Below are 63,117 nucleotides of genomic sequence, written 5' to 3'. Positions count from 1 at the left end.
GGAGGGGTGGAAACACAATTGTGTCTATCTTCCCCAGCCATGCAGGGATCTGCCTTCCTGTGGAATGATCTCCAATGATCTTCAAGTATCTCCTGCAGACCCAGTTCTCTTGCTAAATAAGTGAGTTCAATGGACAGAAAATGATCTTCCTGTGATGGGGGTGGGGCTCAGGAACCTGGAGGGAAGGCATGAAAAGTGGTCCACAGTGTGTGGGAGCTGGGGTTGGGGTGTCAAGTGAAATCTCCTGATTTTCCTGAGAGAACCCCATTTCAGCTTGGGTCGCAGAGGCAGCTTGGTGTGGACACCTATCTTCTAATTGCTATGTGACTGGGATCAAGGTAGGACAGAGTGGGTTTTTTTCATCCATTCAACAAATACGTATTGAGTGTCCAAGCAATGAACAAGACGGACCCAGTCCCAGAAAGCTTGAGACTCAGTCTATGGGCAAGAGAAACCTTAAACAAAAACAGACATAGTCAATTAATGCATTTATCATAGCTGGGGTGAAGGGCAGGAAGCAGTGGAGGATAGCTTAAGGACACATTTGAGGGGACCTGCACTATTTAGGGTGTCATCTTCTCTGAAGAAACGAAGTTTAAACTTTGGGCTGAAGTACACAGTGGCCGTTGAGGGGAGGAGGAAGAGTGTTCACGGAAGAAAGGAAGAGGCATTCAACATATATTTATGGAGCACCTAATATGTGCCAGGTAGTTCTTGTTCTGGACATCCAGAGAGGAACAAAACAGTCCTCCCCTCTTGGAGTTCCAAATGTGCAAAGCTTAGGGATGGGAGGGTGCCTGGCCTGCCTGACAGTGTTGGAGGAACTGAAAAATTGGCGTGGCTGCAGCACAGAGGTGAGGAGTGTGGGGAGAGGCAGTGGGTGGGACCTGAGCATGCAGCGCCTGCCGGTCACATTTGGGAAGTTAGACTCTAATGGTTTGGGATTCTCTGGGAGGCCTTTTGGCCAATCCCAGCCAAGCCCTTCTGGGTTGAAGAGACTCAACCTCAGCAGCCTGAGGCTACTTAGGATTGCCTTATTAAAAAAAAGGCCAGGAGCAGTGGCTCATGCCTGTAATCCTAGCACTTTGGGAGGCCAAAGCAGGAGGATTGCTTGAAGCCAGGAGTTCAAGACTAGCCTGGGCAACAGAGAGAGAGACCTCGTCTCTACAAAATATTTTAAAAAGCTGGGCATGGTGGCGTGGGCCTATAGTCCCAGCTACTCGGAAGGCTGAGGCAGGAGGACTGCCTGAGCCCAGGAGTTCAAGGTTACAGTGAGCTCTGATTGTGCCACTGTACTCCAGTGTGGGAGACAGAGCCATCAAAAAAAAAAAAAAAAAAAAAAGAGAGAGATTTTTCTCAAACTTCCACCCAGTCACCACCCTGAGATGTGCGACATCAAAAAAAGTTAAGACTCCTAGAATGTCAGGGTATGAAGGCCCCTAAGAAAACATGGAGTCCAACCTCTTTATTGTATAGATGGGAAGACCGAGGCCCAAAGAGGGTGATGATTCTCTCAGGGTTGGACTCTGTTGATACCATCATATCCCCTCTGCCTACCTGTCCACCCTACAGGTCACTGGAAGATAATTCCTGGACACACCTTGGACAGCTCCCCACATTTCTCTATTTGGAGCTTTGGGGTGGTAGGAAATTGATGCCCTCAGAAAGGACACCCCCAACCAGCAAGAAACCAGAGTTGGTGGAAAACAACATTTCTTCACTCTCGATGGGACAACCTGAAGGCATGTTCTAGTCAATACTGCTTCTCACAGGTCCCCAACAAGAGTTAGAGACAGAGTCTCGCTCTGTTGTTCAGGCTGGAGTGCAGTGGCGCCATCATGGCTCACTGCAGCCTTGAACTCCTGGGCTCAAGCAATTCTCCCACCCGAGTAGCTGGACTATAGGTTCTCACCAACACGCCCAGCTCTTTATCGCTCTTTGACTTTCTGTTTCATTTCTCTATTCCCTCATTATGCTTCCTGGGATAATTTCACAGATAAGCTACTTGCTCCCAAATCCTTGTCTCAGGGGCAGTCAACAGAGACAGTGGCAGAGGACCATGGGAGAGCTAGAATTTCAGGTCTCCAGACTCCTAGTCCAGTGCTCTTTCCAGGGTTTCTCAACCTTGGCACTATTAACATTTTGGACTGGATAATGCATTGCTAGGGAGGGTTGACCTATGCACCGTAGGATGTTTAGTAGCATCCCTGACCTTTGTCCACTAAATGCCACTAGCACCCTCCAGTTGGGAACAGTCAAAACTGTTTTCTGCTTTATCAGAAGTTCCCCGGGGCAAAACACTGTGGTTGCAAACCACTATTCCACATCAGGCCATCTCCCTTGCCAGGTCCAGAGAAAGAATTTCAAGCCCCAAGATTCCTTTCCCCTCCCTGTTGCTCTTTAGATCACATAAATGAAACAACTGGAAACTGACCCCCCAATCCTTTATTAGAGATGAGTGAAATAACAAGTCTGAGATGAATGAAACCAGACACTGGGGGCTCAAAAGACAACCCTGTTCCTGTGGGAACCACAGACCAGTCAGGTCTCCAGGGGAAACAGCACAGCCTCCCCAGCCAGGCAGCTGTGTTGGCCATTGGTGCTCTCTAGTCTCCCCTGCTTGGCTTGGCCCATTCCTGCCAGGGCCCAGCACCCAGCAACTGGCAAGTTGAGATGTTAGTGGTTGATGATGGCTTAGGTGTATCTGCTTTCTCATTGGGGCTGAGCAATGATAGAATTTCTAGGGCTGGGAAGCAGAACCCTTAAGTCTCTGCCCTCCCAATTCTATTACTCTCCCTTCTTTCTTTGCCTCTCCATTCCCTCAGACTAAAAGGCTCCTGAGTTGACCAAGAGAAAGAGAAGAGAAGTGGGCATCCATCAACCCAGACTATTCCTTTCCTTCCTGTTAAATCAAGGACACAGGCAAATGTGGGTGCATCTGACTCTACAATTTGGCTGGGGAATATAGGAGAGTGCCTAGGGAAGGCTGTGCTGTCCCTCAAAAGGAGTGACATTCAGAATATTTTTATTTAACAGCCAGTACAGCATGCATGTTGACCAGCCAGAATGGATGTGATCTGTAGACAACTGTAATGGTCATATAGGTATAAACCAGCTGAGTCCAGAGCCATGCCCTGGAATCTGACCCTGCCCAAGCCCAACCCTTAAGACCAGCTTTCCACCAAAGGACCACCCCTGCAGGGCCCTTGTCTTACTCGTGTGGTATCTGAAGTGCCTAACACAGGTCCAGACATAGAGTTGGAATTTAGTGAAGGAATATTAGACTAATAAATGGCTGGCTGAGAAGACAGTCCCTACTTGGCAGGGTCCCTGATCTGAAAGTCAGTGATGGAGGGCTCTCCTGCCCTTGTGAAGCCCCCAGACTGACGGGGGAAATAGAGTCTCGATCTGATGAGGGACTGAGAGTTCTGCAGCTGAAGCCAGCTCAGGAGCACTCAGATCCAGCCACAGGGCTCCCAGGCCCCTAGCGGGTAATGAGATAGGAAAGAACTGCCATCAGCCCTAACAGGGAAAGACCATGTGTCCTTGGTAGAGGCATGGCCTGTGGCAGGAAGAAGGCCAGCTACAGAGGCACAAGGGACAGAGAGAGTGAGATCCAAGAGAACAAATGTCTCAGCTCCCCAGTTTTGTGAGCTCAAGTCCCAGCTCTGAACATTGGGGCCTAGCATGGGGCATGTGGGGGCCAGCAAGGAGCTAGTCTTGCAAAAGTTGCACAGAACTTGCTGGGAGACTCCCAGTCCTTGAGCCATCTCCTTCAGTGATGCCAACCTGCAGAAAGAAGGATGAAACTGACATTTTCAAAGCACCTGTAATATACCAGGTGTTCATCTCACTCAGTTTCACATCTGTCCTATTGTAGATAAATTAAATTATTCTCATTTTATAGACAAAGAAACTGAGGCTTGAGGAAGTGAAGCCACTTATCCAAAGTCTCCTTACTCTAAAGCCCAAGCTCTTGCTATCATACACACCACAATCACAGGCATCAATTAAATGCCATCTGATGGATACTTGGTTTTCAGGGCAATAGTGGAACCAGGATATGGACATAGATTTGTGTCTGCTGACTAACTCTGGTGGACTAAAGATGACGATTCCCCAGACAGAACCAGCTTTTGCCCCTGCCATCCTGACTCCCAACACAACCAATGCCATTCTGAGGAATTCCCAGAGGAACAAGGGACAGAAGAGGCTTCTTTCCCAACACAACTGGCTCTGATCTGTGCCCACTCCTAGGTTCAACTAATATATGCCATTGTTGGAGACTTGGTGATTCAGCAGGGAGAAGCTGGATTAAGGATGACAGCTCTTGCCCTGTCCCTGTCACATCCCTCTATGCCTGGGATCTGAAAGTCCCTGTGGATTCCAGGAGACTCATGAACAAGGGGAGAGTTAGGCAAACAAGGGCTGGTACACGGCCACCTAATCCTGCCTCTTCTGCAGGGAAGTGATGCCTTCTCTGAGCGACTGGCCTGGCTAACACAACTTTCCTCATCCTCCCCTGGGGAGAAGCCAGAGCTTGGGCCTCATCATCGCTGCCATCCCTCAAGGCCTGGGCTCTCCTCAGCTTCACCCAGCCCTGGGCTGAAGCAGGGAAAGAGGAGCACCAGGACAGGGACTGGCCAAACTGCAGCCCTGGGCACCAGGACAGGGACTGGCCAAACCACGACCACCTGGGCACCAGGACAGGGAATGGCCAAACCGTGGCCACCTGGGCACCAGAACAGGGACTGGCCAAACCGTGCCCACCTGGGCACCAGGACAGGGACTGGCCAAACCGTGGCCGCCTGGGCACCAGGACAGGAACTGGTCAAACTGTGGGCACCTAGGCACCAGGACAGGAACTGGCCAAACCGTGGCTGCCTGGGCACCAGGACAGGGACTGTCCAAACTGTGGCTGCCTGGGCCCATTTGTACCCCAACCATGGGGAGGTCTCCCACCCTAATACGCCTACTCTTGACTAACTCTGCCTCCCAGGCACCCTGCCACCGCCCCTCAAACCATGGTCCCAGAGTTCCTACCGGCACGTTCCTTCTGGGCAGAAGCTGCCTGGCTGAGGGACCATCTTCAGGGCTCCGCGCCCCCCGCCGATAGGAGCGAGTGCTCTCGGAGCTGGAAGGCAGGGAAAGGCCAACGTGACCCTCATGTCCAGAGAGCCCCTCAGAGTGGGGAGAAAGGGCTCAGGAACAGAGCCAGTCTGGGGGCTTAGGATGGGTGGGTAGAGTCCACAAGGCCCCCAGGCCAGGTCCATCACAGGCCCAAGAAGGCTGGAACTGACCTCCAGAAGACTCTGTGGATATCTGCAGGTCTACTTCTCCCCAAACTCCAGACTGAATGGGTTTGTATGGAAGGGAGAAGACTGGATCCTGGGTTGGAGGTGGGGACAGAGTGAAGACCCCACTGAGAGCCTCTAGAATAAGCCACACAGGGGGCTAAGCCTACTTTACTCCAACATCAGCAGGGAGGATCCCTGGCTCCTCCTCAGCTCTCCATGCAGGATTTGGGAGCAAGTGTGTGAAGGGGGAAGGGGTCCCAGGGTTCAGCGTTTCTGCATAAGTGATGGGCCCAGAGATGGAGTGTGACCCAGTCTTTAGGCAGGTACTATTTAGAGGTGTGGAAATCAATGGGTGCTCAGAGAAGTCAGGGGATTTGCCCTGGTTGCACAGCTGGGCCCTCACCAACCTGAATCTGACGGGGAGGTACATCTCCGAAGGGGTGGTCCCGGATGTCAGGCTGGGTCTGGAGGTGCCTGGGGGCTCTCGGAGGCCCTCTTCAGAGTTGGGTGGGGCTTGGCTGGGATCCCCAGGTTCCAAGGGGCTCATGAGACTGGAGGAGGAGGCTGGACTGCCCAGGCTCTCAGGGGTCTCAGGGGCCTCTGAACTCAGGCTGGAGACTTCAGAACGATCTGGAATCAGAAACATCAGAAATGATAAAGCTTTTCTTTATCACTTACTCTGTGCCCAACCTCAAAGCAGTCTCTGGCCTCTAGGATATTTTTTTTTTTTTTTTTTTTGAGACAGAGTCTCACTCTGTCACCCAGGCTGGAGTGCAGTGGTGCAATCTCGGCTCATTGCAACCTCCGCCTCCCAGGTTCAAGAGATTCTCCTGCCTCAGCCTCCAGAGTAGCTGGGATTACAGGTGCATGCCACCACACCTGGCTAATTTTTGCATTTTTAGTAGAGATGGGGTTTCACCATGTTGGCTAGGCTGGTCTCAAAATCCTTACCTGGGGTGATCCGCCTGCTTCGGCCTCCCAAAGTGCAGGGATTACAGGCATGAGCCACCGCATCTGGCCTAGGATCTCTTCTGGTTCTCTGCCAATAGTCCATTCCCCATCTACCTGTCCAGTATTCTCCTTCAACTGATGAAGCCTTTGTTCGCGGTGGCCAGGGCCATGCTGACTCACTGTTTTGCTTGTGCTCATACCCTGTCCCAGTTTGGATTCTCCTGCTCATCCCTCAGGTTCACTCATATGCTATCCTCACCAGGAAGCCTTCTTAAACCAACCCCCAATCCCAGCAGGACATGCTCCCTCTCCAACCGCCCCAACCTCCCAGAACAAGTCTGTTCCTTCATTCGACAAATAGTTCTTGAGAACAGCCAGGCTCTGCGCTAGGCGCTGGACAAATAGTATTCAATGAAACACTCAAAGTCCTTGTCCTTTTGGGATTTACATCCTATATCACATTGTGCCTTGTATTATAATGAATTGCATTCCAGTTTTTATCTCCCCTACTAGACTGTGTCTTGGTAGCCCTCAAAGGACTCAGGATGAAGGGGATGCTCAATAAACTCGTTTCTCTCTTGTTAAGTGGAGCATTGAGGAATTTGGAATAAGATGGGCTGAGATTTGAATCCTACATCAGAGACTTATTAGCTGTGGGATCTTAAACATGTGACTTAACACCTCTGTTCTTTTATCTGTAAGGGGAAGATGAGAACCCCTTCCTGGGAGGTCATCATAAGGATGGTACGGACTAACATATGCACTCAGCTCAGTGCCCCAGCATATACAGGTCCTCTGTGAATGGCATGGTGACCATTTATCTGGGCATCCAACTGTACCTCCACTGGCATGTCTTGCACACCCTTGGACCAAAGTCCGAGAAGAGTTTTTGACTGGCAAGGGCGGGGGACAGTCCTCACTCTCGCCCTGAGGGGTGGCTGCTCCCAGGCTGGCGACAGTCTCATAGGTCTTGTTGCTGATGTCCAGCCTCCCACTGGCCCAGTGAGCCTGGGCCGGGAGCTTCAGCAAGCAGCGCTGCCAGAGCAAAAGATTGAGGATGAGGACAGCCTGGTTCCTCCGGTGTAGCCCTGTCCCCCCGCCTCACCGCCCCTGCCAACACACACCAGGCCCAATCTGGCTCTTTCCTTCTGCCATCCAGAGGCCTGAGGGACAGGGCTGGGACCCACCTTCTCTTCCTCATCCTCCTCACTGTCAGAGCCAGGCTCTGTGGAAATTACCCAGGAGTAGTCCACATGTAGAGGGAAGGCAAAGGTCCCCGCCTGGGCCTGCTCCAGCTGCCAAAAACAAAGGCTTGGTGGTTCAGAGGGTTGGGGGCTCAGCAGGGAGAGAGAAAGAGTCAGGGGCCCCTTGCCTCCCCGAGTCCTCACCAGCTCCTCACACTCCTTGTGGTGCTTCTTCCTGGCTATGTCCAGAGCTGTCTCGCCTGCTTCATTTACTGTGAGCGGGGAAAGTCAGGGTTCATGGTCATAGTCAAAGAAACATTACAGCTTAGAGATTAAGACGGGCCTCTGGAATCAGAATGTATGGGTTTGAATCCTGGCTCTGCCATTTTCTGGCTATGTGACCATAGGCAAGTTATATAACCTTTTGGGACAAAATTGTTTATGAAATGAGTATAATACTTGGAACTACCTGATGAAGTGGTTGTGAGGATTCGATTAATCAACATACAAAAAGCACTTGTCCCATTGCCAGGCATATGTTAAACAATACATATTAGCTATTACAATCATTATCATTCAGATCTAGCTAATATTTATTTGCCTAAGTACTCCCAGAAATATTATTTTCTTTTTTCTTTAGCAGTCCTGCTAGGTCAGTGGTATTATTCCCATTTTACAGATGAGGAAGCTGAAATTCAAGAGCTGAATGACAAACCCCTAAGATCACAGAGGTGGTCAGAAGCAAGCCAGGATTAGAGCCCGAGACCATCGGAAGTCCACATAAGGGGTAGTCAGGAATAGGAGTCTGACGGAGGAGGTATTCAAGCCCCACCTGTGCCAACCAAAGCTCTCCCCTTCAGCAGCAGCTTGAGGCAGTCGGGCTGGTTGTAGAGTGCTGCGTAGTGCAGAGCCGTGTTCCCGTCAGCAGCCTTGGCATCCAGGTGACCACTGGAGAGAGGAGGGTTCAGGGAGAAAGGAAGAGGAACAGATCAATGAGGGGATCAAAGTCAGGGGAAAAAGTGGGAGGGGAAAGGAGGGAAGAGAATGGGAGAAGAGGAAGGAAAGGAGAGGGAGTGTGAGGAGCCAGACAGACAGGCAGGGAGGCTCTCACCCATTCTGGATGATGAAATCCACCAGAGGCAGGGAGGTCTGGTTGGCGACTTTGACAGCCAAATGCAAGGCGAGCTCTTCAGGTGCCTGAAAACACATCCACACCTCTGAGTTTCCCCCCCCAGTGCACCTGCCTCCAACCCAGTATTTCCCTCTTGAACTCTTGCTAACCCCTTATCCCCCCATAGGAAGCTGCCAGAACCCTGGAGAGATAAGACTGCAAGGGCAGAGCCTCATGTCTGGGAGGAAGGTGAAGGGCCATTCTCCCATTGTTTCCATTCACAGCTCTTCCTCCTCTGCCCGCAACAAGTGTTTCCCAAACTTCTTTCTCGGCTCTCGGCTCCTCTCCCTGATCGCACTTCCCCACCAAGACCTCAGCAACCTCACATTTTCAACTATCACACATGTGCAGGCTGTTCCAAATTCTTACCTCACCTAAGTGCTGCACTGCCCATTGGATAGCCCACCAAGATATCAGATAGACAGTTCAAAGATACCCGTTTTTAGTTTTTCTGAGACAGGGTCTCGCTTTGTCACCCAAGCTGGAGAGCAGTGGCGCAATCACAGCTCTCTGTAGCCTCAACCTCCTGGGCTTAAGCCACCCTCCCACCTCAGCCTTCTGAGTAGCTGGGACCACAGGTGTGTGCCACCATACCCAGCTAATTTTAGTTGTTGTTGTAGAGATGGGGGTTTCCTTATTTTGCCCAAGCTGATTCTGAACTCCTGGGCTCAAGTGATCCTTTCACTTTGGCCTCCCAAAGTGTTGGGATTACAGGCGTGAGCCACCACACCCAGCCAACATCCAATTTTTGATGTCGAATCAGTCAGCAACTCCTGTTGATTTACTTTTTCAAATGTCTCTGATATCCTTTCTCCGTGCTCATGTGTTTGTTCTTGGAACAGCCAAAGCAATGTGGCCTTCCTGGCTCTAAACTGACATGCCCTTATATTTCAGGGCTATTTAGGTGAAAGAAAAAGATATTAACATTTATTGCATACCCATTGTACACTAAGCCCTTTATATACATGACTTCTCACTTCATCACCGTGGTGCTATTATTAACCCCTTTTATAGATGAGGAAATGAGACTCAGAGAAGTAACCTGCCCTAGATCACACAGCTAGGAAAAAACAGAGCCAGGATTCCCACCCAGGTCTGCCTGACTGAAGCTGTGCTCTTTCCCACTTACCACTCTGATGGGTGAGATCTGAGCAGATGTCAGAGGGGGGGTGGAGGGGAGTAACAGCTGGTCCTGGAGAAGAACTGGGGAATATGTTAGACAGGTGGGTTATAAGTGGCTCTTGGAGGGGGTTCTCACCTGTGCATCAGGCCCTGGCAGCGGCTGTCCAAAGTCCTGCCCATTGGCAAAGGCCTCCAGTACCGACAGGAGGTCCCTGTTGCAAATGGCTGTCCAGAGTCTCTGAGGCTCAGGTGTGCACCGGCGTGCAAACCTATGCTCCACATACTTGGCCATGATGTAGTCCCTGCGGGTGCCCCTACCAAAAACAACCACAGGATCTCAGAGCATGGACCGTGTCTGCCCAGCTGATCCCTGGGGCCCTCCCACAGGAGATACAGCTCTCTTTTTCTCCAGAACCATGTCCTGAAGACGTCTAGATCTGAGGCTCCCCTCTCCCCAGGCTTTTTTTTTAGACAGAGTCTCACTCTATTGCCCAGGAGGGAGTGCAGTGGCGCAATCTCGTTTCACTACAAACTCTGCCTCCAGGGTTCAAGCAATTCTAGTGCCTCAACCTCCTGAGTAGCTGGAATTACAGGCGTGTGCCACCACGCCCAGCTAATTCTTGTATTTTGAGTACAGGCAGGGTTTTGCCATCTTAGCCGGACTGGTCTCAAATTCCTGACCTCAAGTGATCCGCCCGCCTTGGCCTCCCAAAGTGCTGGGATTACAGGCGTGAGCCACTGTGCCCAGCCTCCCCAGACTTCTGATCCAAGACTTTTCTACGACCCTGGACACTGCGGAGGCAGAATCCCCTAGGCAGGGTGCCCCTCTCTCTGAGAATCCCCTTACATGTCACTCTCAGCTGAGGGTTTAGGGCCGCCGTGTGAGGGTAGCTGGGCCTCCATGACCTCATTGAAGCTCGTGTTTCCCATGTTCAAGGCCAGCTGGAGTCGTAGGAAAATAGACGTGGGGCGGAGTAAGACCGGGCGGTTAAGCCTGCATAGGGTGGAGCTCCAAGCCCCCAGAGTCCCGCCCCTCGGCCGCCCTCCCGGTTCAGGCCCCGCCCCTGACCACCCGCTACCTGGCTTGTCCCAGCCCACCTCGGCCAGGTCCCACCCACAACCTGCAAGCCCCGCCCCCGGATGAAACTACACCCCTAACTCCGCTTCTGGCCCCTTCCAGGCCCCGCCCCGCCCTCACCAACAACTCGGAGGGGCCCAGCAGGTCCAAGGTGAGTGACTGCATGCGCGAAAAGCGCACGCCCAGTTCGCGGTGGACGCCCGAGCACTGGATGCAGGTGAGCACGCCCAGGTTGGTGCTGAGCCACGTGGGGTCTGCAGAGGAAAGCAGCTGGAGCCTGGAGGTGCAGCCCCTCCCCTCCACTTAAGCCTCCCTCCTGCCCCGGCCCCGGGGACCGACCTGCAGCCCCGCAGTCGCAGCACTGGCTATTCCCAGGCCTGCTCTTCACCTCCGCGATGAGCAGCTTTGTGAGGTCGTGCGGCTCCCCGTCATGGCCGGCGGACCCCCAGGACCCCGGGCCACCGCTGGGCTCCCCGAGGAAGGCGCTGCTCAGGGCTTCGTCCTTGCTGTTCTGCAACACTGACACCCACCTGCGGAGATTGAACGGGGTGGGATGGGGATGTCAGGTGGGAAGAGATAGGGCCGCCGGCCCCCACCCACAAGGCTGGCCGGGCTGGCCGAGGGGGCACTCACGCCTCACACTCGTGCTCGTCCTCTGCCTGAAAGTGGTATGTCCGGTTGTCTGTCGGGAGAGAAGGGGGCTTCTGACCCACAGAAATGCTGCTGGCCTTCCCGGAGCCCAGGGAGCCCCCACCAAAGCCGCTGGGGCCACATGGAGATGTGTCCCTGACAAGTCGGACTCTCAAGCTAGGAGTGGGAAGGGAGTGGAATGACAGTGGCCAGCACCAGGGGCAGTTTCTCAGAAGTGGCCTCCGAAGTAGGATCCCAACAAAGCTCCCTCTGCGTGAAGCCCTGGTTCCAGGCTCAGACGAGGTCTCAAAGGGCTTGGAACCCCAGAGAACCCAGCTCAGAGGCAAGGCATCCTCTGAACCAACTGTCACCACCCCACTGGGCCCTTCCTGGTCTCCTCCTGGGCGACCAGGCCTCCTGTCTGGTCTCCCTGCTTCCCATTTCCCCTTTCCCCTAGCCTGTACCAGCTCCCAACTGTTGTGCCCAAGGCTCTGCTCTAATTACACCACTGCCCTGCCCCAAGATCTCCCATGGCTCTCTATTGCCAGGAAATAAGGTCCAAACTTTTAAGAGGGATTTCCAGGCCTCATCTCTCACTCTGCTACATGAACCCTCCACTCTGGCCAAACTGGCCGGACCCACTCTCCTGCTTCCATGCCTTTCATCATGCTAATCCTGTCTCCTCAAAAGCCCCCCCCCCCACAAACTCTTCATTCTACATGTCCTTCAAGGCTAAACTCAAATACTGTCTCCTCCAGGAGCCTTTCCTGATTCCCCACAGCAGTGCAGGCCTTCCTGCTCCCTAATCTTCTATGGGGCTATATCTGCACCCATCTTCTGGACAGCCCCCTCATCTTACAGTCCTGGGTACCCACCCCACACCCCTGCCAGAGAGTTTCCTGAGGACAAGATCTAGGTCTTTCTCAGCCTGTGTCTGCTCTCACACAAAGCCTGCACCAAAGGCTCTGAAGAACGAAAAGTAGAAAATGTAAAGAAACAATAATTTCATCTCCTTCAAGTCTGGGTATTTGGGAAAAAAAGGTAAAATTTTAAAAAAAGAAATAATTTCAAAACCCAGATGACCCAAATCCACTCAAATATGCTCTGTATAAATAGCCACATTTATTATGTAAAGTGGGTGCATTTTGACATTTAATGTGATGTGGGTATCCTAGACCTAAGGATTCTTATGTCTGCAGTAGCAGCAATTCGACACCATGTGTGGAACTGGACACAGACCCCTCACTGAAGCCCCCCGGGAGCTGACAGGTGTCTTAGAGAAGCCCTGAGCAGCTGTGGGTGGGGGAGAGGCACAGGGACCACTCACGGGTCACCAGGTCGAAGCACTTTTTCTCCTCAGGGTTTGGCCTCACTTGGCACGTCAGCAGGGTCAGCTTCACCGGGGGCCGGTTTATCTGTGGGAATTTAGGGGTGGAGGATGTATGCGTTACCTCTGGCCCTCCACATTCTTTAGGCCTCCATTTCCCACTCTGTTAAATGGGCATAATCATCCTGTTCCATTTGTGTTTCTCCTCACCCAGCAGCACCTCAAGGATGTGGAGTGTAGACTAAGACTAGATTGGGGCCTTCGGGTCCCATCTGTCCTCCCACACGGGTGTCCAGCTCCCTGGACCTAGGTTTGGGGGCCAGTCTTAGAGGGAGGGCTTGACATTATTTGCTCAGAACACCAGAAGAAGAGGGTCCATCGTGCCCTGAGACTCCCACCACCTCTAGGCCTCACCGTGCTGTGTGAGATGGTCAGGCAGCCATACTTGACTCCACACTTCCTTTTCTGCCAGACTCTTCGGATTCTAAAGCCCAGAGGGATAGAAGGACAGTGACCCAAGGCTCACACCTAGTTCACAGGTGTCAGAGAACAGAAATTTGCCCCCACCTATATGATCTCTAGCCACATCCCTTTACCTCTTTCTTCTCCTAACCCTACACCCCCACCCCCGACCCCTGACTCTCTGGGGCTCCCGTCTGATGGAGGAGACACAGTTCTGCTCTTAGGAAGATGCCAGTCTGATGGAGAAACACAGCCTCACTCCCTGGGAATCCTTATTCTAAGGGGATGATGTGACTTTGGCCCTCTGAGAGCTCCCAGTCTGATGGGGGAGACACACCTTATATCATTAGGGAGCTCCTAGTCTGAGAGGCACAGGCTCTTGACAACAACAAATAAATTGTGGTTCAACTAAGCAAGATCAATATTAATATCCCCAAAATAAAATTAGCAAGTCCATGATCCAAAACTCCGTAACACTTCTCCTGTAACAGGTAAATATTCATTGGTTTCTTCTTCAAAGTTATTCTTCTCTGATTAAACTGATTGGTAGGTAGAAACATGAATATATCCCACAAGGGCCTTTGCATTTCACAGCAGTTTTGTTTTTTTGTTTTGTTTTGTTTTGAGACAGGATCTTTCTCTGTCACCCAGGCTGGAATACAGTGGCATGATCTCGGCTCATTGCAATCCCTGCCTCCCAGGTTCAAGCAATTCTCATGCCTCAGCCTCCCAAGCAGCTGGGACTACAGGCTCACGCCACCATACCCAGCTAATTTTTTGTATTTTTAGTAGAGATGGGGTTTCACTATGTTGGCTGGGCTGGTCTTGAACTCCTGGCCTCAAGTGATCTGCCTGCCTTGGCCTCCCAAAGTGCTGGGATTACAGGTGTGAGCCACTGCACCTGGCCCACAGACTGATTTTTTTTTTTTTTTTTTTTACACTAGGGAGCAAGGCACAGCCAATACTTTCATTTCTAGGCATATTCAGTATATTGCAGAGATTAAGAATTAGGGCATAGGCTGGGCACAGTGGCTCACGCCTGTAATCCCAGCACTTTGGGAGGCTGAGGCTGGCAGATCACAAGGTCAGAAGATTGAGACCATCCTGGCTAACACGGTGAAACCCCGTCTCTACTAAAAATACAAAAAATTAGCTGGGCGTAGTGGCGGGCACCTGTAGTCCCAGCTACTCGGGAGGCTGAGGCAGGAGAATCGCTTGAACCCAGGAGGCGGAGGTTGCAGTGAGCTGAGATCACGTCACTGCACTCCAGCCTGGGTGACAGAGGGAGACTACATCTCAAAAAAAAAAAAAAAAAAAAAAAGAATGAGGGCATAGTAAGTGTTGCAATAAGTGTTAGCTACTGCCGGCCGGGCGCGGTGGCTCATGCCTGTAATCCCAGCACTTTGGGAGGCTGAGGCGGGCAGATCACAAGGTCAGGAGATCGAGACCATCCTGGCTAACATAGTGAAACCCCGTCTCTACTAAAAATACAAAAAAATTAGCCGAGTGTGGTGGCGAGTGCCTGTAGTCCCAGCTACTCGGGAGGCTGAGGCAGGAGAATGGCATGGACCCGGAAGGCGGAGCTTGCAGTGAGCCAAGATCGCACCACTGCACTCCAGCCTGGGCGACAGAGCGAGACTCTGTCTCAAAAAAAAAAAAAAAAAAAAAAAAGTGTTAGCTACTGCTATTCTTCTTCTTTAACTTAAAATAACCAGTCACCTTTAGCAGAAGTTCACATGCCCAGGTGTCCTGGACAACCCAGGAATTGAGGATTTTACATTGCAACCCTCGGTGTCTACACAAATGATTAGAACAGTTCCTTTGGGCAGCTTCCCCAACCCTGTCATTTACTTGCAGTGTGACATTGGGCAAATTATGTAAGCTCTGAATCACTTACCCGTCACTTTTCTTGTATAGAAAGCCCACTTTCTCCGTCCCAAACTGCTTGTTGCCTTGGTGCTGGTGGATGCTGTAGCCACATCCTGAGTTCTTCCGGCTCAGGTGTTCCTGTCCCTCGGACATGCAAAGGAGACCTCAGGGCATCTCAGTGGGAAGAGCCCCATTCTGTGGGGGCTCACTCAGGGAGACTTCTCCAGGGGACCCTGTGGGTCTTCCTTCTCTCCCTCCCTCCACGGTGGGCCTTGAGGGAGGGCATTCCTTTTGGGATAGTTCAGGGGCTGACCTCTCTGCTCTCAAGCTGCAGTGTCCCTCGGAGGGAGTCCCGGAGCTGGGTCAGCTTCTGTAGCTCGTCCTCCTGGGCCTGATGGAGCTATGGGACAGAGGATGGGATCCCATCACCAGCCAACAAATATGTCAGGCACAGAGCCCAGACCCAGAAGAGCAGAGCAGTAGCCTCACTCTGTGGGCAGAAGCCAGCTCTTCCACACCCACAGATTTTCCTGGAAGGACAGGGGGCTTGATCACGTGCCCAAGGGTGAGACCCAACTTACTGCATGTACTGAGGCCGCCAGCTTCTCGATGAAGGGGAACAGGCTCTGGGCAGCCTTCCAGCCATCTTGGAAAAAGCTAAGAGGTGTCAGAGGCCAAACAAGGGTCCAGATAAAGATGGAAATGAGAGATGAAGCCAGAAGTGTGGGAGAAGCTGCCATAAGGATCACAGGGCACCTCAGGGAATTGTAGTCTGACGGTCAAGAACAGACACTCCATAGACAAGAGTCTCTCTTGACTAGGTTCAAATCCCACTTACTAGCTATGTAATCTTGGAAAATAAGCCTCAGTTTTCTCATCTATAAAATGGGGATAATATAGTACCTGCTCCCAGAAGTGTTGGGGAATTGAGTGAATTGATGTTTGTAAAGTACTCATGCCTGACACCCGGTGAGCACTCAATGAGGAGCTATGAAAGTTCTGCCAAAAAGATGCAGGCCTCCAAAGAGACTCTCAGGTCTATCACACCTTGAGAGGGGCCTTGTTCTGTGACACTGGAAGGGTTAGTGGCAGGGACGCGGGAAGATACCTACTTGTGCTGGGCGTGGAAGAACTTGATGAGGCTCTGAAGGAAGTCAGGACCTTGCTTCATCTGGCTCTCCCCGGCTTTGAGCAGATACTAGGAGGAGGGCAGGGCAAGATACGTGATGTGAGCTGAAGCAGAATCCTGGGAACGAGGGGCTGCAGTCCCCATCCCAGGCTAATCCTCCTGGCTGCGACTGGGCCTTGGTGACATCCCACAGGGCCATGTGGCCAGGACCTGAGCTGAGGCTGTGACTGGTCCCCTGGAGAGGCAGACAGGAAGACACATCCCATGCCCTCCCTCCCTCATCCAGAGCACCCCTTACCTCACACATGTGCAGCTGGAAGATGCGCCGCTCTCTCTGCATGTCCTGGGCCACCTCCCCAGGGATCCCTCCTGTCACCCTGGCCCGATCGCGCTCCTTCTCCAGCTTGGCCCTAGACCCCAAGGAAAGAGAAGCCTGAACAAGTCTCACCAGCCCCTATGTCCTCTTCTGCCAAGGATGCATGAGCAAAGGGGCCACATGGTGCAGGAGGCCCTCCTGTGCCAGCTGTGTGGTGGGGCTGGGTACAATGAACAAGACAGTTTAGGGAATCCACAGAGTGGTGGGGGAGAAAGACATGAATCAAATCACAGCCACGCAGAGAACTATGGGAGAGAAAATGGGGATCCAACCTCGTTGGGGCTAGTCGGGAAGTGATGTCTGAGCTGGGATCTGAAGCCTGAGAAGCTTGGAGGAAGCTACTGCTGGGCAAGAGGGCTGGACCATGTGATGGGCAAGAGGGCTGGACCATGTGATGGCCCCAAGGCAGGAGCGATAGTGCCAAGATGGAGAGGGCTGGTGCCAGCTAAGGTAAGGAGGTGCCAGACCATGCAGGGTCTAATTCACACCATGTTAATATATTCTTGGTCTTTATCCCAAGAGTAATGGGAAGGATTTGAAGGTGTTTATTCAGGGGGATGAAGGACTCAAACAAGGGCCAAGTGAGATTTGGGGCAAACAGTTCTGATTTTCCTGGAAAGGATTTAAGAGCACAGGTGCCTTCAATCTTTTTTATTTGTATTAATTTTATAGATTCAGGGGGTACAAGTGCAGTTTTGTTTCGTGGATATACTGTGCAGTGGTGAAGCCTGGGCTTTTAGAGTACCCATCACCCGAATAGTGTACATGGTACCCAATAGGTAATTTTTCATCTCTCACCTATCCTCCCACCTTTTGAAGTCTCCAATGTCTACTATTCTGCTCTGTCTGTCCACATGTACCCATTGCTTACCCCCTACTTATAAGGGAGAAAGAACATGCAGTGTTTGACTTTCTGTTTCTGAGTTATTTCAAAGTGCTTTCATTCTTCTGAGCCCATGGAGCTTCATACTTAAAGCTCAGAAAACCTTTGTTCTTTTATTTTCTTTTTCTTTCTTTTTCTTTTTTTTAGTGCAGTGGTGCGATCTCAGCTCACTGCAACCTCCACCTCCCAGGTTCAAGCCATTCTCATGCCTCAGCCTCCTGAGTAGCTGGGATTACAGGTGCCCACCTCCATGCCCAGCTAATCTTTTTTTTTTTTTTTTTCAGACGGAGTCTCGCTCTGTTGCCCAGGCTGGAGTGCAGTGGTACGATCTTGGCTCACTGCAACGGCATGATCTCGGCTCACTGCAACCTCGGCCTCCTGGGTTCAAGCGATTCTCCTGCCTCAGCCTCCCGAGTAGGTGGGAGTACAGGTGGGTGTCACCATGCCTGGCTAATTTTTTTGTATTTTTAGTAGAGATGGGGTTTCACCATGTTAGCCAGGATGGTCTTGATCTCCTGACCTCAGGTGATCCACCCACCTCAGCCTCCCAAAGTGCTGGGATTACAGGTGTGAGCCACTGTGCCTGGCCGACACCCAGCTAACTTTTGTATTTTTAGTAGAGATGGAGTTTCACCATGTTGGCCAGGCTGGTCTTTGAACTCGGGCCTCAAGTGATCTGTCCACCTCAGCCTCTGAAAGTGCTGAAATTACAGGCATGAGCCACCACGCCCCACCGTGCTCTTCTCAAGTGGAGACAGAAAGCGCTTCCCATCCTTGTAGCTAAGAGTAACTGGGGCCTTCCCCCTCAGAGGTTGGCTGTTTTCCCTCTTTGGGGATGGGTGGATCTGTGTGTAAATGGTTTCCTGGAAATCCCACGCCCAGCAGACTACCCACTCACAGCCAGGAGAGTATTTCCACATCTCAGGCTGGGTGCATGTGACTCCAAATCCCATGTAAAGGAAAGGGCTTGCTTAATAGTTCTGCTCTCAAGTGGGGGCCAGCCCTGAGCAGAGAAGACAAAGACAGAGTGGGATTAATACAAGCTCTGCTGCTTGCTGGCTGCATTTATTCCCCTCTCTGAGCCTTGGTCTTCTCATCTGGAAAACGGAGATTCTTATCTGTACCCAGATGAGGCACAGCATGCAAAAGACTCAGCACATAGAAGACACATGGCAGCTTTTACTGTAGGCCCCTCAAGGCCTCTGTTTTCCCATCTGTAAATGGAGGAAGCAATGGTCTACGGTAAGTTCTCAGGTCCCTTCTGACTCTAAAGTTCTGGGCCCTCCTGAATAGGTAAGACCTCTGGGATAGTGTTCATATACAGAATCTGTCCCTGGGGACCTGTAGAGCAGTTTCTCAACCATGGAACTGATAACATTTTTGGCCAGATGATTCTTTGTTATGGGGGGCTGCCTGGTGGTTTGTATGTTTAGCAGCCTCCCTGACCTCCACCCACTAGCTGCCAGTAGCATCCCCCCAGCTGTGACAACCAGAAATGTCTCCAGACATTGCAGGCTCTGTAGGCTTTTTTTTTTTTTTTAATTTTAAAGAGGGGGTTATTTTTTATTTCCTTAAGCTTTCTTAAGCTTAAGCAAGAGTTTGTAAAGAGTGGTAGAAGTAGGGTAGGAACTGATCCTGTGAACCAGGCCTGAGGGTCAGGACAGACTTCTTTGTGAATCTGAAAAAAAGCAGCAGAGAGGGGAGGTGACGGCTGGGCCTGCAGCATCTCAGCAGCATCTCAGCAGCAGTGCCTGGCAGCTTGCTACGGAATTAGGGAGGGCTGGGCGTGGAAGCTTATGCTTGTAATCCCAGCACTTTGTGAGGCCAAGGTGAGAGGATTGCTTGAGCCCAGAAGTTCGAAACCAGCTTGGGCATCATGGTGAAACCCTGTCTCTACAGAAAAATTTAAAAATGATCCAGGCATGGTGGTGTGTGCCTATAGTCCCAGCTACTCAAAAGGTTGAGGTAGGAGGATCCCTTGAGCCCAAGAAGTCAAGGCTGCAGTGAGCTGTGATTGTGCCACTGCACTCCAGCCTGGGTGACAGAGCAAGACCCTGTCTCTCCAAAAAAAAAAGGAATGAGGGAGACCAAGTGACATCAGGTGGGCTGGGGTAGGGGGAGTCTCCCAGTGTACACTGTTACCATATCTTTCAATAGTCAAAAATGGAAAATAAGTTAAATGTCCATCAGTAGGAAGTAGTTAGACAAATAATAGTATGGCGATATATAGAAATATCATGCAGCTGTTAGAATGAAGATTGGCCAGGTGCAGTGGCTCATGCCTGTAATCCAAGTGCTTTGGGAGGCTGAGGTGGGAGGATCATTTGAGGCCACGAGTTCAAGACCAGCCTGGGCAACATAGCAAGACCCCGTTTCTACTTTAAAACAAAATTTTAAACCATTATCCAGGCATGGTAGCACGGTCCTGTAAGTCCCAGCGACATGGGAGGTTGAGGTAGGAGGATCACTTGAGCCCAGGAGTTCAAGGCTGCAGTGAGCCATGATTGCACCACTGCACCCCAGCCTGGGCAACAGAGTAGACTCTGTCTCAAGAAAAAAAAAAAAGAAGAAGGAATATCTGTACATGTGATCGGCCCTCCATATCTGTGGGTGTAAAGCCTGAGGATATAGGCAGCTGACTAAGGGGCTTTAGCATCCTCAGATTTTGGTATCTGCGGGGGTCCTGGAACAAATCCCCCATGGATAATGAGGGATGACTGTACTGACATGGAAAGATATCTGCTCCAGAGTAAATGGACAAAAAGCAAACCACAATACAGTACAGTGGTTAGAAATGTAGATTCTGGATTTGAATGGCAGCTCCTTCACTTACTTAACCTTTATAAAACTTTCTGAGCTTGTTTCCCCATTTGGAAAATGAGAATAATACTGTAGTCCCCCCTTCTCTGTAGTTTTGCTTTCTGTGGTTTCAGTTATTCATGGTCAACCCCTGTCCAAAAATATTAAATGGAAAATTCCACAAATAAACAATTCATAAGTTTTTTTGTCTTTTTTTTTTTTTTTTTTGAGATGGAATTTTGCTCGTCACCCAGGCTAGAGTGCCATGGCGCCATCTCAGCTCACTGCAACCTCTGCCTCCCAGGTTCAAGCGATTCTCCTGCCTCAGCCTCCCAAGTAGCTGGGATTACAGGCGCCCACAACCACACCCAGCTAATTTTTGTATTTTTAGTAGAGCTGGGGTTTCACAATGTGTTTCAGGCTGGTCTCGAACTCCTGACCTCAGGTGATCTGCCTGCCTCGGCCTCCCAAAGTGCTGGAATTACAGGCATGAGCCACCATGCCCAGCCCAATTTGTAAGTTTTAAATTATGCATCATTATGAGTGGCATGTGAAATCCTCCATCCTTCTGCTCCATCCTGCCTGGAACATCAATCATCCTTTTGTCCAGTGTATTTACACTGTCTATCCAGCAGTCTCCAACATCTTGGCACCAGGGACTGGTTTCATGGAAGACAATATTTCCACGGATAGCAGGGTGGGGGAGGGTGGTTTTGGGATGGAACTGTTCCAGCTCAGATCATCAGGCTTAGATTCTCATAAGGAGCATGCAACCTAGATCCCTGGCATGTGAAGCTCACAATAGGGTTCGTGCTTCTATGAAAATCTAATGCCATGCTGATCTGACAGGAGGCGGAACTCAGGCGGTAATGCTCGCTCGCCTGCCAACGCTCACCTCCTGCTGTTCAGTCCAGGTTCCTAACAGGCCTTGGACCCGTACCAGTCCATGGCCCAGGGGTTGAGGACCCCTGGTCTATACCACCTGCCATTAGTCATTCAGTAGCCTTCTTGGTTATCAGATTAGCTGTTTTACTATTGCAGTGCTTGTGTTCAAGTAACCCTTAGTTTACTTCATAATGGCCCCAGAGTGCAAGAGTAGTGATGCTACTATGTTCTATTTTATTACTATTGTTGTTCATCTCTTACTGTGCTTAATTTTTATCATAGGTACGTATATATAGGAAAAAGCACAGATTACATTTTAATGCCAAAAACTGCCGGAATTACTTTTGCACCAACCTAATGTAAGGTTCAGTATCATCTTCAGTTTCAAGCATCCACTGGGGGTCTCGGAACGTATCCCCCAAGGATAAGGGGGAACCACTGTAATGACATCTAGTCCTTGGATAATATAATGCATAGGAAACAGTACAGTTCCTGGCATATGGCAAGCCCTCAATGAATGGTAGGATTATGATGATTCAAGTGATGGCAATGATGACAGAGTAGTAAATACTGGTGATCCCTTTTAGATAATTTTTTTCAGCATATGGTACTTTCTTCTTTCTTTCTTTTATTTTTTGAATGCTAGTAGAGATTAAAAGATGCTACTTAACTCAGGGTGTAGATAAGCCGTGAAGTACACAACTTTGTCAATGTACTTCAGCTTTGACAAAATGTACACAGCTGTGACAAAATGGCTTTGTCAATTATCACAGTTCTGTCCCTCAGCCTCAGCTAAGATAATTCATAGAGATTTTCCCTACAAAGTCTGACATAGTCATTCTGAGATGACCTAATAGCTGGGGAGTGCTTTTCTTCCCCTATAAAATAACAAGTCCCATTCCTTCCCTATCCTCAAAGGATCACCAACATTTTTAAAACATTTCAAATGTTAGAAACATTTTTCTGTCTTATGAGTGGAATTGCAATAGAAGGAATGAAATGAAATAGTGGGTGAAAGTACTTAAATGCTAGTTACTAAGACCGAGATCATTGCAGAAGGAGACTACAGCAACAGTCCAGTGTTATTCATGGGATGGGTACAGGTACTCCTGGTGCAGGCAGGAAAGTATTTAAATACCACACACCCACCAACCTTGAAACCTTGAGCCACGCTTAGGTGGCAGGGATTCCTCACTACTTACCTATAAATTGGGAATAACAATAGCAGCTTTCCCTGCCAGGGAGAATAAATCTGGTAATAGATGCAAAGACCTTACTCCACTGCCTGGCACAAAGGAAACTCTAAAGTAGAAGCTGCTATTATTACTAATTATTATTATTATTCTTTTTAGAGACAAGGTCTAGCTCTGTCTCCCAAGCTGGTCTCAAATTTCCTGGCCTTAAGCAATCCTCCTGCCTCAGCCTCCCAAGTAGCTGAGATTACAGTCATTAGCCACCATGTGTGACTTCTAAATATATGTATTATATTTATTATATATGTATTATTATTATCAATTTTTTAAATAGAGGCAAGGTCTCACTATGTTGCCCAGGCTGGTTTCGAACTCCTGAGCCCAAGTGATCCTCCTGTCTTGGCCTCCCAAAGTGCTAGGATTACAGGCTCCTAGTTATAATTTTTAGGCCCAGGCACTCTGCTAGGCCCTTCACATGTTAAAATGATAGCCCCATAAGGCAGGATCATTATCCCATTTTATAGAAGAGGAGCCTGTGGCTGAGATAAGTCACTTGTCCAAGTCACACAGCTGTTAAGTGGTGGGGCCAGGAGTTGAACCCAGGACTGGCTGGTGCCTAAGCCTTAGGGGCAGCCCAAGCAACCAACACTGTGACTCAGGTTTGTTCCATTCCTCCTTCCCTGCCTCATTCCTGCGAGCTGCTGACAGTCACACTGTTTATTTTCTGAGAGATAACAGTCTCTCTCAGAACAGGGACCATTTTACAGATGATGAAGCTGAGATCCAGAGAAGGAAAATGGCTTGCACAAGATTAAAAGCTGGCTAGGGTAAATGCTACCAGCAGATGTGTGGGTTTCTGCCTGTCAATCTCTTCCTGTGTTATTCTGGTCCTAGTTCTGGCTCATATAGGTAGTCAATAAATACTTGCTGAACTGAAGTGCTGAGTGCTTTATATGCACCGTGCTTATTCGTCGCCGCATTGACCCTGAAAGGTATTACTGTCCCTATTGTACAGATGAGGAAACAGACCTGTACATGGAACTGCCTAGATAAATTTGGCCTCTGTACAGGGCCCGGGATGCCTTTCTCAGCAGCCCCACGTGGAGAGGTAATCCTCCTCCTGTATGAACAGCCAGGGGTGAAGCTCCCAGTGGTATTTGACAGATGCTATCAGGGCCCTGGGCCCTTCCAGCTGCTGCTCAGACTTGTTTGGTAGGAATGTGGTGAAATTACATAGGAACTTACGGCTCACGCATATCTGGCTACACCTGGAGCCCATATGAAAAGGAGTGTACAGTCACCCGTGCCAAGACATTAGCTCAAACTATGTGGCTCCATGGTGGGAGCCAGGAGACCACGTGGCAGAAATAGCACTAGACTCAGAAGCCCTGGGTTCTAGTCCAGGTCCTATCGATAACTCACCGAATAACCTCAGCCAAGCCCCCTTTCCCATCAACTAAATGGAGTCTGGCCTGTAAATGAAATCCTACAGGAAGGCTCAATATAGAAACCTAGGAAAAGCAGACCTGCTTTGGGAAGGTCAGCAGAGTACAGCTTATTATTTCCATTTGGTAGACGATCCCCGAAAGTCTAACGGCTTAGTTAAGGTAACTCAGGAAGAAGAGGGCCATGTGGCCCCACAGCAAATCATGAAGACAAGGTCAGCCTGTGCCCTCACTACCCGTCCCTGGGCCTCCAGTGAGAGCAGATGGCCGTGCCCCATCACAGGCAGGGATAGGGCCCCACAGGGATGGCCACACAGTGTCTACACCCTTCATCACAGGATCTATGCCCACAGCTGGGGCTGGAGATGCTTGTGCAGGGACAAGATGTGACCTTGCCTCAGACTTGGAGCGGTGCCATGGCTCTGGGAGCTGAGGGAACAATAAAAAGCTCCAGGATCTACTTCTTGAAATTGATCCTGCAGAAATAATTATGAGTAGGGACAAATATTTAAATCCAAGGATGCTTCTCCAATGACAGGAACAGATTAAATACATAATGGCTTATGCAGGTTTTGGCACACCCGTTTGATTGATGTTGTGGAAGAATATGTAATGGTGTACAAAGATGGCCACAATGTATTTTTTGAATGAAAAAAGCAGATTACAAAACAGTATGTTGTTATGATCTCATTTTTATAAAAACATTTCTTCATACATAGAAAAATAAATGTTAAAATGTTAATATTTTAGGCTTGAAAATTAAGAATTTTTCTCCTATTTTTGGGTAGTTTCTCCCCATCCCACCTTTTTTTTTTAATGATGAAAACTGCAATGTTACCCAGACCTTGTAAAAAAAAAAATTCAAACAACAGAGAGTATTATCCGCCTGCCATAACCCTAAGCCTCTGCTAAGGATGATTAATTTTTTTTCTTCTTTTACTTCTCCATATTTTCAAAATTATTCATAATAAGCATAAATTGCTTTGGCAAAATGCAAGAGAAAACAAAATTTTACAAAAAAGCACAAACAATGCTCTACAGTATGGGCCTGGCTGGGCAGAGGGCAAAGGCTGGGATCTGGACAGACTCCTCATAAGACAGAGCCCAAGGACTCTCTGCCCAGGAGGAATTGGCCACTGGTTGCCTGAGGCTCCTTCTTTCCCCATGATGTCCCAGTAGCTGGTGAGACATCTGGAGTATCGTGTGGTGTGCACAGGACACAGAAAGCCATTTCCTTCTCTAGATATACCAACTGACACTGAGGAACGAGGAGCAAGGGGCATAAACCCCAGTTCTGCCTCTGCCAAGCTGTGGGGCCTTGGGCAAGTGACTTAACCTCTCTGAGTCCTCCTGTGGTAATTGTGATACTAATACCTCTCTCTCACATGACAGGGTGACTGTGAAGATTAAATGGCCAGCACGCGGAGGTGTTTGGTCAGTGCTAGCTCCTTCCCATCCCTGCCCATGTCTGGCACCACTGAGCAGATGGGACTCTGAGAGCAGCATCCTGAGGTCCCTTCACAATAGCTCCTTTGGTGGTCTCGTGGCCCAGTCCCCAGAATCCAGTCAGGTCTGGGTATAAACAATCTGCTGTAAATGCCTCTACAGAGCCAGATGTCACCCAATTCTGGATGACATGTCTCGGCAGCATTTAGGTTCTTCCCTATCCAGCCTAAGTGCTACTCTCCCAGACAAACGACCCTGGCTGTGGCCACTTACATTTTGGCTTCATAGTCCTTCCATGCCTTCTCCAGCTGCTTTTTGGAATCCTGTGGGTTAAAAAAGGACAATTTGCCCAGAGGGAAGCTGGAGCACTGGAATAAACAGTATGCTCTGCTGCCTGTAAGAGGACCTGCTAGTGTGCTCCCCTGAGCTGCTCAGAGCCCTTCTCTAACCAGCCCCTGCCCCCACAGTCCTGCTGCAAACCTGCCCCCACCAAACAGGCTCAGCTGACCCCATTTCTCAGAGCTAAGGCCCTCCTCCCAGCAGACCTTCTCCTCCCCAGAGATGCCAAGAATCAGTCAGGTTTGGTGGGCCATGGCTTGGGGTGTGAAGAGATCTTTGGGCTCTACCCTGAGTCCTCTTGCTCAGAAGAGAGATCAGTCATGACCATGAGGATGGGAGGATGAAGGCCAAATTCCCCCTGCCTAACTTTAGCCCAGCATTTTCTCCTGCCTGGTGCTAGATCATCCTCTTAGAGCAAGGGTACAGGTCAAGGAACATGCACAGAGAGGTTGAAAAGTCTACCCCAGGCCATACAGCAAACCAGGGAGACCTGACTACCCCCCGCCTAGCTTGCCTAAGCCTCATCCAGCCAGGCTGCTCACACCCTTCTGAACAACCCCGAGACTCCCAAGGTGAAAAAGCTGCCTATCTGGTTTGTGTGGTTAGCAGGCTGGTGCCACGCTGGCAGCCTAGGGCAGGGAGGGAACCCTCTTGGGGGAGCACGGCTCCTCCCCTGGGCCGTCTGGGGCAGATTGCCCAGGGAGATTATTCTGTCACCTTCTTTGAGCTCCACTCTGCATCCAGCCAAGGGCTGCCAGGCACAGAGAGAGCAGCTCGAGTATGGGATTCAGGATCCCTGGATTCCCACATGGGCTCTCTACTTCCTAGTTATGTAAACCATCAGCAGGTTACCTAACTCCCTTGGCCTCGAATTTCAACTGCAAAATGGGGATGAGTGTACCCACAAAGCCTACCTCATAGGATGGTTGTAAGATTTACATGAGATGTTTCACACAAGGGGCCTGGCAGACAGCAGGTCAGTCATCCTAGGCTGACCCGAGCCAGGTCCTCCAGACCTCCCCAGGCTCATCACTCCCGCTAAGACAGCCCCTTCACCTGGCCTCCACCCTCAGTCCAGCCCTGCCCCCCAACAGTCTCCTGCCCACCCCTCTTTTACTCTGTCCCACCACCACTCCCAGCATGGAGACTCACCTGTCGACCGTCCCTCAGCTGCCCCTTCATCAGACTGTCCAGGGGGAAAGAGACAATGTTGTTCAAGTTCTGAATCTGGAAAAAACAGAGACGTCCATTCCCGCCTCAGGTGACCGGCATCCAGCCCCTAGGGATTCGGGGTACAGTGAAGCATCACTTGGCAAAGAGAGCAGCGGGGAAGGGAAGTAGGGGAGAGGAAAAGATGTTATCAAAGAGATGACAGCCAAGTAAGGGGGACCGTCATGGCAGGAGTGCTGAGCCTTGGGGGGGGACTAGAGGATCCAGCTCTGGGGTCTGCTTAGGATGGCTGACCTGCTGCCCGCCAGGCTTCCTGTGTGAAAGGGGGCAGGAGGGGAGGCCGAGGTGTGTCGGAGTGAGCCCCTTCCCTGATGGCTCCAGCCTCATCGCTGCACTGCTCCAGCAGCATCCCACAGTCAATCTCTCCCCTGTTCCTCGCCAGGAGCAGCCTCCCTTCTCCTCTCTGACTCTCTCAAGTTGACCTGTAGTGCACGTCTGTTGTTCTGGGCTGGCTAACGCTTCAGAGCCTCCCCTATTAATGGTCATAGAACCCCCTTTCCTGTGGGGAACTCCTCCTCTGTGGTCAGATGGGGTAAACGCAGAAGTCAGATCTGAGCAGGGCACCCCAGCCCCAGGATAGAGGGACTGGATAGGGAACAGGCACGCACCCAAGCCAGCCAATCACAATCCTCGCTGGGATTTTTCTGCCTAAGTTGTGGGAGAAAGACCATCTTTATTCTGGTAAGATGGGCATCTGGGCCTGCTGGGCTATCCCGTCCACTGAGCAGAGACAGAGAAACTACCTTAAGAGGAAAGGATAGAGCCTAAGCCAGCTGCGCCCCTGGACTTCTCATTACAGGGGCTAATGAATTCCCTTTTAAAAATTTAACCTAGTTTGAGTTGGGTTTCTGTGATTTCGCAACCTAAAGAGGCCTAATATTTCAACCAGCTTCCAAGGTACAGCTTGGGTCTCTCCTCCTCCAGGAAGCCTCTCCTGGCTACTCCTCCCACCTGGTCTATGCTGATCTCCCCTTTTCTGAACCATGGCAGCACTAGGCCTCTGACACCAGCTGCTGGGTCCTTGAGTTTGTGCCATGCTGCTGGTATTTCTTGATACTAGTCCACACCCTAGTTTTTCTCTCCCCCACTAGACTGTGGCTCTCTGAGGCAGTCTGACACTTTCCTGTGTCACCAACCCCTGGTACAATGTCCACTAGACAGCAGACCCCCAGGAAACACTAGTTTGACTGAAACAGGGAGAGAAGAGGTGAAGACAAAGAAGTACACTAATTCAATTGAACTCAAACACTATTTTTTTTTTTTTGAGACAGGGTCTTGCTTTGTCACCCAGGCTGGAGCACAGTGGTGTGATCACGCTCACTACAGCCTCGACTTCCCCCAGGCTCAACTGATCTTCCTACTTCAGCATCCCAAGTAGCTGGGACCACAGGCATACGCCCCCACACCTGGCATTTTTTTTTTTTTTTTTTTTTTTTGAGATGGAGTCTCGCTCTGTCACCCAGGCTGGAGTGCAGTGGCATGATCTCAGCTCACTGCCACCTCCGCCTCCCGGGTTCAAGTGATTCTCCTGCCTCAGCCTCCTGAGTAGCTGGGATTACAGGCACCTGCTACCACACCCAACTAATTTTTGTATTTTTTAGCAAAGACAGTTTCACCATGTTGGCCACGCTGGTCTCGAATCTCTGACCTCAAGTGATCCGCCCACCTTGGCCTCCCAAAGTGCTGGGATTACAGGCGTGAGCCACCGCACCCGGCAATTTTCATACTTTTGTAGAGTCAGAGTCTCACTACATTGCCCAGGCTGGTCTAGAGCTTCTGGGCTCAAGCGATCCACACACCTCAGGCTCCTAAACCACTGGGATTAAGGTATGAAATGTTGCACCCAGCCTCAAACACTGTTAAAGGCTTTTTACATGCAGGACAGTGTACGAGGCACAGCTATGCCAAGAGCTATAACAATGATAGATTTTATTAGGCTGGTGCAAAAGTAATTGCTGTTTTGCCATTAATATAATATTAGCCAACATTTACTGAGCGCTTACCATAAAGTAGGCACTAACTTGCTTAATCCTCATTACCACTCTGTGAGGTAGGCAGCATTATTATCCCAGTTTCACAGATGAGAGACCTGGGGCTTGGGCAGACTGAGTGACTTGACCTAGTAAGCAGCAGAGTGAAGATTCCAAGCTGGAGTCTAGGTCCAAGGTTGGGTGCTTAACCACTGAGCACACTGCCTCTCGAGGATGATGTGGCCCCTGCCAACCAGGGAGGATGCTGGGTAGGACTGGAGCCACAAGAGCTGGTCCAGTGCCATGGAGCCTGGAGGGAGATGAGAGGCTTTCCTGGGAGGCAGTGTAGCCAGGCTTATGCTTGGACTCTGGAGCCAGACAACCTGGGTTCAAACCGAACCGTGTGACCTCGGGCAAGCTGCTTAACCTTGAGGTCCTAGTTTCCTAGCCTGTAAGGTGGAGACAACAGTCACACCAGCCCCACAGAGCTGTGCATCTGGATCGAATGAGTGAACACATGAACTAGTGAGAACTGTGCCTGCACATGGGAAGAGCTGCTGTCACAGGGTGGCCTTGAGGAGAGGACTTGAAGGACCAGAGAGGAGGCAGTCACCAAGGAGGCCATCGGGAAGCAACCGAGGCCACTGGGTCATGTACAGGGGCTGAGAGGCTTGTGGAGGCAGGGACAGGTCCTGGGATTTAAGTACGAAGCAGATGTGGATTGGGAAAGCAGAGGACAAAGAGGGAGTGAGGAGAGGAGGAGGCGGTGGCAGCGGTGGTGGTGGCAGTGGCAGCAGTAGTGGTATAAAGGTAGGAACCCCCGAGCCTGTCTCTCCTTTATCCCAAAGCTCCTCCAGGGAACCCTCCCTTGCACGGGGCTCTTCCCTGCTGTGAGACCCCCTCTGCTCCTGGGTGAAGAGAAGGAGAACAGAGAGAAGAGTTAGTTGGGTAAGAAGCCAGAGAGAAAGGAGGATTATCCAAAAGAAGAGTCAGGGCTGGAAAGGGACCTCAGGTCTGAACTCAGGTCAGAGATCAAGGGCAAACTGGGAGAAGGAAGGAAACGGACCCTTTCCCAGTCAGGTTCTTAAGACCACTAGATTTACCCTGAGTCTGGGCAAGGAAGAGACAGGGGCCTCACCAGGTTCTTGAAGAGCGCAGCAACCTCGCGGGTGAACACGCCCAAGTTTAGGAAGCCTGTGGACAGCTCATGGCTGTTCTGGGACAGGTGGCTGTTGCCTAAGGATTCCACGGCCTCTCGGTACTGCTCTTCATTCTCCACATGGCCTGTGGAGGTACAGACGGGAGCTTGGAGTTAGCTCCAGGCTGGGGCTGGGAGAGGGGCTTCCTGACCAGGCGGGGCACCCAGCAGGCTCACTTACCAAGGCCGGAGCTATGGATTGCCCGCACAGCCTTCTTTATTCTCTGCAGGATGGCTTGGTCTCCTTCCAAGATCTGGAAGCAAATGTGGACAGAGGTTCAGGGATGCCAAGCTGGAATAGGGTGCTTCCTTCAGGAACGCTGTCTCTATGATTTCCACCCCCCCACCGCCCTCCAAACAAATACATTGAGTTTTGCTGTCCTCTGGAACTTATCCCTAGGGTCTTCCTGTTTACCCCACCAAACAAAAAACCACACAGAAACCACAGACCAGTCACACCACTCCAAGAAGACCACAGACTTTTCTCCCTGAATCCAATGCAACGTAAATGTAGTGAGTCAAAGGTATGTGGCATGACAGGGTGTGCCAGGCCTGGGTTTGAATCTTGCCTCTGGCAGTAGCTGGTGTGTCCGTTAGATAAATCTGTTAACTTCTCTGAGCCTTGAGTGCCTTGTCTACAAAATGGGGATGATACTAGGGGACTTGTGGAGTTGCTGAGAAGATGAATGATTTGTAAATATGTACAAAATGCTGAGCAAAAGGCCAGAGGGGAGAACACACACATCTCTATGTTCCCTTAAGATACAAAGCAGGGGACACTTGTTCACCAAACCCCAGGCTCAATAAACAGTTATGTCAGGACAAGGAGGAAGAGGCCAGGATGCTATGGGTGAGCAGAGAGGGGTTGGAGGCATTCAGTTACCTGAGTCTGGGGAGATGGCAGAGGGTGGCGGGAGCACACTCCATCACCACTGGGGAGAACTGGAGAGACAACACCAGATAACCCCAAAGCCCAGAGGCTGCAGAACAAACATCAGAATGTGGGAAAGGCCAGAGATGTGATGGCAAGAAGCAAGTCTCACATGCCCCAAGCAGGCTCAGCCTAGATGGGAAACACTCCCCCTTTCAGTGGGGCGTGGAAGTTGACAACCTCATGAAATCCTTGCGAAATGCACAGTTAACTTGGAAAGCACAGAATGTCGAGCTGGAAGGGGCCCATAGATGAGAAAACTGAAGCCAAGAGATGGGAGGCCCTTACCCAGAGACACATGGTGGGGAAGCCACAGAGCTGGACTTCCCGGGTGCAACAGAACAGTGTTCCATCCATGTACCACAGCCCCACCCTGACCCCAGCCCAGCTGTTCTTCCCAGTGACAAAAATAAAATGGGATCAGAGTCTGATTTCCAGAGTTACATGACAAGAGTTAGTAAACACATTGGAAATGGTACTGCCAAAGATTCAAAATGATACCCACAGGAGAACATGCATAGGGCAGAACTCAGAGGCAATGTGGAGTGTTCTCAGAGGCCGGTGGCATGTGGGAAGCCTCTGGAGGAAGGGGGGTCTAGTTATGAAGCTCAGCTCCACTACTCGGGGGCTATGTGACCTTGAACAAGTTGCCTATTTTTTTTGAGACCAAGTTTTGCTCTTGTTGCTCAGGCTGGAGTGCAGTTGCACAATCTTGGCTCACTGCAACCTCTGCCTGCCAGGTTCAAGCAATTCTCCTGCCTCAGCCTTCTGACTAGCTGGGATTACAGGTGCCCACCACCTGGCTAATTTTTTGTATTTTTAGTAGAGACGGGGTTTCATTGTGTTGGCCAGGTTGGTCTCAAACTCCTGACCTCAAGTGATCCACCCGCTTCGGCCTCCCAAGGTGCTGGGATTACAGGCATGAGCCACCGTGCCCGGGCACAAGTTGCCTATTCTTTCTGAGCTTCCTGATTAGCCATGTGTAAAATGGGGAAATCGATGCCTACCTCTCAGGGTTGGTGTGAGGGCTATATGTATGAGAGGATGCAAATTCAGGATTTAGCTTGGTGCTAGGCATGGAGTATGTTCAAAATGAACAGCACCTGTGATCGTTATCATCAGCTGCTGCTGATGCTAGGAAGGTCTGCCAAGTTCCAGGTACTTTTCCTACAGGGGCTAGAAATCTAACATTCTCCTCCTCGGGTGTGAACTTGAGACACTTTCATATTTGAGATCCGTGGAGGCCCATCCCAGGGCTGAAGAAAGAAAACAAAAGAATCAGGAAGATTAAGGAGAGGGCATCATATTTGAGTTGGTTAAAACATGAGGCTGGGCATGGTGGCTCATGCCTATAATCCCAGCACTTTGGGAGGCAGAAACAGGAGGATCACTTGAGGCCAGGAGTTCAAGACCAGCCTAGGCAATATAGTGAGACCTTGTCTCTACCGAAAAGAAAAAATAAATAAATTAGCTGGGTGTGGTGGGGTGCACCTGTAATTCCAGCACTTGGGGAGGCCAAAGCAGGAGGATCACTTGAGCCAAGGAGTTCAAGACCAGCCTGGGCAGCTTGGCGAAACCCCATCTCCATGTGGTGGCATGCGCCTATAGTCCCAGCTACTTGGGAGGCTGAGGTGGGAGGATCACCTGAGCCTGGGGAGGTCAAAACTGCAGTGAGCCCTGATTGCACCACTGCACTCCAGCATGGGTGACAGAGGGAGCCCTGTCTCAAAAAGCAAAGCAAACAAACAAAAAACAACCAAAATGTTTCTTACTAAAGAGACAAAGAGGTGGAGGGGAGAACATTTCTTTCTAAACTGGCCAACAGAAAAAGAAAAAAAAAAAGAGGCAAGAACATGGCCACCTCTATGGTTCCCCAAAATCCAGATGGGGAAACAGAAGCATGTGTTTACCAAATCCCTTGATCCCCATCTTGAAACCTGGAAAGCTAAAAGGTGAGTAATTTAAGGAGCTATGATTTCGCTCTAAAAGACAATTCAGGTTAAAGATATGAACAACTGGGCCAGCACAGTGGCTCACGCCTGTAATCCTAGCACTTTGGGAGGCCAAGGCAGTGGATCACCTGAGGTCAGGAGTTCAAGACCAGCCTGACCAACATGGCAAAACACTGTCTCTACTAAAAATACAAAAATTAGCTGGGCGTGGTGGTGCACACCTGTAATCCCAGCTACTCAGGAGGCTGAGGAAGGAGAATCTCTTGAACCTGAGAGGTGGAGGTTGCAGTGAGCTGAGATGGTACCACTGCACTCCAGCCTGCACAATGGGAGTGAGACTCCATCTCAAAAAAAAAAAAAAAAAAAAGATATGAACAATTTCCAAAAAAATTTCCAAAATCCCTAGAGGGCAGATCCATGTACCTAGCACACAGAAGGTGCTCAATAAATGTTTACCTAAATGAATGATGGTTTGCAAAGTCCTGGGACATGGACCTGAGAGGAGTATGTTCATGCTCTAGATACATTCTGAGGAGTCTTCCCATCCCATGACACCCATTTTCTGAAAACTGCCCTCCCTTCCTCTGGAGGTGGGCCCCTGCAGCCTTGTTTGTTCTAGCCAGAGTCGACAGACACCTGGTTCAAGCTAAACCAATCAGATTCTCTCTCCCACCTAACCCAAGCTGGACCAATCAGATTCTCTCTCCAAGGACTTTGGAATTGGGCTCTGGAAAGCTAGTTGACTGACTGAAATGCTAAAGCTGGGATGTCCTTCCTGCCACATGCAGAGAGAAAAGAACAGGGCAGATGTGTGGAAAGACATGAACAAGCCCCACACCGCCACAGCAAGGCAGAAGAGGAAGAGTGGTGCTGGTTTCTGGCAACTTTCCAGATGCTACCTCTTCAGAGGCAACCTCCACACATTATGTCTTTGGTGAAATTCCATGAAATACCCCTGAATCCACCCAACGAAGTTCCTTTAAGCAAGTTTGAGAAGATTTCCCTTCCCTGTAGTGTGGCAGAGATCACTGGGTGGCTCCCAGTGTCCATTCTCTCTTCTTCCTTCACAAGAAACCTGACTTTTCAGATGGCCACTTGGCGACCTAGAATAAAGACTACATTTCCTACCTTGCAGCTAACTGTGGTCATGGGACTAAGTCCTGGCCATGGAATATAATATTTTAATTGTTAACTTCCAAAAAGTATCTTACAAAGAAGGGAGATAACCCCCAAACTCATCAAGTTGTATACACTGACTATGTATAGCTTTTTACATGTCAATCCTACCTCAATAAAGTGGCTTTAAAAAAATGAAAAATAAAAAGGAAGGGAGGGACTACACACCTGTTAGAATGGCCAAAATCCAAAACACTGACAACACCAAATACTGGCAAAGGGAGGCCGGGCACGGTGGTTCACGCCTATAATCCCAGCACTGTGGGAGGCTGAGGCTGGTGGATCACTTGAGGCCAGGAGTTCAAGACCAGCCTGGCAAACATGGTGAAACCCTGTCTCTACTAAAAATACAAAAATTAGCCAGGTGTGGTGGCACACCGCTGTAGTCCCAGCTACTTGGGAGGCTAAGGCAGGAGAATCATTTGAACCTAGGAGGCGGAGGATGCAGTGAGCTGAGACAGTGCCACTGCACTCCAGCCCAGGTGACAGAGTGAGACTCCATCTCAAAAACAAACAAACAAACAAACAAAAAAAACACACACACACAAATAAAAAATAAATAAATAAATAACCCCAAAACACAAATACTGACAAAGATGTGGAGCAACAGAAACTCCCATTGTTGGTGGGAATGCAAAATGGTACAGCCACTTTGGAAGACAGTTTGACAGTTTCTTAACTAAACGTACTCTTGCCAAATGAGTCAGCAATCATACTCCTTCATATTTTCTCAATGAGTTGAAAACGTATACATACCTGCACACGGATGTTTACATCAGCTTTATTCATAATTACCAAAATTTGGAAACAACCAAGATGTCCTTCAGTAGGTGAATGGATAAAGAAATTGTCATGCATCCAGAGAGTGAAATATTATTCATCACTGAAAAGAAATGAGCTATCAAACCATGAAAAGATGCAGAGGAAAGTTACATGCACATCACTAAGTGAAAGAAGCCAATTTGAAAAGGCTACTACATGATTTCAACTATATGATATTCTGGAAAAGGCAAAACTATGGAGACAGTAAAAAGATCAGTGGTGGCCAGGGATGGGGGTAGCGAGGAGGAACAGGTGAAGCACAGAGGGTTTTTAGGGCAGGGAAACATTTCTGTATGATGCTATAATGGTGGATACATGGAATTATACACTTGTCCAATCCCACAGAATGTACAACACTAAGAGTGAACCCTAATGTAAACTATGGACTTTTGGTGATGATGTGTCAGTGTATGGTCATTGAAACAAATGTACCACTCTGGTAAGAGCTGTTGACAGAGGGGGAGGCTGTGTGTATATGGTAACTCTATGTACTTCCTGCCCAATTTTGCTGTGAACCTAAAACTGCTCTAAAAAATAAAGTCGATTTTTTTTAATTTAGAAAAAAAGGGCCTGGGGTGGGGTGGCTCACGGCTGTAATCCCACACTTTGGGAAGCTGGGGCAGGAGGATCGCTTGAGCCTAGGAGTTCGAGGCCTGCCTGGGCAACATAGTGAGAGTCTGTCTCTACAAAAAATTAAAAACCAGGCATGGGGCATGGGCCTATAATTCCAGCTACTCAGGAGGCTGAGGTGGGAGGACTGTTTGACCCCAGGGAGTTGAGGCTATAGTGAGCTGTGATCGTGCCACTGCACTCCAGCCTGGGCAACAGAGCAAGACCCTGTCTCAAACGCCCCCCCCCCACAAAAAAAAAAAACAAAAGAAAAAAGGGGAATGCAAGGGTACCCTCTGTCACCCCTTTCTTCTGGCTACAATGTGCTGGCGACGTCTAGAGCTCAGGCAGCAATCCTGGACCATGAAGTAGAAGCCATTTGTTATGGATGGCGGAGCAACAAGATATCAGCCTTGTCCCTAGTGATTAGGAAACTACCCTAGCAGCCCCAGTCTACTTATCTGTGGAATTCTTTAATATGAAAGAGAAATCTCTTATTTGAGCCACTGTTATACTGGGTATTCTGCCACTCGTGGCTGAAACTAGCTCTAACTGGTAAAGGGAGACAAGTCACCCGAATCACTCACAGACTGTTTTTCTTTTCTTTTTTTTTTTTTGAGATGGAGTCTCGCTTTGTAGCCCAGGCTGGAGTGCAGTGGCACAATCTCGGCTCACTGCAAGCTCTGCCTCCCGGGTTCACGCCATTCTCCTGACTCAGCCTCCCGAGTAGCTGGGACTATAGGCGCCCGCCACCACGCCCGGCTAATTTTTTGTATTTTTTAGTAGAGACGGGGTTTCACCGTGTTAGCCAGGATGGTCTCGATCTCCTGACCTCATGATCCGCCTGCCTCGGCCTCCCAAAGTGCTGGGATTACAGGCGTGAGCCACCGCGCCCGGCCACAAACTGTTTTTCGATGCCCTTGTCAGACATCTATCAGGAAACAGCTTCCCAGCCAGATACCATTCCCGTCCCTACTGCTCTTGGCAGCCAAGTTCACATGGCTGTTTATTCATTCAATTAGTTATTGAGTGCCCACTACACCCTGTGTAAAAAAGACACAATCTCAGCCGGGCACGGTGGCTCACACCTGTAATCCCAGTACTTTGGGAGGCTGAGGCTGGCAGATCATGAAGTCAAGATCGAGACCATCCTGGCTAACACGTCTCTACTAAAAATACAAAAAATTAGCCGGGCATGGTGGCATGTGCCTGTAGTCCCAGCTACTCGGGAGGCGGAGGCAGGAGAATCGCTTGAACCTGGGAGGCGGAGGCTGCAGTGAGCTGAGATCACGCCATTGCACCCCAGCCAGGAGGGCAGTGTGAGACTCCATCTCAAAAAACAAACAAAAAAGACACAATCTCAGCTCTCAAGAACATCATCATTGAAGGGAAGAAAAAGCCATTATAAGCAGACACTTATCATGCAATGTGATGAGGGCTATGATGGAAGGTTCCTGGGAGTCCAGGGAAAACAGAGCCATGTCTGCTTTGAAGGAATGGGGAAGGCGTCCCTTAAGCTGTGTTGCTTAACTCTGGCCCCTGGACAGGCAGAAAAGAGACTAAAGAGACTGCACTATGAGGTAGAGGGGAGGGAATGCTTGGTAAAAATGGTAGGACTGCCAGGAAGGGAGGCGTGCTCTGGGAAGAATGGACAAGGACAGGAACATAGTTCCTCCATTCATTCATTCATTTCAACAAGCATTTCTTGGTGACTGTTTCAGCCAGGCATGGTGCCAGATGGTGGGGACACATAAGACATGTCCCCTTCCTTCAAGAGAACCACAGACTTAAGAACATGCAAGTGCCCATAGGGAGCATGAAAAGGGAAAAGTTCTAATTACTCCTTTCTCAAGAAAATATCTGAAAATCATTTACACTGGTTGATAACACCTATCCTGTGGTATAATAGGGCTCAAAGATTTAAGCTAAAGAAATGCAGGTGGTTTTTTTTTTAATCCACTCACCCACACACTCATAAAAAAATTTAGTTTTAAGGAGACAATTCTGATAGTAGCCTGGGGAAAGGAAGGTATTTTGGGGAAAGGCAGAGAGGTTTCCAGAGTGCTAATGATGAGTCAGTAACTAAGATTCTAGCCCCAGCATCTCCAAAATTATCTCCTTGGGTGATACTAGCCCAGCTAGTTTTCTAAACTTCCTCTCCTTTAAAATAGATTTTTATTTTTTATTTTTTTATTTTTGAGATGGAATCTCGCCCTGTTGCCCAGCCTGGAGTGCAATGGCGCAATCTCGGCTCACTGCAACCTCCGTCTCCCAGGTTCAAATGATTCTCCTGCCTCAGCCTCCCGAGTAGCTAGGATTACAGGTGCCCGCCACCATGCCTGGCTAATTTTTATCTTTAGTAGAGACGGGGTTTCACCATGTTGGCCAGGCTGGTCTCAAACTCCTGACCTCGTGATCTGCCTGCCTCGGCCTCCCAAAGTGCTGGGATTACAGGCAGAAAAATCCATTCTCTGCTTAACTCACAGACTTACTGTGAGGCTTAATGAGATCACAAACATGGCAAGGCTTGAGGCATTTGGAAAACATGAGTATGGTTCTTACTGTGGTTTGTTTTCTGCCTCTGTGTGAGATCAGCCCTCGTTTCCCATGGAACTAGATAGATGAAGGAAAAGCCAGGTGTGGCGGCTCCCTCCTATCATCCCAGCACTTTGGGAGGCCAAGGTGAGAGGATCGCTTGAGCCCAGGAGTTCAAGACCAGCCTCGGCAACAAAGTGAGACCCCCCCGCCCCCGATCTATACCAAAAAAAAAAAAAATTTTTTTTTTTCTGAGACACAGTCTCTCTCTGTTGCCCAGGTTGGAGTGCAGTGGTGTGATCTCGGCTCACTGCAACCTCCACTTCCCAGGTTCAATCGATTCTCCTGCCTCAGCCTCCTAAGTAGTTGGGACTACAGATGCCCGCCACCATGCCCGGCTAATTTTTGTATTTTTAGTAGAGATGGGGTTTCGCCATGTTGGCCAAGCTGGTTTCAAACTCCTGACCTCAAGTGATCCTCCTGTCTTGGCCTCCCAAAGTGCTGGGATTACAGGCATGAGGCACTGCACCCGACCATTACAAAAAATTTAAAAAAAAATTAGCCAAGTGCTGTGACACACACCTGTAGTCCCAGCTATTTGGGAGGCTGGGGTGAGAGGAGCCCTTGAGCCCAGGAGTTCGAGGTTGCAGTAAGCTATAATCATGCCACTGCACTCCAGCCTGAGTGACGGAATGAGACACTGTCTTAAAAAAAAAAAAAAAAAAAAAATCAGCTTCTGGGTTCACGTGGGCCCATTTAATCCCTGATAGTCAGAGATTCTCAAGGTGGGGGCCCTCAACCAGCAGCAGGCATCATCCAGGAACTTGTTAGAAAAGCAAATTCTCCAGCTGAATCAGAAAATCTGGGGGTGAGGTCCAGCAATCTGTGGTTTAACAAGCCCTCCAGGTGATTCTAATGCATGCTAAAGTTTGGGAATTACTGTTCTAATTCTCTTCAGAGATGCAGTACATCATCATTGCTAAAAGTATGGGGCTGTCCCTAAACTACCTGGATTTGAATTCCAGCTCCACCAGGTACCTGATGTGATCTCTCAGTCCCTCAATTTCCCCATTCATAAAATGAAGATGATAATATTGCATACCACATAAGGTTACTGGGGAGATTAAGTAAATTCTATAGGTAAAGTGCTTAGAATACTGTCCACTATTTGATAACTAAAAATGTTATCTACTTCAAAATTAAATTGAATTTGGTTTAGGAATTTCTCAACTTTCACTGAATTAATTAAACATATCTCCCCACAGCCCCAACTCCATGTTGATCCTCGTCAGCAAGCTGTGGGGAAGCACAGGTGGAGAGGGACCACAGCAGACCTCTGCCGCCGGGCAGGGAGAGTGCAAGCAGCATGTCCCAAGTGCCTGCTCTGTGCAGCCTCATTACTTGTCACTATCCTGGCCACTCTTTGAGGAAGGCATTGCCATTCCCATTTTAAAGATGAAGCTGTCAGGAGGAGGAACATGTCCAAGTCACACAGTGATGAACAGTGGCAGAGCTGTAACTTTTTTTCTTTTTTTTCTTTCTTTTTTTTGGGGGGGGGGATAGACTCTCACTCTCGCCCAGGCTAGAGTGCAGACACACGATCTCAGCTCACTGCCACCTCTGCCTCCTGGGTTCAAGCGATCCTCCTGCCTCAGCCTCCTGAGTAGCTGGGTTTACAGGCGTGTGCCACCATGCCCAGCTAAGTTTTGTATTTTTAGTATTTAGTAGAGACAGGGTTTCGCCATCTTGACCAGGCTGGTCTCGAACTCCCGACCTCAGATGATCTGCCCACCTCGGCCTCCCAAAGTGCTGGGATTACAGACATGAGCCACTGCACCTGGCCCAGAGTTACAATTTAAATCCAGGACTAGCCAAATCCAGGGCCAATGTTCTTTCCCCATCTCTAAGCTGCCCCACAAAGTTAGGGGGCACAGCTTATTTGATCCTGGGACTGGATCTGCCTCCAAACCTAAATCCCAATTCCACCACCTCTACCATATTCCCTCACCATCCCCTCAGGCTTAGGAGAGGGAGAAGGCAGGGCACAGAGGGAGATCTGTCCAAGGAAAACAAGGCTGACAGCAATGGTGAGGCCCCGAATACAAACACTGTAAAGGATGTCCTACTGAAAAGAAAACGGATTTGTTCAGGCTGGCCTCAGAGAGGATTCCCAGGACTGAGAGGTGGAAGTTAGGGAGGCAGAAACAGACTTCAGCTCAAACAGGGGACATTTCTAAGGAAGAATAGGCCACCCCTGAAGGCAGTGAGCTCCCTGTCACTTGAAGTATTCAAATACTTTAGGTGCTAGAGAGTGATTCAGACACTGGATTTTGGATTAGAATGGACAGCTATTTAGATTTCATTCAAAGCTAAGAGTCAATGGATCCATGCAAGAGCCTGGCAGGCACTGGGCAAAGGTGGCTGAAACACATCTTAGTGTAAGAGACACGTCTGCGCTTGGAAAGCCCACTGGAGTCCTTTGGGCAGCCTACCCTGGCTGGCCCTAAACAAGGCCTAAATTCCAGCTGCTGGCACTGCCCTTTGTGTCCCCTACCCTGATCCCAACATACACATTCACACACACACACACACCATGCTCTGGCTCTCTGGTTTGTGTTCTCTGCAGGCAAAAGACCACAGATGGCAGCACTAGGCCATGCCCAGCTGCCCTGCCTAGAAGGGCCTTCTGCATGCCCCCTTCTGGGTCAGGATTCATCAATAGGACCCATTCTTCATTCCCATGGTTTCTCAGAGCCAGCTGTGGTTACCAAGGCAACTCAGCCAAGGGGGCAGAGCTGCTAGAGCTAAGGCCTTGGGAGATACAGATTACATTTCACCATTAGACATTCATTCCTTTGGACCATTATAATATAGTACATAGTTATCACTTCTGTGTCATCCCATGACCATTACAGCCATTATTATTATTATTATTATTTTGAGATGAAATCTCGCTCTGTAGCCCAGGCTGGAGTGCAGTGGTGTGATCTCAGTTCACTGCAACCTCCGCCTCCCAGGTTCAAGCAATTATCCTGCCTCAGCCTCCAGAGTAGCTGGGATTACAGGCATGCGCCACTGCACCTGGCTAATTTTCTGTAGTAGAGACAGGGGTTTCACCATGTTGGCCAGGGTGGTCTTGAACTCCTGACCTCAGGTAATCCGCCCGCCTCAGCCTCCCAAAGTGCTAGGACTACAGGCGTGAGCCACCTCACCCGGCCCATTACAGCCATTATTATTATTATTATTATTACTATTTTTGAAATGGAGTCTTGCTCTGTCGCCTAGGCTGAAGTGCAGTGGCGTGATCTCGGCTCACTGCAAGCTCCACCTCCTGGGTTCATGCCATTCTCCTGCCTCAGCCTCCCAAGTAGCTGGGACTACAGGCGTGAGCCACCACACCTGGCCCATTATAGCCATTATTAATCGATCACAGTGTTTTCCCCACTGACTGTGGATTTGGTTCATCATTCTGTTAAGATATGATGGTAGCCTCTACCAATTAAACTAGAGTTGGCAGAGGAGATGAAAAACATTTTCTATCTTTGCTTTGGACTGTGGTGTTGTTCCTTAAGAGACGAAGTCACAGAATATTAGAGATTATCTAACATTACCTCCTCATTTTACAGACTGCAAAATAAAGGCTCAGGTGAGTTTCTTGCCCCAGGTTTCACTGGAAACGCAAACAAACTAAGAAACAAATACAAACTAGGTCGGCGTGGTGGCTCATGCCTGTAATCCCAGCACTTTGGGAGGCAGAGGGAGGTGGATCACGAGGTCAGGAGTTCAAGACCACCCTGGTCAAGAGGGTGAAACTCCGTCTCTACTAAAAATACAAAAAAAATTAGCTGGGTGTGGTGGCAGGTGCCTGTAGTCCCGGCTACTCAGGAGGCTGAGGCAGAGAACTGCTTGAACCCGGGAGGCAGAGGTTGCAGTGAGCCGAGATCACGCCACTGCACTCTAGCCTGGGTGACAGAGTGAGACTCCGTCTCAAAAAAAAAAAAAAAGAAAAAGAAAAAAAAATACAACCTAAAACTTGTATAGAGCTTTACAGTTTGTAAGGGAGTTTGACACCCACCATTTCAGACACACAGCATCTTAATGGGGCAGTCATCATTTTTGTTCCCATCCGGCTGATGAGTCAGCGAGGCACAGAACAGTGAAGATCATTGCCTGAGCTCACACAGCCAAAATGTGGACCTGAGAACTAAACCGTTAAGACTCTAACTCCCTTGTTCATTTCCAGGCAATGGACCCAGACCCTGAAGGTCCATGGTGTTACTAGCAGGACACTGTGAAGCCACACTTATCATGAGCACTACTGACGAGTATAAAAATGTTTCACAAATTAGTCTGACCACATTCCAAATATGTGCAACTCTATGATCAATAAGACACAGAACCCTTTAAAAGCATTCTTGAATTCATTTGTTCTTTCCCATATTTTTCAATCAATCAATACTAACAGTATACGTGATGTGGGAAGATCAATGAAACTCCAACGCTAAAAAGTTTTCCTGTGGGATGGCTGAATCCTGGCTCTTTGGTCTTTGACGCCAGTGTCCACAAAGATGATTAAATTATATGTACTACATATTAAACATGATGCTAAAAATACAACGTTTGGCAGGGTGCGGTGGCTCACGCCTGTAATCCCAGCACTTCGGGAGGCTGAGGTGGGCGGATCACGAGGTCAGGAGTTTGAGACCATCCTAGCCAACATGGTGAAACCCTATCTCTACTAAAAATACAAAAATTAGCCGGGTGTGGTGGCTAATTTTTGTAGTCCCAGCTACTTGGGAGGCTGAGGCAGGAGAATCACTTGAATCCAGGAGGTGGAGGTTGTAGTGAGCCGAGATCACACCACTGCACTCCAGCCTGGGTGACAGAGTGAGACTCCATCTCAAAAAAAAAAAAAAAAAAAAGTACAATACCTGAATGAGCAAACCAAGTTACACTTAAAATATTTAACAAAATGATAAAGTACAAAAAAAAAAGCAAAAAAAAAAAAACAAAAACAAAAAACCCAGGGCTTCTCACTTCTAGATCCAATTACCAATTTATAGAAAATGCAGGTCAGGTGTTGTGGCTCCTGCCTGTAATCCCAGCACTTTGGGAGGCCCAAGTGGGTGGATTGCTTGAGCCCAGAAGTTTGAGACCAGCCTGGGCAACATGGCGAAACCCTGTCTCTACAAAAAATACAAAACAATTTGCCAGGCATGGTGGCACACACCTGTAGTCCCAGCCACTTGGGAAGCTAAGGTAGGGTATCAGTTGAGCCCAGGAGTTCAAGGCTGCAGTGAGCTCTGATTGCACCACTGCACTCCAGCCTGAGCAACAGAGCGAGACCCTATCTCAAAAATAATAATTACAATAATAATAAATAAAATAAACTCAAACCCAGGCAGTTGGGCTCCAGAGTCCATGCTTTTAACCAAACCTCTAGGTTTTATTCTATAAATGATGGGGTGCTCCTGAAGGGTTCTGAACAGGGCAGTTACTTGGTAATTCTCAACATAGAAAGTTTAACTCCAGGGCTCGGCTGCAGATCCATGTTCAAGCGGGACAAAGAGGGTTCAGCCTTGTCCCCCAGGCATGACAGGGTGATAGGAACACAGCCAGGCCCTGGCCTGGAGCAGATCACCCAACAGGAAGGACTCCCATTCCAAGCTCCCAGCTTGAGTCTATTATTAGCATGAATTCAACTACCTATCGCCCCACTAACTGACTGCTCACTTTGGGGCAGGCATTTTATGTTTGTTACCTGGCCTATTCCTCCCAACAACTCTGTGAGGTAGTTATTATCCTCCCCATCTTACAGATGAAGAAACTGAGGCTGGGGTAGGTTAGGCAGTTTGCTCAAGGTCATGTAAGAAGTTCTAAGAAACGCAGAGACCTCTGCCTCCAGAGCCCTTTCTTGCTATCACACTAAAGCAAACTACGAGCTAAATCCTCTCTCTCTGAGCCCCAGTTATCTCTGTAAGGATTGCTGTGAAAAGAAATTGAGGTAATGTTTTTTCTAATGGTGGATGCCAGGCATCTTCAGAGGTGCTGCAGAAACATTCTGAGAGAATGGCCTTCTACTGCATACAGAACAAGGCCATGAGACCAAGAGCCCTGAACTGGAAAGTGCTGAATTTTAGGGCTGTCTCTGCCATTAAGCCCTCAGTGTGCCTCTGAGCGAGTTCCTTCCTCCTTCTATGCCTCAGTTTCCTCATCTGTCCAATTTTGAGCTAACAGACACGAGCTCTAAATCCCCTTCCAGGCCAAAGCGCTAGGACACAGTTGAGGTTAGTCATACCCTACAAGGCTGCTCCAACCTCAGCCACCAGCAAGAGTGAGCCAAAGACTCCAAATGGTTTTCCTCTGGATCAGCCCCACCCCCAGCACCTGAGAGTCCAGGCTGGGGCAGAAGGGGGTGCCAGAGGAGGGCAGTGCTCTTCCCAGCTACCCCTCTGCCTCATCCATACCAAGGTGGCCCTTGGCCCTGCTTGCCACCCCACAGCCCCTACGGTGGCTACACTGCAAGGCCTGGGAGCCAGGACCCAGGGCCAGCCCCAGCCCTGCCCCTGTCTCGCGGTGTGACCTGGCCAGTCTCCTTCCCACCCTGAGCCTCTGACTCCTCTTCCGGAATGAAGGGTTTGGGTGGTGACAGGGAAGGCTCCTGTATGCTCTGACATTTATTATTTCAGGATCCTCTGGCCTCTTGCTGTTTTCCTTCCTGCACTGCTGGAGCCTGTGACTGGCCGTGCGCCCCTTGGTCAGGCCTCTGCAGACGTCTTCCCAGCCTGGGCACTTGTTCAGCCTCACCAGCTCAGCCTTACCGGCTGTCCCTTGTGGGGTGATGGGAAGCAGGGAGGAAGAGGGGTTGCAAGAAGGGAGCCACACCCTCGATGTATGCTGAGGCCTCTGCAAACCCCAAGTTTCCTGGCTGGGATTTTCCTCAGGAGATTGCTTGGCGGTGATGAGCTAAGAAAACAAGAACTTTGCTGGACTAACCGCGGAAGGTTCCTACCCGACCCCTGGCCTCAAGCCCTGAATTCCACCCAATCCTGGGGAAGAACCTGGCCTGCCCTCTTGGACAGAGCAGCAAACAGTACTTCCCACCTTCTGGGTTCCCTTGTTGGCCAGGATGAATCCCTCCCTGCCCCCCACTTGGGCTTGCTATCCATCACTGGTCCCTTAAAACCATCCCTATTGAACTCTTGGCAATTTCCTAAATATGCCAAACTGTTTCCAGCCATCAGACCTTTGCTCATGCTGCTCCCTCTGCCTGGAGGGCCCTTGCCCCATTCTGTCTAGTAAAGACTTCATCTTTCCCGACTCAACTTACAGGTCACCCCCTCCCACCACAACAGAACTGATCCTGCCTACCTTTATTCCATCCTATGCCCACTACAGGCTTTCATTAGAGTATCCTGGCCCTTATTTGCCATACATGTCTGATCTCTACGGGGCTGAAAACTCCAGAAAGGCAGGGAATGGCTCATTTACCTTTGTATCTGCAGCACTCAACACAAAACTCAGGATGTGGGTGTTAATAAGCATGCGTGGAATGAATGAATGATTAAATGTATGAATACATACTAGCAAGGCCCAGTGGCAATATAGAAAAGAGAGCAAGGGTTAAGGACTCCGGCTTTCAAGTCATACTGTCCTAAAGTCCAAATTCTGGTTCCAGTCCTCTTAGCTGTGTGACCTGAGGCAAGTGACACAGCTTCTCTGATAGATGTTCCCCATCTGTCAAATGGCATAATAACAGCATCTATCTAATCAGACTGAACTCAGTCAGGCATTTAAGCACGTGGCCCAGCATAATACACACAGAAAGGGCTTCACGGTAGCTATTCCTGCCCAGCAGACACCTTCTCTGTATCCAAATAACTGGACAGGCCCTGTGTTATGATGTGCTAATATCTGAAAAGTGCTTACAACACTGCCTGGTGTGTTTGTTTTTCCTATTTTTATTGCTTTTTAACACAACCCAGACAACACGGATGAACCTTGAAAACACTGTGCAACTGAAAGAGATCAGACAAAAAAGGCCACATATAGTAGGATTTCATTCACATGAACTGTCCAGAATAGGTAAAGCCATAGAGATGGAAAGTTGTCGGGGGCCGGGGAAAAGGAGTGGAGAGTAACTACTAATCAATACAGGGTTTCTTTTTGGGATGATGGAAATGTTCTGGAATTACATAGTGGTGATGACTACACAACACTGTGAATATACTTAAGGCCACTGAATTGTACATTTTAAAATGGTGAGTTTTATGTTATGTGAATTTTACCTGAATGAGAAGAAATCTACCTAAAAGCAACCTAAGGGATTGTAGGGTGCAGCCAGGACTGAGAACTGCTAGGTAGCCTCTCAGCAAATGTTTTGTTTTGTTTTCGTAGAGACAGGGTCTTGCTTTGTTGTTTGAGACCAGGGTGGTCTCAAACTCCTGGCTTCAAGTGATCCTCCCACCTTGGCGTCCCACAGTGCTGGGATTACGGGTATGAGCCACCACACTGGCCTCAGCAAATGTTTGACAAAGAAATGAACAGGAGGCAGAGAGCAAAGGGCAGAGCTGAGGGAAGACCCTGCCTTGTCCAAAATCAGGCTTAGCTGTTCATTCCCCAAAACCTCCAAGGTACATAAGGTTTCCCTTTTTGCTCTGGTGCCAGGACCGCACAAATAATCTCAACACTCACTCATGGTAATTACCTCATCCCTATTGCAATTACTTTCCTCTTTTCTCTGTATGTTTCCTGATCTTTTTAACTACCCTATGTGCAGGTGTACTTGTGTTTACAGTAAGAGGGAATTTTAAAAAATTACTAAGTACCTGTTACGTGCTAGGTTCATGCTTGCTAGATTTTCTATGTGTTATCCCCTCAAACAAACCCATAAGACAGTTATCTTCATCCCTAATTCACAGATCAGAAAAGTGAGATTCAGAAAGGTTAAGACATTTGCCCAAAGTCACACAGCCAATAGGAATTCAAACCCAAGTCCGTCTGACTTTAGTTACTGGACTCTCACCACAGACCTCAGCCACATCCCTGTATGCTACAGGTTGTCAATCAACTTTTCACTGGCAGAGTCCTCCCACCCAGAAGGAGACCTTGTCTAGTTCTCTCTGTGCCCTCAGAGCCTGCCTTTGTACACCACAGGCGTTCAGTAAATATGGCTTAATGGATTACTAACCTTCAGTGGGCATGCAATAGCTTACCACAATAGTTTTCACCCCAACTGCTCATCAGTTACCTGGGAACTTCTGAACTGCACACTTGCCCAGGCCTCGCCCCTGGGAGATTCTGATTCAGTGGGTCTGGGTGTAGCCCGCAGCAGCTGAGATTCTTAAAAGCTCTTTCAAGGTCTAAAACCAGTCAAGTCAGAGAACCTTCAGCAGCTGTTCCCAGCTCAGCCTCCCATGCCCTCCAAAGCACCTCCTGTGACGTTGGTGAGGTGGAATCAGTTTTTCCAGGGCCCTGACCTAGAGTCACAGAAGCCACTCACTGTGCCCCTGTGGGTCTCACTCCCTCATCTGCCCTGGGCCCAAGTTCTAGGCTCACTGAAGGGACCTTCTAGCAGCATCTTGTCTGAGAATGATATGATCAAATTGCCTTCAGGGAAAGCATGTTCCTTCTGCTCTGACCTAAAGTTACAGTTTCTGCCTCCAAATCTGCCTGAGTCATCTGTCTCCTTGCACCTCAGTGGCCAGAAACAGCTGAACACTAGGCAAGGAAGTGAGCACAAAAAAAGACAAATCTGGGGAGAGAAGGAGACTTTGAGAGACAGGCTCAAGGTTGACAACTCTGGGAAGACCCTCGGCCCCCTGTGCAGAGGCTGTTGGTAGGGAGGAGGCTGGTTCAGTGGAGTTGGGTCCCCAGTCCATCCTAGAAAACCCTGCTGATCCCAGGGCCCTAGCCACACCCTATGTCTCTGCTCCCCTTCTAGGGAGAACTTCTCATCTGCCCCCTCCTCAAATCAGTCCAGGATGGTGTGGAGGCGAAAATGGCATTAAATCTGCTCTTTTTTTTTTTTTTTTTTTTTTTTGAGATGGAGCCTTGCTGTGTCTGCAGTGGCACAATCTCGGCTCACTGAAACATCCATCTCCCGGGTTCAAGCAATTCTCCTGCCTCAGCCTCCTGAGTAGCTGGGATTACAGGTGCCTGCCACCTTGCCTGGCTAATTTTTGTATTTTTAGTAGAGATGGGGTTTTGCCATGTTGGCCAGGCTGGTCTCGAACTCCTGACCTCAGGTGATCCACCCGCCTCAGTCCCCCAAACTGCTGGGATTACAGGCGTGAGCCATAAATCTGCTCTTAAAGTTCCCAATGACCTCCGTGTTGCCAAAGCCAGAGGCTGTGTCTCTGTCATTGTCTTATTTTACCTCTGGGCATCTGGGCAGCATCTAACAGAGCCGAGCACCCCTTCTCCTCGGAACACTTCTCTCCTGGCTTCTGAGGCACAACACTGTCTTATTTCCTTCCTTCCCCACTGACAGCCCGTTCTTGGTCTCCTTTATTAATTCCTCTTCCTATCCCAATCTCTTGATACCGAGGGTCCCCAGGGCTTGGGTCTGGGCCTTCTTCGTTCCTCTCTCTAGGTGATCTTGTCCATTCCACAGCTTTATTTATTTTTTGTTTTTTTATTTTTTTGAGACACAGTCTTGCCCTTTCACCCAGGCTGGAGCGCAGTGGCACAATCTCGGCTCACTGCAACCTCCACCTCCCGGGTTCAAGCGATTCTCCTGCCTCAGCCTCCGAATAGCTGGGACTACAGGTGCGTGCCACCACGCCCGGCTAATTTTTTGCATTTTTAGTGAGACGGGGTTTCGCCATGTTGGCCAGGCTGGTCTCAAACTCCTGACCTCAAGTGGTCCCCCTGCCTCAGCCTCCCAAAGTGCTGGGATTACGGGTGTGGGCCACCGCGCCCAGCCCCCACAGCTTTAAGTACCAGTTCAAGCAATGGATGCAAATGTGGTTCAGGCAGCACCTGCATGGGAATTTCCAGGGTGCTGGTTTAAATGCAGATTCCCAGACAATCCCACAAGCTGGCAAACTTGCTGTCAAGTACATCTGTCATTGTGTGCCAGTCTGGCATCTGACCTCCTTCCTATGTCTGGGGACTTCCTCACTGCACAGGTCTTGGCAGAGTTCACCTCCTGTGAAAGCTGAAAACAACAAATTCTTGCTTTTCCAGCCTCCCTTACACCTAAGCTCAACCAATCAGAAGCCCTCACTACAGACTTTGAATCAGGAGCACAGTGGAAGATCCATTCCAATGCTGGTGGCAACCACAGCAATGGTGTCTAGCGTTCAGGGGACAGTGACACAGCGATGGCATTTAGTGTGTGGCAGCAGTGTCCTGCCAAACTGGCTCAGTGGCATGATTTTGGCTGAGATCCTGCCTGCTGCCCAGCCCCAGTTTTCCAACTTCCCAGAAATTCTGTGAACTACTGAACATTCCCTTTCAGTGCAGCCCTTTTCTGCTTAAATCAGCCCAGGATGGTTTCTCTTGCTTGCCATAAAAAGCCTAAGATACCACCACTGAATCATACTCTCTGGGAATGACGCCAAGTGATTCTGACACAGATGCAGGTTTGAAACCCACTGTCTCGATGCTAACAGCTCTCAAATGTGTATCTCCAGCCCGCTCCTTTGAATTCCAAACTCACATACTGCCTTCTTGACATCTCCACTTGGATGTCTCAAGACCTATAAAGATATACAGATAGAATTCTTGGCCAGGCACAAGTGGCTCATGCTTGTAACCCTAACACTTTGGGAGGCCAAGGCAAGAGGATCACTTAAGCCCAGGAGTTTGAAACCAGCCTAGGCAACACAGCGAGACCTCATCTTTACCAAGAGAAGAAACAAATTAGCATGGATGTGGTGGCATGTGCCTGTGGAAGCATGAGGATTGCTTAAGCCCAGGAATTCAAGGCTGTGGTGAGCTATGACTGCACCACTGCATTCCAGCCTGGGCAAAAGAAGGAGACCCTGTCTCTAAAAAACAAAAAATTAAAAAAAAAAATAGAATTCTTGATTTCTCCCCAAACCTGTTCCCCTGCCAGATTTCCCCTTCTCGGTATATGGCACCCTTCCATCAGAAATTTAAGGCCGGGCACAGTGGCTCACACTTGTAATCTCAGCACTTTGGGAGGCTGAGGCGGGCAGATCATTTGAGGTCAGGAGTTTGAGAACAGCCTGGCCAACATGGTGAAACCTCATGTCTATTAAAAATACAAAAATTAGCTGGGTGTGGTAGCGGGCGCCTGTAGCCCCAGGTACTTGGGAGGCTGAGGCAGGAGAATCGCTTGAACCCGGGAGGTGGAGGTTGCAGTAAGCCGAGATGGTGCCACTGAACTCCAGCCTGGGCAATACAGTGAGACTCCATCCCAATCAAACAAAAAAAAAAAAAAAAAAGAAAAAAAGAAATGTGGGACCCAATCTTGAGCACTGCCCACATGTACTCCATCGACAAATCTTGACTGCTTATAAAACACTTCTACAATCTGTGCACTTCTCTCCTCCTCCACCAACCACAACCCGATCCACACCACCATCATCTCTTCCCTAAATAACAGCATGGCCTCCTTGGGTCCCCTCCTGGCCCTTCCAATCTAGTTTCCATACAGCAACTGATATGATCTTTCTAAAATATAAACTGGATTATGCTGCTTGCCTGTGTACTAAATAAAACTTAAACTCACTACCAGGGCCATCAAACTTGAATATGGCCTTGCCACCACCACCCAAACTCAGCAGGTGCCACTCTTCCCTTTGCCCATCTCAGTGCTTTTGCCCCTTGGGCCCCCTTTCAGGGTCACATATATTTCAGCTTCTTTACTGCCTCAGGGCCTTTGCCTAAGAGGTCCCCTCCATCTGGAGCACCCCCATACCATTATTCTCTATGAATGCTCCTTTTCAGTTTTTTTTTTTCTTTCATTTATTTGTTATTCAACCAACATTTTCTGAAAACACACTATGGTTCTATGGTAAATACTAGGGACACAACAGTGAGATTAGTTTCTATTCTCATAGAAGTCAAAATCTATTGACAAATTAGATCTTAATAAAATAATATTTTGTCGGGGGACAGAGTCTTGCTCTGTCGCCCAGGCTGGAGTACAATGGCGTGACCTGGGCTCACTGCAACCTCCACCTCCCGGGTTCAAGCAATTCTCGTGCCTCAGCCTCCCAAGTAGCTGGGATTACAGGCACGTGCCACCATACCCAGCTAATTTTTGTATTTTTAGGAGAGACAGGGTTTCGCCACGTTGGCCAGGCTGGTCTCGAACTCCTGACCTCCAGTGATCCATCTGCCTTGGGGAGCCTGAGGCAGGAGACTAACTTGAACCCAGGAGACAGAGGTTGCAGTGAGCCGAGATCATGCCACTGCACTCCAGCCTGAGCAACAGAGTGAGACTCCATCTCAAAAAAAAAAAAAAAAAAAGAAGATGATCCTTGGTGATGAGGGGCACACGTGGAGGTGAGAGGTCGCACCACTCATTGTGAAAACAGCTCTGGAAGGGAGCCTGAGGGAAGTTAGGAGTGTGGTCAAGTATGCACTGGGACATGAGGATCTAGGCTACAGGTACAAATGTGTGAGTCACCTGGAGATGGGAGGTAACTAAGGCCACACGTGTGGACAAGATTCCCTGAAGAGATGAGGACCCAGAACAAACCTCAAAGAAGGCCTTGACGAGGAGGATGAGTCTTCGTGCCACTTAGTACAATGAGCAACTTCTGACTTATTTGTTCTTTCTGTTTGTTTTGTTTTGTTTTGGAGACAGGGTCTTGCTCTATCACCTAGGCTAGCATGCAGTGGCACCATCGGAGTTCACTGCAGCCTCAATCTCCTGGGCTCAAGTGATCCTCTCACCTCGGCCTCCCAAAGTGCTGGCATTCAGGCATAAGCCACTGCACCCGGCTGTGACTTATTTGTTTACCTGCTTACTGTTGGGCTTTGCCAGAAGACTGTAAGGTCCACAGGGCAGGGACTGCATCTCTAACTGAGCGATGCATCTGCCCAGTGCCTCATACAGGGCCTGGCATGGAGCAGTCCCCCAGGCACTATGCTGGCAGGGCCAACCCCATCCATTCCTTGAGCAACATGATTGGGTCCACTGGTCCACACTGCCCAACAAAAAGTCAGAATGCTCAATTGGCATTCAAAACCCTCCAAGTCTTGCTGCACCCCCTTAGCATTCTAATCTCATCTTTTAAATCTTTTAAACTGCTGGGCACAGTGGCTCACGCCTGTAATCCCAGCACTTTGGGAAGCCGAGGTGGGTGGATCACCTGAGGTCAGGAGTTTGAGACAAGCCTGGCCAACATGGCAAAACCCCATCTCTACTGAAAATACAAAAATTAGCCAGGCATGGTGGCAGGCGCCTGTAATCCCAGCTACTCGGGAGGCTGAGGCAGGAGAATCGCTTGAACCTGGGAAGTGGAGGTTGCAGTGAGCCCAGATCGTGCCATTGCACTCCAGCCTGGGTGACAAGAGTGAAACTCCATCTTAAAAAAAAACTCCAGCCAGGTGCAGTGGCTCATGCCTGTAATGCCAGCACTTTGAGAGGACGAGGCGGGCGGATCACGAGGTCAGGAGAACAAGACCATCCTGGCTAACACGGTGAAACCCTGTCTCTACTAGAAATACAAAAAATTATCCGGGCGTGGTGGTGGGCACCTGTAGTCCCAGCTACTCGGGAAGTTGAGGCAGAAGAATGGCGTGAACCTGGGAGGTGGAGGTCACAGTGAGCTGAGATCGTGCCACTGCACTCCAGCCTGCATGACAGAGTGAGACTCTGTCTCAAAAAAAAATAAAAAAATAAAAAATGAAAAAACTCCTATACCTGAGTTTTCTAAAGGGGTTCTTCTATACCTGAGAGTATGCATAAATGATCTAAACCAGGGAGGTACAGAACAGGATGGACACAGCACCTCTCCCTGGAACCTGGACTGTGTGAAATAAAGAGGAATCGCCATAGATACTTCTGAGGGGATTTTCCAGGCCCTGCCCCTCTTCTCTGAGAAGCGCCCCCTCCCACACCATAGGTCTCAATGGCCATGTTTACCCTGCCTGTCACTTTCCCTCCATGACCTCTGCTGATGAAACCAGGGGTGGAGACCCAGCCACTGGACCCAATCCAGAAGCTGGGCTGGGCTGTCAACCTCTGCCAGAAACTTGGAAGTGGGACATGAGACTGGCTCAATCTAGTGTCCGGTTACCTTTAGACACTGGCCCAGTGAGGTCACGTGAGCATGGGGGCTGTGCTTTGGGGCCTATGTGATGATGAATGAGCGAAAGCACTGATCAGATGTGCAGAGGGAAGCAGAGGCAGGAGAGAACAAGAATGACGAAGCAGCTGCCTTAGTTCCTGACAACTTCCCAGCCTCCAGTTCCAGGCCCTGGAGAGGTGTACTTTTACCTCCGGCTCTTCAGTCTCATGAGGCACCTCTAATTCTTTAAAGCCAATTTCCCTCAATCTTCTTCTCTGACGATCAAAAAACAAACAAACAAATTTCCCTCCAACAGAAACAAGCTTGACAGGGTTTATGTTTCTTGCAAACAATCTCTAAGATTACACAATTTTAACACTAAAATACATTTTACAAAGCAAACTGTAAAATTCACAAGAATATTAAAAATTAAGAAGGAAATCCTTTCTAAAACAAGATTCAGAAAAGCAAAAGTCACAAAGGAAAAGAAAAATGTAACTCCAAAACAATTTAAACTGTGCATTATAAGACCTGATACCAATTTAGGTAAACATTCCCCCAGCCACTCCCATTCCCCCACTGATAATATATTTTCCATGGGGACATACATTGGGAAGCATGTACATTTCCATAGCAATTACCTCTGGGGAGAATACAGGGATTGAGATAGTTGTTCATAGGCCTTTTCTGTTATGTTTTAAATTACTTATTACAAATTATGCCCTGGCCGAGCATAGTGGCTCACGCCTGTAATCCTAACATTTTTGGAGGCTGAGGTGGGCAGATCACTTGAGCCCAGGAGTTCAAGACCAGCCGGGCAACATAGTGAAACCCCAACCCTACAAAAAATACAAAAATTAAGCCGGCGCCAGTAATCCTAGCTACTCAGGAGGCTGAGGTGGGAAAATCACCTGAGTGCAGGAGGTTGAGGCTGTGGTGAGCCATGATTGTGCCACTGTACTCTAGCCTGGGTGACAGAGTGAGACCCTGTCTCAAAAAATAAAATAATAATAAATTATGCCACTTGTCCAATTAAAACTTTCTTTTAAAATTTCAAAAATATATACAAAACAAGCCTTTGAAGATCTCCTATTTGTGGCAGACTGCTTCATCTGAGACCTACTGGAGGGGGTGTGTCCACTAGCAGTTTGAGGCACACAATATAGTATGAATTCTTAGCTCTGGTCAAAATGGCTTACTTGGTTCCCAATATGCTCTCTTCCCACCAGTCTCTGAATTCACTCCCTTGTCCTCTCCGATAAATGGGGTTCATCTATCCTTCCACCTGGAAGTGTCACCTCCTCCAGGAACTTCTCCCTCATTGCACCAGTCCTTACTGCTCTCTCCCTCTCCTGCTCCACTTGCCTCTTATGGCATTGACTGTACCTTTCTCTGGGGACTCAGGACAAACTCCTGGGGTTCTTACTGATCTCCCTGTAACAGGCTACTTCTCCCTAGTCAGTCAGCAAATCAAAGTAGCATCTTTATGTCCTTAGTGTCCTTTATGTCCATAGAGATGGCACAGAGAGCTGGACAGAGCCCAGGCAGAGCACAGCAGAGTCAGAGAGACCCACTGTGTGACACAGGGCAGCTGCCTCCACTGCCCTAGGCCCGGTTTCACCTGTTGTTGTGAATATCAATGAGATGATGGGCATAAAGGGGCCCAAGACAGGAAGAGGCTGGTTGACGTAATGACTATCTTAATATACTCCCTCACATTTGCATGGTGCTTCATAATTGAACACAAAAAACTTTAACAACCCAGTAAGGTAAGCAGGGAGTGATTAAGAGATCCATTTTAAGGATAAAATAACAAGGTTCAGAGAAGTTACGTAGGGAGGACAGACAGATGGACTTTAAAAGGAAAGAGAACAGGACCGGGGGTAGAATACGTGGGTAGAAATGCTAACTTTCCCACTATCCAGCCACAGGAACTTGGCCAAGTCTCTTGGCCTCTCTGGACATCAGTTACTCCATCTTATCTGAGAGAGTTTCTAGCTGGTCTCTATCTTAAAAGGGTCCCTCAGCCCTGACATTCTAGTTTCCTGTGATCTGCCCAGGGTCCTTCCCAGCAGGACTGTACAAAAGGGCTGCGAGTCCCAGGACAGGGTCCCTAGTTACTCCTAGGAAACCAGTCAGAACTGGAAGACTTGACTTAAGAATCAGTTGCATTTTGATTCAGTCAAATAGAGCTACAAGCCTGGGGGTGGGTTAGTCAAGCCCAGAACTGGGGGAAAAAATTGCAGCATCAAACTATATGCAAACACAATGTAATCGCAAAATATAAATGCAAATGCAAAACCAAACAGGAAACCTCAGGGAAGTCTAATCCAAAGTTCAGACTCTAACTTTTTGGGCCCTGAGATGCTGAAGAGAAAAGCTGTGTTTGGGCGCCGCAAGCCTTTCTGTTGTAACAATGAACCTCTACATGCACCAAACCAAAAATCTGAAGGCAAAGGAGTATGGGTTTTGTCTTGCCTGAACTGGGGCAAAGCTGAGCCCTGAACAGAGCCTGCTGTGGCCTCCAGACCCATTCTAAGGGTCCCTCCCCCAACACACAGTGCTTACACTTACACAGCCAGGCAAGGCCAGATGTATGGGCATAAATGGGCATTTCTGTCCATGGATAAGGTTCATATTGGAGCCCCTTCTCCTGCTCTAAGATTCTAATGAACAACCTGGGGAGGAGGATGAACCATGAAATCCCTAAGAATGTGGATGGCACTGAGCTATTCTGGGTCACGAAATGTGAGGCTATGAAGACAAATCTCAGGAAGCTCTCCAAAGGAAGGGCTGGACAGCAGTGTTTCCCTGTGAGCCCCACAGTAAAATATAACCCACATCCACAGGCAGTGGACTCCAAGCTACTGGTTCTGCCCAAGGAAGGAAGCCAAATCTGACCGGCTGCTTCTTATTTTAATAAAACATGTACCCCTACTATGTGCAAAGTAGTAGGCTAGGCTCCGTGAGACAAATGAGACAAGGTGAGGCTCTGTGAGACAAATGAAGACAAAAGAGACCCAATCACTGTCTAAAGAGATCTGCCGATTAATCTGACGATAATCATTCCATTTATCAAGAGGCATGGGCCGGTGCAGCGGCTCACACCTATAATCCTAGTACTTTGAGAGGCCAAGGCGGATAGACTGCCTGAGCTCAGGAGTTCAAGAACAGCCTGACCAACATGGTGAAACCCTGTCTCTACTGAAAATACAAATATTAGCCGGGTGTGGTGGAGCATGCCTGTAATTCCAGCTGCTTGGGAGGCTGAGGAATGAGAATTGCTTGAACCCGGGAGGCAGAGATTGCAGTCAGCCGAGATCGCACCACTGTACTCCAGCCTGGGAGACAGAGCAAGACTCTGTCTCCAAAAAAAAGATGCATGCTTTATATGCATTGTCTCATGTGAGGTACACATTATGAGGTACACAATATTACCCCCATTCCACAGATGACAGAACAGGTCACATGCCCACGTTCACCCAAATGGCAAACTGCAGAGCCAGCGTTTGAAAAAAGGTCTGCCTTGGCCGGCGCGGTGGCTCACGCCTGTAATCCCAGCACTTTGGGAGGCCGAGACGGGCGGATCATGAGGAAAGGAGATCGAGACCATCCTGGCTAACACGGTGAAACCCCGTTTCTACTAAGAATACAAAAAAAATTAGCCAGGCGTAGTGGCGGGCGCCTGTAGTCCCAGCTACTCAGGAGGCTGAGGCAAGAGAATGGTGTGAACCTGGGAGGCGGAGTTTGCATTGAGCCAAGATCGCGTCACTGCACTCCGGCCTGGGCGACACAGCGAGACTCCGTCTCAAAAAAAAAGAAAAAAGAAAAAAGGTCTGCCTTCCCCAAAGTCGATGCTCCTTCCACAATCCTCTATCACCCTTACAAAGTGATACAAACAGACTCCGAGATGGAGGGTCAGCCTGACAAGAGAGAAGAAGAGGACAGATTTCCTGACACTGGCGCAGGGTGTTATGAACTACTGAGCTTTGTATCTGCCGCGCAGTGGGTGCCTAGTACACTTAAGGTGAAGGGTGGAAGGCTAGAGCCGTTGCTGAGGTCCAAAATGCCACCCAAATTGAGGGCATCCTTTGGATGGGGAGCTGCAAAAACACATTATTCTCCGTTGGACCAAGGCCACGGGGTGTCTGTCCTAGAATATTCTTTGCAGAGGAGCTGCGGAAAGCTGCAGCAGGTTCAGAGAAGAGGAATGGAAGGAACTCCGAAGAGCATGGGAATGGGGTGGGGCAGCCTGCAAGACCGAAAGAAAAGGCCTGGGACGCTTTGCTGGGAAAGACAAAGAGGAGAGGGGAGGGGAGAGGAGACGATAAACTTGCCAACAGCCCGGCCAAGGTGAACCCCGGCTCCTGGCGCCTTCCCATCCGCATTCATTCCACAAACGCGGGCCAAATCTCCGAACCAGCCGCAAGGGGGAGGGGGCCTCTCTGCAGCCGGGGGAGAAGAAAGTTCAGGACTGAGGCGGGAAGCCTGCCTCTCAGAAGGGGAGTGACTCGGGGGGCACACTTGTGGGGCTCCGAAAATGAAAACGCAAACTGAGGCTGGAAGGCGCTAGGCAAACACATATGTGATGAGGCGGTCACGCGGGGCACTTGGGGTACGTCCCCCGACCTGTGGAGTTTGTCATCGAAGAGACCTCGAGGCCCCCCAAAACGGTCCCTCGGGCCTCCCCCCGCCTCGACGGTGAGGACGCAGCTGTTGGAGATGCGCTCGGTCCTCCCAGACCTAGGGAGGGGGCAGGTTTCGGGGCGCGGTGAAGGGCCATCGCAGCTCGGGTGCGACACGCCTGTGGAGGTCAAGGCCAGGCCCGGCGCCGACCCCCGACCCCTCCCGCCTCGGCCCCCTCACCTCCTCCCGCGCCAGCGCCGCCCCTCGGTACCGGGGCATCTTGGCGGCGAAGGCGGCGGCCCCAGCCGGGGAGCTGAGGTCCTCCGCGGTGACGGCCAGGAACTCGGCGACGCTGAACTGCTCCGGCATGGCGGGCGCGAGCGTGGGGCTGCCGGAGCGGGGCGCGGGGGGCACTGAGCTGCTCCGCGCTGAGCCGGCCTCACCGCCGGCCGGGGGCGCCGTCCCGGCCTCCACACGCCCCGCCCCTCCGCACGCCCCGCCCCCGACCCTCCAGCCTCTCTCCGCTCCTCAGCTGGGACGGCCCCGCCCCCGGCTCCTCGCCGTCCTCCACCGCCAAGGTCCAGGATCCGGCCCCGGTCCCGGCCCCGCACCGCGTCAGGCCGCTTCCCCGGCTCCTCGCCGGCCCCCTCGGCCACGCCCCCAGCCCCTCACCGCCTCAGACCCCGCCCCCTGGCTCGATGCCCCACCCCTGGCCTCAGTCGAAACTCTTCCGCCTTCCCCCATCCCTGCCCCTTCAGGGCTCTGTCGCGTTTCATCCCGCTCTGGGTCTTCCAAATCCTCCTCCCTTGCACGGCCCAGGCTGCTCCATCTCCGCGCCGAGTCTTAGAGCCCCCTCCCTCTTCCTCCCTCCTCTGCTGATTCGTTCCGAGTTCCCCATGACCTCGCCCCTTCTGCCCTACCACCCCCCCGCCACCCTTCCCTCCTCTCTCCCCAGTCCCGCCCAATCTCCTTGCCTCGCTCCGCCCCGAATCGCCCCACCCCTCCTTTGCTGCGTACGCCCAGCTCTCAGCCTCAGCTTTGCAGGCATCCGGGGACTCCCTCCTGATAACCCCCGCCGCCCCGGGGATGTGTGGATCGGGGCCCCTGGCTAGCTGTGTGACTTGGGGAAAATTACCTCTCTTCCTGGAACCTCAGTTTCCTCATCTGTACAATGGGAAGCCTGATGCCCGCTTGATTGTGATGTTGCGAAGAACCGAACACGTGCGTGTACTAATTCCCTCTTACCCGACCATAGATCGCACCCACGCCTTTACTCTTCCTGCTCCTGCCTTTCACCCCTTAATCTGGCTCACCATCCTTTGGGGCGGATGAGGGATGGGGTTCAGGATAGAAATCCACTTAGGTTTAGTTCTGAAGCCTGAGGTCCTCTGGGGAAAAGTTCTCCAAGTAAAAAGCTAGGAAAGCACCGCGGCAAGGAACATTGGTTTTGGAGTCAGAGGAACCTAGATTCCAATCTTGGTTACTTTGGATAAATTGCTTGCTTCTCTAAGCCTGCATTTCCCCCTCTTAAAATGGCCTCATGGTATTTTACCCCACAGGGCGGCGATTGAGAGAATCTTTTCTTTTCTCGCACGGAAAAGAAAAGAAAAAAAAAAAACCCGGAAAGATATGCACTAAAATGTTGCACCAGCAACATTTTATGCACTAGCTGAAGACAGATATGCACTAGCTGAAGACATTATGAGTAACTTTCTTTTCTTTTGGTGAATCTGTATATCCTAACTTTTATACAATGACCATATACTACTGTGTAATAGAATTAAAAGTTGACGGGAGCGATGGCTCATGCCAGTAATCTTAGCACTTTGGGAAGCCGAGGTGAGCGGATCGTTCAGGCGTTCAAGGCCAACCTGAGCAACATGGCGAAACCTTGTCTCTACAAAATATACAAAAATTAGCCCGGCGTGGTGGCTCTTGCCTGTAGTCCCAGCTACTTGGTGGGCTGAGGCTGGAAAATGGCTTAAACCTGGGAGGTCAAGTTTGCAGTGAGCTGAGATCCTGCCATTGCACTCCAGCCTGGGTGACAAAGTGAGACCCTGTCTCAAAAAAAAAAAAAAAGAAAGAAAAGAAAAGAAAGAAAAAAGAATTAAAAGTTGAAAAAAATGTGTACCATCTGATAGAGACGACAACTATTCCAAGAGTTCTTTCAAGGTCAACTTCTCCTGTTGAAACCAAATAGGCACTTTTCTTGTTATTTATTTTTAGAGACAAGGTCTCACTCTGTCGCCCAGGCTGAAGTGCAGTGCAATGATCATAGCTCAAGGCAGCCTCAAACTCCTGAGCTTAGGCACTTTTCTTGCTTGACTTCTAGGAGCATCTGACAATGTTAACCACTCCCTTCTCCTTGAAACACCCTTGCCCCTGAATCCTAGGAGAACTATTTTCTTTGGTGGCCCTCTCCCTCTGGCTGTTCCAAGAGCCCTTTCTGAGATGCACTTCCTCCGCAGGGATCTTAAATGCTGGAGTTGTTGGGAGCTCTCTGCTAAATCCTCTGCATGTCTCACTCTATCAGCCTTCCTGGATTTCTTCATCCAATCCCAACGGTAATGTTGATGTCTTCTGTACTAGTTTCCTGTTGCTGCTATAACAAATCACCAATAACTTCCCTCAGCCTCCCGAGTAGCTGGGATTACAGGCACGTGCCACCACACCCAGCTAATTTTTGTATTTTTTAGTAGAGACGGGGTTTCGCCGTGTTGGCCAGGCTGGTCTTGAACTTCTGACCTCGGGTGATCCGCCCACCTCGGCCTCCCAGAGTGCTGGGATTACAGGCATGAGCCACTGCGCCTGGCCACATTTATTCTTTTACATGTCTGGAGGTCACAAGTCTGCAATAACTTTCACTGGGCTAAAATCAAGGTATCAGTGGGGCTGTACTTCCTCTGGATGCTATAAGGGAGCATCTGTTTTCTTGCTTTTGCAGCTTTGAGAGCTGTAGTTTTTGCATTCTTTGGCTTATGGCACCTTCCACCTTCAAGGGCAGCAGCATCTTCAAGCATCTTACTTGCCTTCTTCCCTGTGATCAAATTTCTCCCAGCCTCCCCACCCCTCTTCTTTTTGTTTTTTTTGTTTTTGTGTTTTTTTTTTTGAGATGGAGTTTCACTCTTGTTGCCCAGGCTGAAGTGCAATGGTGCGATCTCAGCTCACCACAACCTCCGCCTCCCGGGTTCCAGCGATTCTCCTGCCTCAGCCTCCAGAGTAGCTGGGATTACAGGCATGCGCCACTATGCCCGGCTAATTTTGTATGTTTAGTAGAGATGGGGTTTCTCAATGTTGGTCCTCGAACTCCTGACCTTAGGAGATCCACCCGCGTCGGCCTCCCAAAGTTCTGGGATTACAGGCATGAGCCACGGCGCCCGGCCCCCTCTTTTTTTTTTTTTTTTTTTTTTTTGAGGCAGGGTCTCATTCTGTCACTCCAAGCAGTGGAGTGATCACAGCTCCCTGAAGTCTCAACCTCCTGGGCTTTTGCGATCCTCCCACCTCAGCCTCCCAAGTAGCTGGGACTGCAGGTGCATGACACCACGCCCGGCTAGTTCAACCTCTCTTTTTTTTTTTTTTTTTTTGAGACATGATGCCTCTCTGTCGCCCAGGCTGGAGTGCAGTGGTGTGATCTCAGCTCACTGCAACCTCTGCTTCACAGGTTCAAGGGATTTTTGTGCCTCAGCCTCCTGAGTAGCTAGAATTACAGGCCCATGCCACCACACCCAGCTAATTTTTTATTTTTATTTTTTATTTACTTATATTTTTATTTTTTGTATTTTTAGTACAGACAGGGTTTCATCATGTTGGCCAGACTGGTCTCCAACTCCTGACCTCAAGTGGTCCACCCACCTGGACCTCTCAAAGTGCTCAGCCTCCCTCTTATAAGGACATTTGTGGTTACATTTAGGGCCTATCCAGATAATCCAGGATAATCTCCCCATCTCAAAATCCTTAATTTAATCACACCTGCAAAATCTCTTTTGCTATATAAGTGCCATTTACAGGTTCCAGGGATTAGGACCTGGATATCTTTGGGAGCCATTACTGAGCCAATCACATCTTCCAAGGCTGTATTTCCAACCTGGACTCTTCTCTAGTTCAAGATCTATGTATCCAGCCACCTATGAGACAGTTTCATTTCACTGGCTCACAGACAGACACCTTAAACTCTACAGGTCCAAAACTGAACTCACCATCTCGTACGCCCACCCCTTGCACCAGATTGTTTTCTGTCCCTGTCTTGATGGAAGGCATTACCATGCACCCCCTCGGAGTCATCCTCTCCTCCCTTCTTCTACCAACCTCCCCTCAAACAAGTCTTGTCACTAGTCTCACCAATGAGACCACCTTCTCCATCTGCAGGCCAACCCCAGTCCAGACCACTGCCACCTCTCACTTCCTCGCTGGTCTCCCTGCCCCTAATCTTGCATATCTGTTCTGTTGCTCCTCTACTTAGAACTCTTCAGTGCCCCCCGAATTGCTCTCTGAATAAAAGCCAAACTTGTTTTCATGGATGTCTAGCCCTGCATGGTCTTGCTGCTCCTGCCATTCACAGGCTGATCTCTTGCCTCTCTGTCCCCACTGTGATTGAGCCCCTTCACTGTTCTCCCCTCCATCTGTAATGCTCTCCCACGTCCTTTCAGCAGGCCAACTTAGATGTCAATTCCTTCAAGAACCCTTCCTTGATGTACTTACTCTGGACTCCTACAGGATCCAGTATCTCCCACCACAGCAATTACCACTGTGGACTGTAATAATCAGTTTTCTGGTCTGGGGCTCTGGCCCACCTATTTATTCATTTATTTATTTACTACGTTCTAGTCACAGGGCCAAGGGCTATACAAGCAATAGCTCACTCAATACCCACTCAATACTCACAGCAACCCTATGAGGTAGGTGACGTTATGCTTCCCATCTCACTGAAATTAAAGCTTAGAGAGATTAATTTGTATAAAGTCAGAATGAACAAGTAATATAACCAGGATTCCAACCCAGGTCTGCAAGACTTTAAAGCCTTCTTTGTTTTGTTTTATTGTTATTATTTTGAGACAGGGTCTCACTTTGTCACCCGGGCTGGAGTGCAGTGGCATGATCATGGCTCACTATAGTCTAAACCTCCTGGGCTCAAGGGATCCTCCCATCTCATCCTCCCAAGTACCTGGGACCACAGATGTGTGCCACCACACTGGGCTAACTTTTAATTTTTATTTATTTATTTATTTATTTTTGAGATGGAGTCTTGCTCTGTCACCCAGGCTGGAGTG

General features: G+C 49.6%; 1 protein-coding gene across 8 annotated transcripts; it reads right to left on the bottom strand.

The window, feature by feature from the left end:
• Window positions 1-2,427: 2,427 nt before the first annotated feature.
• ASAP3 (ArfGAP with SH3 domain, ankyrin repeat and PH domain 3) lies at window positions 2,428-58,698 on the bottom strand. 8 transcript variants are annotated; one of them, XM_055096588.2, is made up of 25 exons: window positions 58,558-58,698; window positions 30,166-30,238; window positions 29,925-30,070; window positions 26,739-26,813; window positions 25,521-25,570; window positions 16,519-16,630; window positions 16,204-16,289; window positions 15,673-15,748; window positions 15,405-15,491; window positions 15,120-15,229; window positions 13,175-13,244; window positions 12,761-12,848; window positions 11,437-11,485; window positions 11,143-11,333; window positions 10,924-11,057; window positions 10,573-10,667; window positions 9,862-10,039; window positions 8,544-8,629; window positions 8,265-8,380; window positions 7,637-7,704; window positions 7,436-7,543; window positions 7,088-7,283; window positions 5,705-5,927; window positions 5,044-5,134; window positions 2,428-3,789 (listed from the first exon to the last, which is right to left on the bottom strand). In XM_055096588.2, the coding sequence occupies exons 1-25, from the start codon at window positions 58,624-58,626 to the stop codon at window positions 3,715-3,717; spliced, it is 2,652 nt and encodes an 883-aa protein (XP_054952563.1). In that variant the 5' UTR covers window positions 58,627-58,698; the 3' UTR covers window positions 2,428-3,714. The 8 variants fall into 8 exon arrangements, with proteins under 8 accessions (XP_054952563.1, XP_008961362.1, XP_008961363.1 ...); XM_008963114.4 differs by lacking the exon at window positions 58,558-58,698 and adding an exon at window positions 58,091-58,361 and having other exon boundaries at window positions 7,373-7,543; window positions 15,120-15,235; XM_008963115.4 differs by lacking the exon at window positions 58,558-58,698 and adding an exon at window positions 58,091-58,359 and having other exon boundaries at window positions 7,373-7,543.
• Window positions 58,699-63,117: the final 4,419 nt, after the last annotated feature.

This window comes from Pan paniscus, chromosome 1, assembly GCF_029289425.2.
Source record: "Pan paniscus chromosome 1, NHGRI_mPanPan1-v2.0_pri, whole genome shotgun sequence".
NCBI lineage: Eukaryota > Metazoa > Chordata > Mammalia > Primates > Hominidae > Pan > Pan paniscus.
Note: the sequence above shows the minus strand (reverse complement) of the source record. Positions and strands in the feature narration are given on the sequence as shown.

Excerpts from the sequence above, each read along its gene's own strand:
- ASAP3 (XM_008963114.4), bottom strand. The coding sequence starts at position 58,219 with ATGCCGGAGCAGTTCAGCGTCGCCGAGTTCCTGGCCGTCACCGCGGAG. Across the intron at positions 26,814-29,924 it reads CTGCGCTCTTCAAGAACCTG|ATTCAGAACTTGAACAACAT; the intron begins GTGAGGCCCCTG and ends TGTTTTTTCCAG. Across the intron at positions 8,630-9,861 it reads TGCCAGGGCCTGATGCACAG|GCACCTGAAGAGCTCGCCTT; the intron begins GTGAGAACCCCC and ends ATGTGTTTTCAG.